A 72,089-nucleotide genomic window follows, 5' to 3' on the forward strand; every position below is an offset into this window, starting at 1 on the left:
AACACAAATATTTAGAGAACTAAGATTTCCTCTTAAAAAAACTTCTGCCAGGTAGTGAAGCAAAAAAATCCAGAGAATAATTTTACAAAATGAAAAGGAAGAAATAATGTGTTCTGCTCACATCATTCCACCACCTTGGTTAGCCATATTCATCATCAAGCAGGTTCTCCCTAGACAGGAAGTGCCCCATCCTGGGAGAGAGAGAGAGCGGGGTGAATGATCAGCTTCCCCAGACTTCAGGTCACTGAACAGAGAATTCACTGTGCTTCTTGTAAGCTAAAGACCAGTAATCTGGAAATACAGTGATAAGGTTAAAAATAAGGCAGAAGGGAGGAGCTACCAGGATCAGCCACCCTGGAGGCATGACCTCAGTTCCCAGGGGTCTCGTCAGAGGACCCCTGCAGCTTTAGCCTCTCTAAGAATCCCCAGAGCTGTGGCTGAGTTCCTACAGACTTCAGTCGTTTCTGCCACATAGCTCATGTCCCAGACACCAAAGACCCAAGTGTCTCTATTTCAGCTCCTCCAGTCACTCCCGAGAAGCCAAGGATCAACGTAAGCAAGCATCTCTGCCATCGATGACAGTAAGTATAAAATGCCATCCGATATGCGTGTGGCTGGCTCCCACCGCTGTCTATGCTCAGATGCACCCATCACATCGCCAACCTCACCGCCCTGTGTGTGTCTAACAGTCTCTCAGCACGAGAGCATACACCAAGGGTCTCAGCCCTTGCATTTGCCAATGCACCCACAGTTGGCCCTGGTCTTTGGCTGCTTTTTCTGGCTTCCACCACTTCATGTTTGTCTGCCACAGCTTTTGTCAGCGGAGGCAGCTGCAGCAGACACTCACAACCAACTGTGTGCACACCATTGGTCACCACCAACGTCACCAATACTACCAGCCTAATCCCAAATCACTGAACCTGAGAAACTAATGTAGCCTTTGAAACCACACAGATTTCCCCATAAGTGCTCATCAACAACCACGGGTTTTTTAAAAAAAAATTTTTTAAATGAATCACCATGAGATACAGTTACAGATTTACAAACTTTCATGATTATGTTTCAGTCATACAATGATCGAGTACCCATTCCTCCACCAGTGCCCATTCTCCACCACCAATGTTCCCAGTATCCCTCCTGCCACCCCCCATCTCCCCTATCCCCCACCTCTGTGGCAGGCACATTCCCTTTTACTCTCTCCTTTTGCCTGTTATGGTTCACAGTGAAGGTACTAACTGGCCATCATGTTCGGTCCATAGCCTACTTTCAGCACACATCTCCCATCCTGAGCGAGCCCTCCAAGCATCATTTACTTGGTGGTCCCTTCTCTATCTCAGCTGCCTTTTCCCCCCAGCATGTGAGGCCGGCTTCCAAGTCATGGAGTGATCCTCGTTGGCCCTTATCTCTACTATCATTGGGTGTTCATCTTACATTATGTTACTCTTATTCCACAAATGATTGCAGTCATTCTATGTTTGTCCCTCTCTCTCTGACTCATTTCACTTAGCGTGATACTCTCCATGTTGATCCACTTATCCATAAATTTCATGACTTCATCTTTTCTAACAGCTTCATAATATTCCATTGTGTACATGTACCAGAGTTTCTTTAACCAGTCATCTGTTCTCAGGCACTTGGTTTTTTTTTTTTTTACCAGATTCTGGCTATTGTAAATAGTGCTACAATAAACATACAAGTGCAGCTATCATTTTTACTTTAATTTTTTGCATCTCTGGGATATATTACCAGGAGTGGTATTGCTGGGACAAATGGGAGCTCAGTTTCTAATTTTTTGAGAAATGCCCATATTGTTTTCCAAAAGAGCTGAACCAATTGGAATTCACACCAGCAATGAAAGAGAGTACTCTTCTCCCCACATCCATGCCAACACCGGTTGCTTTTGTTCTCTAACCACACTTTTTTTTGGACAATAAAATCTGTAGCAACCTGGGATAATAAGAAAACACAGCCCCTCAGACCTAGAGCCACATTACTCATCAATAGGGCCATAAGTCTACAGGCCCAGATCATAGAATGATCCTGTGTGTACAAGAGGAAGGCATTTCTTTTCCAAAGTCTATGGATAAATCTGGAAAAGGTAAATGTTTCCATATATATACTATACAAGTCTGCTAGGATCTTAAAGAATTAATAAAACAGAATACCACCTTGGGGCCGGAGCGATAGCACAGCGGGTAGGGCGTTTGCCTTGCACGCGGCCGACCCGGGTTCGATCCCCGGCATCCCATATGGTCCCCCAAGCACCGCCAGGAGTAGTTCCTGAGTGCAAAGCCAGGAGTAACCCCTGAGCATCGCTGGGTGTGACCCAAAAAGCAAAAAAAAAAAAAAAAAAAAACAGAATACCACCAAAGGAATACAGTACACTTTCAACCACTGATGACAAAGAAATGAGATCCAGGAATTTCTTGACAAATAATCTAAAGTAATTGTTCTAAAGATGTCAGAAAATGATTAGAAGAAAAAATAAACAATAATCAGGATAATAACACAAAGTAAGAAGTTCGACAAATTTCTTTTAAATAACACTTAAAATAGAAAAATCCAAGTTTAAGAATATAATGACTGAATTGCATAAGAGTTTCAACAGCAAATGGCACAAACCAAGCAGATAAAAAAAACTGCAAAGGACTATCATTTCCAAAGGTCTAGTCAAAGGAGCATAGAGAAATAATGAACAAAAAAAAAAGGAAAGCAAAACTCAAGGACTAAAGGGAATTCTACTAAGCATCACAGATTCTTATAAGAAGAAAATGATTTTGGAAAAAAGGGCAGAAAGTTATAAAGAAGTAATAAATTATCCTACAGATGAATAAAGAAGATGCAATAGAATGTACATGCAGAATGGAAAACTATGGAAGCACAAGGAAAATGAAATAATGAAACAGTTCATAGCATCCTGGATGGAACTGCAGGATAGCATATTAAGCAAAGTAAGCCAGGAAGAGAAAAAGCTCTGAATGTTCTTATTCATCTGTGGTATAAAGTGAAAAAAAATCAGGGTATATCAATATCAACAGAAAATAAACTCTGGAGCTGAGAATAACAGACTGTGGGTGAGGTTGAAGAGGTAATAGAGAGGGGAACTGGGAGTAACCCAAGGTAAAGGGTGTGGGCATTTTGTGGTTTAAATCAGAGACCAAATATACTGAAAAGGATCATTGTCAATATCAAGCATAGACCCTAAACAATTATAATTAAAATTTAAAAAGTAGTTCAGTGGTGGAGGGGCATTTGCACTTTGGTGGCAATGTGATGACACTGAACTAAAATAATATTTTAATATGTAACTAAGACAGTAACAATAAGTCTCACAACAGAGACGTTACTGGTGCCAGCTGAAGCAAATCGATGAACAATGGGACAACAGTGCTACAGTGCTACTAAAACAAAAAATTCTCCTTTAGAAAGAAATGTCTCAGAACTTCCCAAACCCGGGGACTGCATTAGATAAGTTCATGAAGCTAGTACACACCCAGAAATTTCAACTGAAAGTGTTCCCCAAGACACAGCATAATAAACTGCCTTAAGTCAAATAAAAGTTGTGAATTTTAAAAGCAGTAGAAGAAAAATTATTTCTTTCATTCAAGAGGATCCCCTTGTCTGTCGGTGAATATTTCAGCAGAAGCCTGTAAGCCAAGAGTGGTCTCACACTAAGAAGTGATAAAAGGAAAAAATGTGAACCAAGATATTTTACGTGGCAGAGCAGTTTTTCAAAACGATGGTGAGATAAACACTTTCCCAAGAATCCAAAGCTGAGGGACCTCATCAATGAGTAGAATTGCTTTGTAAGATCTGCTGAAAGTTCTTCAAGCTGAAACAATGAAACGCCAATTAGAACATGAAAACATATGTGAATATACATGATAAATAAAGGAAAATATGTAATCAAATTCAGAATATTATAATATTGTAATACTGTTGTGATATTCACTTAATAGGAATTACTAATAAAGTGAAAGGAAAAGTATTAAAATAGCTAGGTTACAATAATTTGTTGATATAGAATATAAAATTATGTAAGTTGAGACATCAGAAATATAAAATGTGCAAAGAGTTTTTGCACTCAGTTGAAGCTGAACATACTATTATATCTCTAATATGTTTTATGCAAGCCTGGGATAAACATGAAGCAAAATCCTCTAACACATATACATAAAATAAAGAGAAGGCAAGTAAAGCATAGCACAACAGAAAAATCACAATTCATAAATACCACAAAATTCACAAAGACAGTGAGGAAAGGGGGAAATAATAGAACTTAGATAAAAACACAATGAAAAAATGTATCAGCTATAAAATAATTTCTTTAAATATTAATTGGGATCAAGTTCTTATATCAAAAGACAGAGTGAATGAACTGAAGAAACAAAACACAATTACAAGATACTTAATAGATATTCACTTAAAGATACTGACCTCAATTCAAGAACAAAGATGTTCCAATTGAATGGATGGGAAAAGATAGATTATGCAAATGAAAGCCAAAAAGAAGCAGGAATAACTTTACTTATAAATGAGACAAAACAGATTTTAGTCATAAACTATATTGTGAGGAAAGGATACATATTCACCAAACAGTGAAAGATTAAAAACTTTTGCTCTAAAAGTAAGGACAAGACAAAGATATCCACCCCTATTTAACACATAATGCAAGTCATAGGCAAAGCAAGTAGGGAATACAAAGTAAAAAACATCTAAAGTGGAAATAAGTAAAATTCCTAATGACAAGACCATGCACATAAAAAATAAAACTTCACCAAAAACCTGCTGAAATTAGTAAACAAAGTTCATAAGTTATCAGATTACAAAAACCAAAATACACAAATAATTTGTTTATAACAATAAATTTTCTGGAAAATAAACAATTCTATTGAAAACATCACAACATATAAAATACTTCGAAATAAAATAAACCAACTTAGAAATAAACCAATGAAGTTAAAGATCTATATAACAAAATATATGCATGAAATACATCAGCTATAGGATGGTATCCAAAATATATACATCACTCACAAAGTCTCAACATAAAAACCAGTAAGCCTATAAAAAAAAGGAGGGGGGAAATTAATAGATACTTGGCCCAAGTGGACATACAAATGGCAACTAGACATATGAAAAGGGGTTACCATCACCAATTATCAGTGAACTTCACATTAAAGAGCAATGAGATTTCATTTCACACAAATCAGAATTGACTATAATACTAGAAAGACTGGAAGTAAGCAATATTTGTGGAGATGTAATGAAAAAGGAGCCTCTTTCATGGTGTAAATATCATCTGGTTCAGCCTCTATGGAAAATGGTATGGCGACTTCTCAACAAAGAATAGAGTCCCCTGTGACCCAGCCATCCCAGTTCTTGACATCTACCCCAAACACAAAAATATCGCCTGGAAAAGATATATGCACATCTATCCTCACTATTCTTAGTACTTAATAGCCAGGATATGGGAACAATGCACATGAAAGATAAAGTTGTATAAAAACACAATGAAATACTATGTAACCAAGGGAGAAAGTGAAATCTCACAATTCAAAGCATCTTGTATAGAACTAGAGGGCAACATGGTAAAAGTAAATCAGAGGAAAAAAAAAAGGAGAAATTCAGGATCATCTCACTCATCTGTGGTATATGGACAAACAAAACAAGGTAAGTATGAAAGCAGGAAGTATGGAAAACAAAAGCTTGGCCACGTATTACAAAACTGAGATCATTAAACAATGGGTGGAGGGGGGTAAAGTAGCCTGGAAGTAACATGGGACGTGACGGGGGTCTTGGATACCTGGATAGCAGTGAGGTGTTTATATCAATCTCATAAATGCTAACCCTATTGTAGTCATGTTAACTGATACTATGATAATAAAAATAAAAAGCTTTTTCAATTATAAGAGAATGAAAAATTGAACAGATTGATAAATGAAAAGATAAACCATGTTCTTGAATCAGATTTAATATCGTTACTATGTATATCCTGCTTCAAAACATCTACCGGATATAGTATAATTTCTATCCCTATTCAAGAGTAATTTTCACAGAAAAAGAAAACAACAATCATGAAATACATTTAGAATCATAAAAGATCCTGAATAGTCAAAGCACTCTTAAGCATGAACAAAGTTGGAAGCATTATCCTTTCTGATTTAAAACTACATTACATAGGTAATCAAAACAGCATGGTTCTGGCATAAAAACAAACACATAGACCAATAGATCAGAACAGAGAGTCCAGAAATAAGTCTACACACATAAAATCAATTAATATTTGATAATAAACCAAGAATACTTGATTAAAAAAGGACAATCGCTTCAATAAATAGTGCTGAGAAATAGATAACTATATGCAAACTAAAGAAACTATATCCTTATCTCACATTTCCACAATAAACGAGTTGCGATGGATTAAGGCATAAACATAAAACATGAAACTTTAGAAAAACAATATAAGGAAATAGCTCTTTAACACTGGCCTTGGCAATGTTTTTTAGTTTGGGCACTAAGTAAAAGCAACGAAAGTGAAAGCAAAAAAGACTATTTTCTTAAACATGAAAAAACACCCCAAATCCCAACAACCCTCTCCCCCCCAAAAAATTCCCCCCCTAAAAAATACATACCACAACCTTTGCAGTATAAGATACAACCAACAAAATAAAAAGGCAAACCAAGGAATGGAAAAACATTGTTTCAAATCATGTATCTGAAAGATATTTGTGTAAAAAAAATAAGGAACTCAGTACAAATCTGTTTTTTTTCTTAAAGAAAAAAACCAGAACTCAGTAAAAATTCTTTTAAAATAGGAAAAAGACCTGGAAAAACATTTATTTTTCCAAAAAAAAAGACATACAAATGACCAAGAGGTATAGAAAAGGTGTTCAACACCACTATCAGAGGACTACATATCAATCAAAATGCGATGTCCCCATCAACACCTGTGAGATTAGCTATTACCCATCAGCCCAGCAAAAACATGCTGAAGAAAATGAGGAGAAAAGGGAATCCTGAATCACTCTTCGTGGGAATGCAAATTTGCAAAGCCACTATGGAAAATGATAGAGTATCCTAAAAAATATATAGAATCAGTGTATGATCCAACAATCTCATATTGGTTATACATCCAAAAGAAATGAAATCACTCACTATCTAACACCAAATGTTCTCAATGAGGATATGCAGACATATGAATAAATTCTTACACCTACTTGAATTTTTTCCCCAAGAAAAAAGCATGCTTCATGTCCAGACTGAGTAAAAACTCAGAGGCCAAATAAAAAGTTCTTCATTCACATTTTAATAACATTTATTAAACTTTACCTACTTCTATTTTCAGAAATATAGCATATGAAAAACCTTATTTAATGGCAGCATATGAAAAACCTTATTTAATGGCTACTTCTTCCATGATTATACTTTAAAAACTCATTAAGCACATCCATTATTAATGTTCACTCTGGTCCATACCTATTTTCATCATCTCTCAAATTTTTCCACTGAAAACTTAAAATTTTAATTCCTGAACTGATCTCAAGTACATACATTAGGCAAATTCCTTAATATGGAACCATTAACAAAAATATTCTATTCATATATAATATTAGAAATGTTAGATATAAAATAGAATAAATTTCAAATTCCATGATCATTATAATATCCACTTAATTTTTATTAAAATTTGACTACTTATTTTAAGTTTAAAAATAACTCAGGGATCACAGAAACAGTATAGTGGGTAAGGAGCTTTTCTTGCACATGGCCTACCCAGGATCCAACCCAGAATCACATCCTGGAACACCTCCAGGAGTGATCCCTGAGTCTAGACCCAGACCCTGAGCATCACCAGGAATGGTGCCCCCCCAAAAAACAAAATTCAAACTTGCCCAGCATTTTTCATACATAAATTTTTGTTTTTAGTTCACACTAGGTGGCGTACTTCTCAAAGCTTGTAGAGAAAATACAAGTGAAAAACAAGCTTAATTTTTATTATTTCTCTTCAATGACCGTTAAAATTATAAATTCAAAAACTAATCCACCAACATTTGAGATTTATTAATATTAAAGTTAGTTCAAATTTAAAGCCATTAAGCTAAATTAGGATATAATTAATAACACAGAATATTTCTTTATGATTCTCTTTAGACCAGTAAATATTTCCTTGTGGGGAAAATTAAGAAATATCATGTAGGATAAACAATGTATTTAGCAGTGCCGCCCACTACCGTAAAATAAAACAGTGTCGTATGCAACTATTTTTAAGTAATTATATTCAACAATTCTTATTCTAATAAAATTATATTTGTGCAAAATCTGAGTCATTTCCAAATATCTGTATTTTAATGCAGACATTTGAGAACAATTCTGAACATATACAGAGACAACACTATTAAATCTTCTAGGTGACCATAACATAGACCAACTATCACCAAGGACTCAGAAGGCCTGTTTCTAATATGGTCTTGACTGTTTAGTGATACTTGGAATGCAACTACTTATTTGGTGCCATCGAAACAATCATTACTTTTCATAAATCCTCATATTTATCATGATATACAAATTTATCTTTAGTAGGGACCACTTATTTATTTAAATAAATTTATTTAAATAAATTAAGTATTTATTTAAATTTTAAATAAATATTTAAAAATATTTTTTCTTTCATCATTTTTATCTGGAACCATTTTTATCTCTTTCCTTCACCAGAACAATAGTTTCATTTCTCCCAGTATTTTTGCTCTAATTCTATTGAGCACTGGCAAATTTACCAACCAATGGAGCTGTGTTGTCTCTGTCACACTGAGTCTGACACGTAGACCAGTATAGTGAAACTGGATCCAAAATCAACGATCATTTGATTTCTACTCTTGAAACGACTGGCTAGAGTTACCATTCTGGAGAACTTCAAATTGATTTTAAATTGATGTGATCATATAGTTGTTACCTCGGGTTTTTGAAAAACAAGTTTTTGATAAACCTCAACTTTTGTCCACTTCCCTATTACAATGTTTTCACATAATTGTGTCTCGGTTTTCATATAAAATTTAGACTGAATTCAAGAGGAAATATTTTGGGTGGAGATACTATGCAGTGCCAGGAATTGAATCGGGATCTTTTGCTCACAAAGCATGTGCTCAGCCCACCAGCCTCTGTCTCCATGAAGTTCGTAGTGTTTTACTTCAAGCTACCTAGGCATAAACTTATTTCTTTAGTTACTGTCCCTTTTCAATTTGGGAAAGTTCATTATTATTTAGGTGTTCACAATCTATAGATGTTTCTCTAACAGTGATTTATTTGCCAAATTACTGTCCCGAAGTTTCTTTTTCAGTAATGGCAGTTTATAGAGGAATGTTTTTCCAGATTTATAGACTTTAAAAAATTAGCACAGTTCTAGGAGTAAACTCCAAGTAGAGTAGGGTGTGGCCACCAAAATAATAAATAAAATAGAATAGACCCCATAATACAAAATTGGTACGATGATACAAAAGGGTACAAAAATAAACTTTTTGTACAGAAAAAAGAAAAATTTTAACAATAGTGTGTATATATGCATATACTGAGAAAGATGTATGCATAGTTTATATGTATGTATGTACACATGTGTATATATACATATATTTCCACCTCCACCCATCTTCCCTTTAAAAATTCTGTTAAAATGCTATTTAACATAATATAAACCTAGTCAATTCTTCTTGACTTTAGAAATAAAAAAGGTAGCAAAAATTCCACAGACACACTTATTTTAAAATTACAAAAAAAAGTGTTGGGGCTCACAGGGACAATGGTGGAGGAAGTGAGGCTGTGGGAGGGCGTGTGGTGCTGGAATGTTTCATGCGTGAAGCCCTACCACCCACTGTATTGTAAAGCAGGATGCTAAAATACCATACAGGTCCCGAAAGTTTTCTATGTGATATGTAAAATATAAATTTATCTCTCATGTGGTTTATTATGGCATCTAGGTAGAAGAGGGTTGCAGGAGAAGAGGACAAGAAAGGGGGGAATATTAGTAAAACAGAAGAGGGGGTACCACCAAGAATGCCATAAATGCAGGGAGTTACATCACTTGCTTCTTCCAATTGCTAATAACTGAGTCCAGTCTACAGCAAAGTCTCCAATTTCAGCGGGCCTCAAGAATATCTGATGAGCTCCTTATACAAATATCTAGATCCTTACCTTTAGTTTCTCATTAGTATAGGTGAGTCTCAATAATTTGCAATTCTAACAAGTGAACAAATGACCATATTTTGAGAATCAACAAGAATTTTCGTAGCCCACTAATCACTTTTGGTCATTCTCATTATCCTTAAGTTTGGGGAAAATTCTGTAGCTTCTGACAGTAAGTTCCAGCTTATACATCTTAGAGTAATCAAGATGCTAATTACAATTTCCTCAGATTATGTATATAGCATATATATATGACTCACTGGTAGTCTTACTATAATTGTTCGTAATATGCATATTGGACTTCTGAGCTAACTTTTCCATTATTATTTCTGTTACCAAAAATTATGTGAGATGTAGTTCAACTACTTCTGCAAGGTTGGCTGAATAAATTGAAACAAGATATACGTGGCATTCTTATTTTAATTCAAGTATGGACTTTGTGCAGGCAGATTGCTAGGAACTAGAATGACAGTAAGGGACAAAAACCAGATATGATCTCTGACCTTATGATTAAAGAACTCCTGGGCAGGCAATTCCCTGAAAATATCATTAAAGTGATAAATGCTCCAAATGAAAGATACCTGATAACATAAAAGTATACAACACTCTTCCAGAGTAGTTTAACATGTGACATTTCTAAGTTGCTCCACATAATTATCAGCACATAGTTTGATTTTATTTAAGTCATTCCTGTAGGGAGCCCGTGATATCTCCACTGCAGACAGTTTCCAAATTTGCTCTTCCATATTAATAGCTAATGGCTTTGAACATTCTTTCATGTACTATTTACCATCCTAAGGTCTCTGGGAAGAAATGTCTGTCTTGCCCATTTTCTGCACTTTCTCATTAGATTGTTTTCTTCTTAGTGAACAAAGTTCGTTATTCTGGAGAGAAATCCTTGACTGAATATACATTTGCAAATATATTTTTTACCAGTAGCTGACCTATCCTTCTTTAACACATTGTTCTAGGAATAGGTATTCTAATTTTAGAGAAAGCTCAAACAACTCAGTAATAAGGATGGGTAGGGGCATCCTCCCAAAGTATTCAACTAGAGTGTATGAGATTGACGATTCAAAACTAGGACCTGGTGACACTGTGTTGCTCAGGTCCAGTAGTCTCGGGGTCACCAGCACCACCCCTACAGGAACTGGGATGAGGGGAGGCAGTACTGGGCACTGAACTCCAGGCTTCAAGCATGCCAGGCATGCAGTGCTGGGAACTGAACTCAGGGCCTGGAAGAATTCCTTCACACTCCAGTTCCTGGGAGCGACCTCCCCAGCCTTTATTCACATTATTGTTATTGTAATTATTATTATCATACCTTTGCTATCACTTTTAAGAATTTTGGACTTGATCACTATCATATGCAGAATATGAAGAACAGAATAGAGCAATAACAAATGCCTAAAGGCAACAGAAACAGGATTTGTTTCAATAGCAAATTTATTAAGGGGGTACAACGGGTGGGTGAGGGACTCTGGGACAGTGGAGGAAAACACACCTGGGTGAAGGGTGTGGTACTGGAATAGTTCATGTTCACTTTTTTCCTCCTCCACGGAAGCTCTCGCAATGCTCAGGGTGCTATGTGATACAGGGATTTATCCAGGGCTGTAGGCATGCAAGGCATATGATTTAACCCCTTTACTGTGAGGGTTTTGTTTTTTTTAATCCAATGGGTATTGAATTTGTCAAATGTTATTTTCATATCAATTGCTATGACTGTGTGACTTTCCTCATTTTCTTTATAGTATGAGCCCACATTTAAATATTGAAGCAGCCTTGCATTTCTAATGGTTGTGTAAGCAATTCTGAGGTCTTTTCGTGTGTAAATTGATTATAGACTGTGGTACATCCATACAATAGATTACCATTTAGCATTATGAAAGAACTAATTACTGACACATGATGTATTGTCAAATTGTTGACACAAAAGGATCCAAAGGACAATATGCAATTTGAAAGAAGAATCTAGAAATTATCTATTGTATGACTGTTTTTTCATTCACTTAATTTTTTGTTTTCTTTTGTTTTGTTTCGGGGTCACACCCAGAGATGCTCAGGAATCACTTGCTCTGGAGACCCTATGCAGTGCCAGAGATTAAACAGATTGGGTCACATTCAAGGCAAGCACCTTAACCTCGGAATGATTTCTCCATTCCTATTATTCAGACCCAAAAAGTGATGAAATTATAAAGAATGGAGAAAGGACCAAAGGACTTAAGGTTAAAGGGCATAAGTGTGCTTATAACTATTAAGGATCAGCAAGGGGAACCTATGATATAATGCTAAAAACCATGATTGTGGTGATGACAACATTATCCTACGTACATGCATCCTGAACAGAATCAACAAAAGGGGGTACATAAAATTTGTGAACTATGAATAAGACAATATTAAGTTAACAGAATAACTGCAATGTCAGTTTCCTGGTTTGACAATATATTGCATTAACAAATAAAAAATATTAGCTGATACATAAAAATACTATTGTCTTTGAAAATTCTTGTGAGTAGTATGAAGTCTTTTAAAGTAAAAATTATGAAAAAAAACATTATTTAAAAGATACAAGTAGAATAAAAAAGGGGTTTGACCTCTGCAATATGAATCAAAGGAGGCTTTGGTCTTCAAAGTGAAACAATGAATAGCAACTTTGTGAAAGAATCAAAGATAATATTTCCATGAAATTTTAAGTTTGGCTAGATGCAGAAAGGAAAAGTAATAGGATAGTTAACAAGGCCTGGTTCTGATACTATATAGCAATAAACAGGAAAGACCCAAAGTTTTAAGAAGAGAAAAGTTTAAACAAGCATCGCCAATGATGCATAAACTCACCTATTGTGAAGGATGGACTGGAGAAAAGTGAAGATACAGGAAATCTAACATCCCAGCTACCATGAATTAAGGGGGTGGAGAGAATGGGAAAAATAGACAGATTTGAGTTGTAGAGAACACAAAACAGATTGTTCGTGGATTAAGACTGAAAATGAGACACAGAACTGGGGGAGATGCGGAGAGTTGAGAGCCATGGAATTGAAAGATATTTTAAAGTGGTAGTGAATAGAGTAGATTTCACTATTAATAGAAAGAACTGAGTCAAATCATGAATAATGCAGAAGAGAAATAATATAAATGTGAAAAGGGGATGATGTGAAATTTGGGGTGGGGAGGCAGAATGCTCTGATGCAAAAGGGAATAAGGCAAATTCATGAAACTTAAATGTTGTAAAATATAAAAAATGAGAAGGAAAATGGTAGGAAATAGCTCAGAGAAATCTACAGCTCTTCTACTGCAGAGTCCCAGAGGAGAAATTGGATACAAGAGTGCTTGACAACTGGGGATACAAGAGTGCTTGACAACTGGCAGCAATTTTTTTTTTAATGCAGTAACTTCTATTTTTCTCTATGAAATACTAAGTGTGCTACATTAGTTTGCCAGGGCTGTTCTTTACAGAGTACACAGAGGACCGGGTATCTCAAACAAGAGAAATTTATTTCATCACAGTTCTAGAGGCCAGTGTGCAAGACGAAGGCATGGGTAGAGTCTCTATTGAGAAAGCACTCCTTGGTGTGTACACACCTCTTCCGTTGATTTGTCATGTGGGCCATTTACTCGTTCAGACTGTCCTAGTATCATCTTCAAAGGAACCAATCATAATGGATCATGTCCATCCACAGAACCGAGTTTTACCTTAATTACCTTTTGAAAGACTATCTCCAAAGAACATCATATTAACATCAAAATTTCAATAGATGAGTGTTTGGGCAAAGGAGGAAGGGAAGTGACAAGGTTCAGTTTATAATGTGAGACTAAGTTGCAGGAGTGAAAAAGGAGATGGATATAGCAGAGGTCCAAAGAAGTTTGAAATAAATCTACAATAGTCTGAAACGGTTTTGGCATTAGGGATAAATGACATAAATAGTCAAGCAGGTAACTTACTTAAAATTCAATTTAAAAAGACATTAAGAAACTATTATTGCATTAAAAGATTGTTTTGCAAATCATAAGCTGAGTTCTACTCCCTACTCTGCTAATGTCCACTGGATAAACCCGGCTGCCATTTCTGTTACTCTGAAAGGTATACATATAGCAGGACAGACACAGGCCTGGGGCCTTTGGCAGCCTGATCCTACTCCCACTGGCACACAGGAGAGCTGAATTTTTGACCTCAATTCTTTGTCTCAACATGGAATCCCAAATTTCCTCCTAAAACTCTATACTTAATCAAATCAAATGAAGTTACCTCAAGAAAAAATGGATTTTGCCATTAGAAGAGAAAGATTTCTTGAAATATGTCCCCAAAAGTTGTTTGGAAAACATTAATCTGCCATTTGTTTGTTTCTTGAGCCACACCTATCTATATATACTCAGGGCTGACTTCTGGACCTGAGCGTAGGGATCACTACTGGTGCTGCTTTGGGACCGTCTGTACTGCCAGGGATCAAATAGGGGTTGGCTACATGCAGGATTAAGTGCCTTACCTCATGGCAACTTCCATTTCTGTTTTTTTCTATATCCTCCTCAGTGCCCTCAAATTAAAATTATCCATACGGGTAAAGTCCTTTGTATGCCTTTTTCTCATCTTTGCTGGAGTTAAACATGGTGCTGAATTGCAACAAGACAATGTAGCACTGTAGCACTGTTCTCCCTTGTTCACTGGTTTGCTCCAGTGGGCATCAGTAACGTCTCCATTGTGAGACTTGTTACTGTTTTTGGTGTATCTAATACACCACAGGTAGCTTGCCAGGCTCTGCCATGCAGGCAGGATATTCCCGGTAGGAATCGAACCCGGGTTGGCCATGTGCAATCAAACGCCCTACCCACTGTGCAACAAGACACTATTTTATGTAGTTAGCTACTTAACTTTAAATAATTACGTTCTAAAATAGCCTTCAAGCATATCAAAACTAAGTTTTGCAGGTTTTTTAAAAAGTCATATAACATATTAGCATTAAACAATGCATGGCTAAATAGCACATAATCTAAATAATGGTTTTAACAATCAGAATTTTTTTTCATGATAAGCATTGACAACTGTTTATAACAACAGTTGACAACTGCCCCTGTTGGTTCAAGTATTTCACAATGCCATCAGTGAAATGAACCCCCCACCATCCCCAAGCTAATCTTTCTATGGCATTGTTTTTGAAAAAGCTTTCACTCTCCTATTTGCCATTTTATGATTGTAATATAGTCATTGAGCACAATTCTTTGCCTATGAAAGAAAAATATTTTTCGATTGTCTTTAGTTCATTTCAACTAGACTACATGACCATTCAGACGTTTGAGCTGACCAACTGGATGGCCAACCGTGCAGCTCTAGAAATTTAAATAAAATTAAATAATTTCTTTTCCCCATTTCCCCAGCTGCATTCCAAGTGCTCTATAGCCACATACGGCACGTGGCTACTATACTCGTCATGAAGAATTATTTCCTTCACTGCAGAAAGTTCAGCATTGGCATGTTACAAATCATAAGAAATTTAATGACAACTTCTGTTTTAGATCAATCACAATGCATTCCTTGGCTTGGGGAAGGTTTTAATCTGGAGGAATAGGGATTTCTGTTCTATCCTAATAATGCAAAACACCATGAACAGGGAAGAAATAGAGGTAAAAGCATCTGTGTAGGCAACTGTCTGCCAGGATGAGATTAGCATTTGGACTAATTTATAAATTACCCCATACTAACAATGTACTTAAAAGAAAAAACTTGGTAAGGAGGCATAAGACTGGAGCATTATAGGAGGCACTAAATCACACAATATAATTGCTAAAGTAAATGCTACCCTAGTGACTGATGTGAGGTTAAAGGGCAGAAAGGTAATGGGATAATATGAGGACCCTTTTTTACTTTATAGCAGACAAATTTGAAACGATGACTGTGTTGCAAATGCAGCCACTAAATTCACAGGCAGATAAAAATGCATCTTGAGACCACAAGGATTATTTGAGATGAACTAACACCATGCAGTTATTTCACAACTGTTCATTATTCATGAAAAAATTAATGTTATATTACATTTAATTTAAATTATCAACTGACAAAATATTTTCACTGAATGAAAAATTTCTTATTTTAAAAACTGATTTATGTCAAAATACAATGTTCAGTTTTTAATGTTCCTTCTACTCTAATAACACAAGCTAAATTATACTATAGGTACTAGTTGTTCATTAAAAAAAAAGAAAGAAAAAGGAAGAAATTCTAACTCCAGAACATAAGGAAAGATGAGAATTATATATATTTTTTCTTCTAAAGACAGCTTATGTTTATTTTATCCTAAAGTAAAAATAACTCAACCAACTGAAACCTATTTAATCCCTTGTCCAAAATTAAAAAAAAAAAATACAGTTAAAGGATTGATATAATGTTCAGAAGGGTGAAATTTAAGTATTATAGGAGACATGAACCTTACATAATTTTGTAGGTAAAATCCTTAAATATGTGCTATAAAAAAAAAAACTAGAATGAGATATTGCTGAACTTAGAGAATGAAATATTTAAAAAACAAGACTCATCAAAATAACACGAGACCAAAACAAAAAACAAAACAAAAAACAAAACAAAAAAAAACCTATTAGAAAGCAGAGCACAAAACCAAACTGGCACTATAAGTAGACAAAAATAATTGGCCAACATTTTGCTTCTTTCAGCTATAAATGCTATGTATTTCCTATCACAACAAAAAGGAGTTAACTAGAAATTGAGGTCTAAACCAAATCACCACCTGAATGAAAAAATATCTTCAAATACAAGTTTAATAAATCATCATTGTTTATTTAACAAAGGTATTACTACATCAGATCGTGGTTTAAAAGCAGTTAGATGTGTGATATGAAGAGAATGACAATCGCAAGAGTCTTCTTAAACCTTTCTTCAGGAATTTTTTTCCCACTTTCTTGCCTAACAGTAAAAGGCATATTAAGGTTTACATGAACACATTCCTTACAACTGCATTCTTAACAGAAAATCAGTATATAAATAGCACTGGGCATTTGGTAAATAAGTCACAGACCCATCAGTTCCAATGTACAGTTCTGAAACGTAACCCGAAGGAGTGTTTAAACCTAAGACTGGGTGATCTGCAGTGTTTCCAACATGTCTTCAACTGCCTTTAGAGAGTATTTGGTTTCCTTCTTACTTCGACCTGCAAACTAATTTTTACAAAATATAGTTAGGCTCAATTTCAGTGGCAGGGTCAAAAATCATAATCTTACTTTCACACTGCTAATGAGACAGCATTATTTTATCACTAACATAAAATCACATATGTTCTTTTCAATAACAACAAAATTTGTTTTAAAACCATTATATTAAAGGCTTATCTTTAACTGAATTTTATGAATTCACTACATAAATGGTCAGTTAAAAATATATAAGTTCTATAATTACAAATAAAACATAGATATGAATTTAAAATTACCCATGTCAGACATGAAAACTTATATTAAGTGAAAGGCATAATTTATACGTGCAGTGTGTTTACAGTTGGGTAGAAATACAAACAATTTCTGTCTGGCCTCCAAAAAATTTCTCTAATTTCAAACCAAGTTTGAAATTACATGTAAACCAGTTTTGAGATATCTTTTGTTAGCTGTTTTAAAGTTGCAAATATATCTCTAAGGTTAAAGGTTATACTTTTTAAAAATTCAGTTGTTAGTGGACGAGAATAATGTTTCCATGGAAAAAGCCATCAAAACTCTATGCTACACATTGAAGTGATGTAAACTGGGTTTTAAAATATTCGTTTTTAGTTAAATAAAATGCAATTTGCCTTGTAAGACAAAATTGCAATTAGATTTTACAATGAAAACAAAATAATACCTTAAATACTATCTTTGTATATTTAAAAGCAAATACATGGCATACTAAATTCAATATAGGACACATAATCCGCGGAGCACACTGTTGAATACCCCATGCTGATTTCAAAATGAGTTTTCTAACGAGACCAACAATTCCCATCATTTATCAGTTTAACGCTACAGCTTTACCAGATAAGCTAAGTGCTCCTTATAGAGGTACGGTAAGATTTATTTTATCTATATTGCCTGTTTTCCCCCTGGTTAAAGCACTGATTAACATTTATGCTGTTAGTACTATATAATATTTTCAGTTCACATCTGAACACTCCATATGCTTTTCAAGTGACTGAACTTTCTTTCAGAAAACACAATGTTATCTCTAGTACTTGGTTCCTGATTTATTATGTGTTTCTTCTCTTTTGCAATTAACTGAAGTTAGCAAACTTCTGGTGACCTACTGAAAACACTGAGAGATCAGGCACAGGTAATATCATATAAGCAACAGGTTCAAGATTTGGTAACCTGCCTCTGACCTCTCCGCCTGCAGATCTACTTCCTAAACCATTAGCTTCTACAGTAGGATCTTGATAGATAGGACAGAATAAACAAAGAGGGTTTCTAGAAGAAAATGTCAGGAAAGAGAAAAAAATTTTTTCCCTAAGATCAAGATCGTGTTATCTTTCATCAGACATTACCAATATGAACAAGTCAAACATTCACCATGACAGGTCAAAATATGGTAACAGTCACACCACATTTAAAGCTTTGCCTTTTCCCAACTTCATTTGGTGAGTAAAGACTGTGGGGGCGTGCTTATTGCTTCCATTAAAGAGTTGATAAATTCACTTTTACAAGAACAGAAAGCCTTTTCTTCTAGTACTGCCTATTCCAAAGTAAACAGGAATGGTCCTAATCAGATACTTTAAGATCTAATTCTAAGAAAACGCTTTGATGGGTTAGGGAGGAAGTACAAAATAGGACACCTTATAGTAACATTCACTATGCTTTTATACATGGCAAAACTGAAAAAAGAAAATCTTTGTATGGAGATCAAGTCATAGCATGCTGACTTGATCTTTAAAATCCAACACTGTCTTGGTTTATGCTTAAACATTAACAAATAATAATATATGAAATGTGATTTTTAAAAATTAGCTAAGCAAAAATAATGTGTCCGTCAACACTATAGTACACGACCAGTGCAAATTAGAACAAACCAAACTTTTTTGGAGGGTCTAAACAAATAAAGGGAAAGTTGAAAATATAAATCTATCACTTCAAATTTTACCTGACATGCAATTATTTTGTCTATTGCAGAATTATATGGCAATTTAACTGATGAAGCCAGAATCCTATTCTTCCCCTCAAATCATGATTTAATTTTCTATTTCCCAAAAGGATAGTAACAGAATCACCTCTGCAATCATAAATAACATATGGATCACTGACAGACACAGATGAATTGAACGGTGTACCAAAGAAGCATTTATCTGGAAAATTATTGTGAGTAGGTTTCACATTAAAGTTTTTTCATAAGCATTAATCAAACTTGCCTGCCTCTACTGAACATGCTAAACCAATTACCTAATTGAAGAGCAAGTAGTAGCCATATTCTGTTTCATTAGTAAGTAAAAACAAAAAAAAAGCTCTTAAAATATCATTTTCTCTGACTTATAAATACCCAGAAAAACATTACAACAAGGAATTCTTATTCTATACTTTGTACTTGTTTATATGTACAAAGTACGCAAAATCATGAATTTCTCAATTAGATCCCAGAATTTATTATTAAAATGTCAATCTCTGAAAATGATACTTTTCCAAACTTATCACATATAATGCACTTTTTATTCCTCCATACACTTAAGATTTTGCTTAAGTAAACTCTCCTCTCCTAAATCTTCATTGTATCTTAAAGAAAACTCATCAGAAAGAACATTCAAATAATAAAAACTTACTAACCAGACTTAAAGATCAATGACAGTATTTTGATGACTGAGGTAAACTGGATTAAAATTCGCCCACACACAATTTGCAGAATATAAAATAAGTAGGCAAATGAAAACTAAAATGAACAGAAATGGTGGCTGGGTGATCTCCAGGACATGCAGAAGGCAGGAACTACAGGGTCCCTACACTTTGATCTTATAAAATTTTAGAATATGCAAAGTTAACTTACAGCACTAAAATCTACTAAGTGCCTATTTGGAGTGTAGGTAAAACAGATTACAAAGTAGATATTGGAAATTCTTAGATAATGGAAATTCTGTAAAACCTGCATGAGGCAATGGCGAAAGAGTATTGTGTTCAAACTATTTTACACCCAAAATGTATGGACACTGTCATATGCAAACTCCACCTCAATAAGTCAAATAAAAATAAAAAGGCAAACTAAATGAAAAGTAAAGAGAAGGCACTTAGGGAATTATGCAAAGTTTACTAAACTTCCAAAGAACTATGTTTCTCTTCCCACTGAACAGCAACATATTGCTCCTTGGTAATCTAGGTTATTTGCAGGATTTTTTTCTTTGCTCACTGGGAATTACCAACATGTGATGTAGTCAGAGACTTGAAAAGAACCTTGTGCATTGCAGTTTGCCTGTCTGCTGCTTTTGGAATCCTGAGACCACCACGTGACTAAGACCATGTTACAAGTTAGTCTGTCAAATGAGGCCCAGAAGGCCCAGCACAGCCAACTGTCGGGACAGTTCAGAGGCAATCAAGCACCAGCAGGTGGCAGAAACAGAAATAACAGAAATAGTCTTGACCAGTCAAGACTAGCAGAATTGCTCATCAGTGTCCAAGGCAAATCGCCTGTGTAGAGAATCATAAGCAAGTAAGGCCCTTTATTCCAGTTTTCTTCAGCCATCTGACACCCGCGGACTGGCACTGGCCTGCATCCGGACCCAGGGGCGAGCAATAATAACCAGGTGTCAGAGTAGTGCTCTGAAACCTTTCTCTACTGGACCAGCACCGGTCTGCAAACCCATGACTGAAAAATACTGCTTTCAACCATTGCGGTGGCTAAAGGCAACAGATAAAAACATTAAATGAAAGACAGAAAATTTAGAACCTCTGTAGAAAAGCAAATAGTATGAAAGTTTCAAAAGTACCAAGAGATTTTATTTAAATCTATTACTTGTTTCAGTAGGCAAGAATAATGGCAGGGCTAGAGAGACAGCAGAGGTGCTAAGGAACATGCCTGTCTGCCAATCCCTGTTCAACAGCAGCTCAGCAGAGACCATACCCTACCACATCCTCAACCCGTACACGGAATCACCCTGCTTGGTGAGGAGCCAAGAGGAGATCCCACACTGCCTGAACACCAGTGTGGAACCAGCCCCTCTCAAAACAACAATATTTTTTTCAAATAAAAGCTGGTTTTGCTTGATGCATGATTCCTACTTGAGTACTGGAAGTTGCTATACAGAAACCTGACCTGTCTAGTTGAGAGAGCCGTAGGAGTAGCAGCCAGGATGATAAACACTGACAAAAATTCCTGGACAGTCCCTTTCTCTAGAGTCAAGAAAAGGCAAATGATCCCTTCAGGCCAGATGTGCAAGCCCCTCTGTGGACTTTGGACTATGTAGTATACAAGATGACACAGGATGTGCCAAAGCTCTTTCCAGAGAACACTGAGACTTCATCAAACAGTCTGCAGAGAACGGATCAAACAAAATCTGATCAAAAGCTTCTTTGGGGAGAGTTCAGTGCTCCTCGGGCCAAATGGGCCAGCCAGCCATGCAGCAGTGTTGTAGCAGGCAGCTGGGTGGTGCCGGAAATTAAAATACAAGACCTGGAGTCCTGTGTATGAGCACCAACACTTTGAGCTATGCTCCTAATCCAGGTTTGTGTTTTTTAAGAGAAAAGCAGAGAAAGCAAATATTACTTTAAAAAAAAGTATTTCAATATAAGTTTAACAGTTTAATACACTCAAATGATAGGTTCATGTCAGTGATAAGATGCATGTGAAAATTCAGGAAGGGCAAGTTTGCTTGGTCCTACACTATAAGAAAGAAGTAAAGAAAATAAAAAGGCTAAAAAAAAAATTCTAAATTTAGTTCCCACTGAGAGCTTTAGGTGTAAACTGAAAGAAGTTAACGGTGGGCTAGCAACTGCTCAAATGGGAACATAATAAGGGAGTTAGAAACTTGTGGCTTGTACCTACAACTTCAAATATATTTAAACGTGACTTCTTTTTATTATTATTTTTTTCCTTTCTGAGTCACAACCAACATTGCTCAGGGTTACGCAGGGTTACTCCTGGCTCTGCACTCAGGAATTACTGCTGGCGGTGCTTGGGACCATACGGGATACCAGGGATTGAATCAGGTCGACCGTGTGCAAGGCAAACACCCTACATGCTGTGCTATCACTCTGGCCCCCAAACATGACATCTTTTTAAAGATGCAGTACGCTCAGCCTTTAAAAAGAGCACCAGAGTCATACTTTCTAAATTTAAAAGCAGTTGTTATTAACCAGCTGTGCTTATTTTGGAAAAGTTATTTAATTTTCCCATGTTTTAATTTCCTCATTTGAGAAAAAGGGAAAGTACCTACCTTAGAATAAATTTTCTGTATCTGTTCTATCATAACTAATTGTTATTACTGCAATGATCATAGCACTGTAGCATTGTCATCCCATTGTTCATCAATTTGCTTGAGCGGGCACCAGTAATGTCTCCATTATGAGACTTATTACTGTTTTTAGCACATCAAATACGCTACAGGTAGCTTGTCAGGCTCTGCCATGCGGGCGGGATACTCTCAGTAGCTTGCCAGGCTCTCCGAGAGGGACAGAGGAATCAAACCCAGGTCAGCCACATGCAAGGCAAATGCCCCACCCGCTGTGCTATTGCTCCAGTCCTTGCAATGATCATAGCAGGTATAATTAAAGTGAACTCAGCATGTTATTGTGATTTGGTGAAAGAGATGTATTAACTCCTTTAATCTCAGAAAACTTTTATTATACCTGTCACACAAATGAAAATGAGGTCTAGAGATGTTATGTAATTTATCTAAGGTTACACAGCTACCCATCCCGCCCACTGGTGGCAGAGAACTGCAGGAGCTGGCTCCAAGGCCTCTAAACCCCCACTCATCTATCCCATCCCCAAAATTCATGATCTACACAGTTCTATGGTAGAGAGATCTTCCTGAAAGTCTTGCTGAAACAGACCCATTCTTTAAAATGACTGAAATTAGAGGGTTTTATCCTATAACAAAAAAAAAGTCATAGGAAAATCAAATTGGAAGCTAGTCTTACTTTTTTGTCTTTTTGGGTCACACTTGACAATGCTAGGGGTTCTCCTGGCTCTGCATAGAGGAATTACTCCTGGCAGTGCTTGGGGGACCATATAGATGCCAAGGATCAAACTCAGGTCAGCCATGTGCAAGGCAAACGCCCTGCCCGCTGTGTTATCACTTCAGGCCCCGGCAGTAATTCTACATGTCTACTTCTGCTATCCCACAAAATCCTTCAAACAGTTCCCCAAAATAATCTCATTTGAATAAGAAGAATAAGAAACAGAATAAGCAGTCTATAAAAAAATATTAAAGAGAAAAAGAATAAAGAAGATATGACAGGAAAGGATTTGAAAGAAATTGACATATGGAGATGGGATAGAAGATGGAATATAACTAGAATCGAAGCCCTAAAACAAAAACTTAAGCAAGCAAATATTATTATTTAAAACTAGAATTTTAAAATCTTTTACCAAAAGAGGGCTATATTCATTATATTAAAAGAATTCATCATTTTGGGTGGGAGGGGCTTGAGGTGGATTATGAAGTAAGAATAATCACTGCAACATACCACTGTAAATGTATTGATTTTTAGAAAAATTAAAATTTTCATTTGAGTAACTAGACAATAGGCAAGTCACTTATTATGGAAAAATAGCAGGATGACATCAGACTTCTGACAAAAATTTTCTTTAAAAGTAACAGAAAAATATGCTTAAGATGTATTCACAAGAAACAGAAATCAAAATTCATATAAAAATTAACCATATAGGCTAGAGAGATAGTACAGCAGGTAGGGTGCTTGGCTTGACCCTGCTGACCTAGGTCAATCCCCAGCATCCCATGTGGTCCCTTCAACACTGTCAAGAGTGGTTCCTGAGTGCAGAGCCAGAAATAACCCCTGAGCACTGCCTGGTATGGCCTAAAAACTAACTAAATAAAATAAAATAATTAGCCATCAAATATAAAGATGTTTTTAACATATAAGTATGTTTTTAATGATGCAAGGTGTAATTTCTATCTTCACATATATGTTTTTATATAGCAAAATATAAGAAGCTGTAAGATACAGGAAGCCATGTTCCTGAAGAATCTAGGCCTAAGTTTCAAAACACTACAAAATGATTAGAGAAGGTTCAGATAACATCTAATGTGGAAAAAGAGTATAAAAACATTACACAGACAAGTTAGTTTTAGACCTTTCTCTATTACTGGAGACATCTGATTCATGATTGAGACTCACATACCCAATGTACTTCTGAAATGCATAGTGCAAGTGTTAATCTCCCTAGAATATATAATTACATTTTAGTTGTCAAATGGAAAACTACTGAGATTTTGAAATGGTAGGTCAAATTATAATTGACCATAATATAACAGATTCCTTTTTTGGTGGGAAAAAAAAAAGGAGAGAGAAATGATAAGACTACAAATTAACTCTGCATGGCTCAAACCTGCCCACATACTTGAAAAATCCAGTGAAACAGACATTTGGCTTAGCAGTTTGGGAACAAACACAACAACTGAGAAATACATTAACTGACTTGAATGACAACTTAAAATTATCAATACTCACCTGATATGCCCTATTTATTTGACTAGCTGCCCAGCTAGCATATTTCATGTTGTCCTTTTTCATTTTTGCACTTGCTTTTGGATTAGAAGCAATATGACTTGCAGACTGGAAACAAAAAAAGGCATATCAGCAAACAAAACCACTTTCCCCTTGCTGAGATAATAGACGGCATAGCTAAATTTAAATGATAAACTTTCAAAAAAAATTGTAGCAAAATAATTCTTAAATAGACGAATGTATGTTTAAAATTTTTTAAATACATAATAATCTGAAACAATTAGAAAATATATTCTAATTTAAATTATTTTATTATTTATAATAGCTCTAAAATGATATTCTTTATTACTTACCACTTAAAAGGTACTAAAATCACTTTATAGAAAAAGCACTATATGTACTGGTATTGATTACTGAATATTAGTATAAGAGACCTCAAAAACAATTTGGTTCAACCTAATTCCAGTGGAAACAATGTGACTTGACAAAAGATAGTTACTTGAAGACAGAAATAGACTCTCATTCTAATCTTTTTTTTCATCAGGTATTTCTAAACTGCATAGGCTATAACAACAATGAGAGTCACTGTATTGAGATATTTACTCTTGTTTTAAAAAAGGTTTTTTCAACATGAGTGTCTTAATCTGGGATCCAAGAAATAATCTGAGAATACCCCAAATCATTTATTTTTAAATTGAGGGGTTTTGTTATTTAATTCTAGGAGAGGGATGACAACTTTCCTATCTTGTGAGAGGATCTGTCCGCATGAATTTTAAGCAAAAGGTAATTTTTTTCTTTTACACCCAATCTTTGTTAATTCCCTGTTATTTCTGCTGTTGACGAGGAATCTACCATGCCAAAAATAGATTTCTAAACATCTCTCTTTAGCAGCACCTTTGTGTACAAATTACAGCAAGTTCAGTGAGTAAGGAAATAACTGCAGCCAACTGGCTGGAATCTAATCTATCACTCAGTAGATTTATATCTTTCCTAAGCATATTAATTGAGCCCTGTTTGTCTTAGTTTGTTTATAAAATAGTAACAGTAGCATCTTATCTAAAAAAGTTGATGTGAGAAATTAATGAAAAAAAGTTCAGAACAATACCTGGCATATAATATGCTATGCAAAAACTATTAATGATCTGTTGCCATTTAGAAAAAAAACTAAATATTCAATTTGATAAAAAGATAACAATATATATCACTGTCTATAAGCTACTGTATTTAGCTTTGGAAAAATTTAAGAAAAATATCTTAAAGTATTGAAGTACCTTGAAATATCAAAACTGTTTTGTTGCATTTTGCCATTTTTTTCCAAAAACTGTTCTAATTTATGTTCCTTCTATTCTCCATTTCAATTGAGCAGAATCTGCTCAATTCATTTTACTAAGCCCAAACAAGATCATAACCCAAGCCCCATGGAAAAACTAGGATAAATTTAAATTTCTAAGAACTAGCCTATTAAATAAGTTAATTTTTCTAACTATCTTGATGATTCTAGAGTGCATACACATTCATGCATACATATTCAAGTGCATACATATATATATGTGACTGCATATGTATGTATATATATATATATATATACACACACAAAACAGACACATTTATATTTAAGGCAAGCTCAGCAAGCTTCTTAATTTCTCAATGCTCTTAATTGCTATCTCTAAGCCTGTCATTCAGCATACATAAACAAAATACATATTTACTTAATTAAATCTTACTTCATTTTCCGTACTTTTTTATATAAGAAAATGTCTGTTCAACAGATTGGACATTTTATTTCTAATATATATCTTGTATAATTTAAAAATAGCTCATACAATCATAATTTAGAATATGAAGTGCACAGTGACGATAGAAACTAAAGAAAATCAAGAAAATCAATTATACGAAACCTTATAGCTACTAGTTTAAAATTATGTAATCATTGATTCCATTACAATACAATAACAATGTTTTACAATCAATAGCCAAACAACTATATATTAACAATATATTATTACAAAAATCAAAATGCCTTATGAACTATTGCTCATAATTAACAAGAAGAAAATAAAAACATACGCATACCAATGCAATAAAAAAGAGGGAAGGGAACAGAGGGTTATTTTAAATGACAAACTTCATAAAGTAACATTAAACATACACCTCATCTTACCATGTAAAGCCCAAACAAAGCTCTCATATTTCTGTTGTTCAGTTTCAGTGCCTGTGCAAAATACTTCCTTGAAAATTCGAGGTTTTCAAGTCCACCTTGGGTATATTTAACCTGTTAAAAATTACACAGTGCTGAAACCTGTTTATTTTACTACTTTGAAATATAGCATGTATCATACCATAAGCATTAGTAATTGAAATATATATTCTGTAAACAAATCTAAAATGTTAAAAGAATGCATCTTAAAGTTGTCAAAGTTAATCTAAATATTAAAACATTACCTACTCTCCAAAACTCTTCTATGAATATTAAGATAACTGAGTTTTAAAATAAAAATATTACACAAATATTTACTGACAAAGACTCAGTATAATCTCTATTTCAACTGTGTTGACATTATTTTATGACATATTTTCACTTTCTTTCCATTAGAAATGTGTATTTGAACACTGAATGTCATTTTCTAATTATATGGGCTTCCTTAATAATAAAATCTTTTTATTTTGTGACTCACTTGATTACTCTTCTACACAAATGACAAAAAAGACACCTTCTATGTCCCAAAATATATTCACCTTAACATGAATTTCCAAGAAAAAAAATTTAAAAATCATAATCGCTTCAAAAGTCTTATAAATCATTAAATAATCCCAACTATACCATAATTGATAATTAATAGTATAAAAATAAAAAACACAAAGAATTTCACTGTTTAAAATCTACTAAAATTTTGTTTTCTGGAAACACTTACTTCAGCATACTGCTGACAGTACAAGTGGTTATGAGGATTAGTCATCATTAGCTCCTCTAAACAAAATGCTGCTTTAGCATAGCTGGAAAACATCAAAAGCAGAAAGCAATATTAACAGTAATAAATTTTATCTTAGTTATGCTCTAACAATTTTAAAACAATTTTGTGATATGTGATACATCCTCAAAATAGCTGAAATGGCTTTATTAGTAAAATATTTGTTATTATGAATTCATAAACACAAATAGTATTAATTTTTTAATAAAAGGAATTAACAGAGGCTTAAATCGTAAAAGTGTGTGAACAATCAATAGATAAACGTTTTAACCAGATTACTACTTTGACATCCAAGAATAATTAACAACAAATGCTTCAAAACTTTGTAATATTATAAAGTTCACTGATAAATTTAAAAAATTCAATAGGCTCATGTGTGAGAAAGAAATAAATATTTTATCATCTCCATTCATTAGAATTCCTTTGCAGACATATAATTACTAGCATATTCTCTTACAAGACTTTTTTATTATTTAAGTTTGTAATCAAATACAAACTAATAAACTGATAAATTTTTAAACCTATAAAAACAGATTAAGTGATTTCAATATTATTACTATGAGTTAACTATGTGGTAAAGAAATAAAAATGTGCTGAAAACTCAAGCATATCTCAAACTGCTGTAAAGACTAAGGGAAAATGATTTTAAATCACCTATTATGCACTTTGTAAGTTTTAAATCATATGAGTTGCCTCATTACAGGAAAGTCTAAAAGAACTCAGCTGTTCTAAGATTTATTCCCAGTCAGGTGTTGACAATACCCTTCAGAAAAAGGCCACCTACAATTGTTTTTAATATTTATCACCAGTATACAAAGGTACTATCATTACACTAAAATCTATTTTTAAAAACAGAGGTGTTAAGGTTTCATACAGGTATACCTAACCTTTATTATGTGCTTATTATAAACTATGTACTTCTATAAGAGTGCTACACGTGTTAACTCATTTAATTCTACCCAAAACCCTGGGCAGTAGGAAAGTACCTGCACTCCATAGTTAGAACACAGAGATCTAAACTGTAACTCAGCAGTGACATTCCAGAGGACCTGTGCTCTTAATGACAATGCCTCCATGATTGCATAAAAAAAAAAAAAGTGGTAGTAAAGATACTGAGAAGATGTCAATGTTAACAATGCTAAAAGGAACAGCAGTGAAACCCAGAGTCTGAGGAACTAAGACCACCCAAATCAGATTACTCCAAAATCTTAGCATTTACACTTACTTAACCACAGATATTCTAGAGATTCTCCTCTAAGAGCATATTTAGTCCCTCTCATTTTTATACCTGAAACCTACCTTTGATTCTTGATATTGTAGGTAAGAGTGATTAAAATGATGAATAATGGCTTAACTAATATATAAAATGAAAGGATTAGGACCACATACTGGGTATTTGTCACTATAAAAGAATGGAAAAAGTCATCTTTACCTTAGATATCCAATGTCATCAAAAAAAAATTTTTCCCTTTTAAATACGTTCCTTAACTTGGGGGAATAACAAAAATCCACATCAGTGCTAAGAATAAGTGTTCTTAGAGATTAAAATGTGTACAGCATATGGTGACTCTTCTACAGTAAAAAGAGTAAATGGGAAGGGAGGAGTTTCTATGAAAAATAAATGCAAAATTATCTTTCTCAAAAATATTTAGCATCCAATATAAGAAGAGGATTCATTCTCCCAATTTTCATTTTCACTCATTTCCCCCCATTCATTCCACCAAAGTTTAAAATCAAATTAATTTTGGTCATAAAGTCAAAATTCAAAGATAGTTTAGCCCAGCTTTTCTCAGTTAAGGTCACTCAAGGATATTGTCATATGGAAATTTGAGTATTTTTTTTCAGTACTTCCAAGGATGACACATAGCCAGCACTATTCCAAGAAGATATTCAATGAGATCAAGATTAGAGAAGCAAAAATAACTTAAGTATATTTATAATAACCCATTAGAGTCAATAATGAAAGTGTCAAAAATCCTTAAATAGAGTAAACTAAAATTTGCCCTGAGACTGTCTCAACATGAATTTTTTTGCTTACAGAATTTTGATAATTTCATTTCTGATAAAATTTTACAGTGAGGATGAAACTACTAAAAGAAAGCATAATCATAACTGTAATTAGTTGGTCTTGCCAATGTAACATCTAGTTATAACTACAAATCAAAGGAAAAGTCAGTCCTTGTTTTAAATACGTATTTCTGTTTATATTACACATTGTCATTCACTAAAAAATTATACTGTCTTTTTTTATTTAAATAAAGTGAAGTGTTTCAATATGGTCAACTGGTGTGACATTAAGCTTGGAATAAGAAGAAAAACTAAATTATAAAGCATAAGCAAACTTTAAGGTAACCTGAAAACAAAAAAGTTCATGGTAGAAATAATTTCCTTTGTCTCTATTTAAAAAGTCTTAGCACATTTTGTTTTAGTCAGGAGTACTGAATAAAAAATTCACATCTAGTCTAGCAATGTCACCTGAACTGATCATATTTAAAATAGTTTATAACTTTATAGGCAGAAAGGAATGTTAAAATGACTGTATCTAGTAATTTCAAAGTAGCTACATTTTCCCAATAAATTCTATCACTATCAGCGATTTCTGCAAAATGGCAAAAACAAAAAACTCTGAATGCCCTGTGATTTCCATACCAATTATAAAAAATTGAAGATAGTATTTAAATTCACTATAAATCTGACTACTTATTCTTTAATTTTTTAATCGTATTTTATCAATAAGGAGTTTCAGAACAAAATGTTTGTGATACAACATAAATTGTGTCAAGTGAACACAATTATTTTCCATAAAAATACTTTTCAGATAACTTTCTGTTCTGGGAATTATATTTTCAAATAATTTTTCCCTAAGATTATGCCAATATCTCAAGAAATTCTTTACACTCAAAGGTAAACTAAATGTGAGGATATAACAAAAAAATAACAACATTAAGTTTTAAAATAGATTAAAATTGCATAATCAACTTGAAAACTAAATACAAAAATATTAGAAACATGAAAAAGTAGAATAGATGAGAAAATAACATTTGTAAATTTTTACACGATCAAAAGCCAAACCAGTAAAGCTGATAAATCTAAACATAACTATATAAATTTTCTGCAAATTTTAAACATCTATTTTTAAATGACATGTAACAAGGATATATTTTTCATAGGTCAAAGGTTCAAATTATTGATAGAAGCACTCTTAAATTTATTTTTAAAGTGCAACCAATTTTTATCAAAGCCTGCAATGTTAAAAAAAAAAATGATAGCTCCCAATGTTGTTAAGGGGGGAAATTGTAACAATAGTTGGTGTGCAACTAAATTGGTATTACCTTTCCAGTGAACAAACAGAAATGATTTATCAAAAAAACTATAATGTGCTTATCACTTAATCAAGTAATTCTGAGAATTTAGCCCAAGGAAATCATTAAAATAAAGATAATCACTACAGCATTATAGTGAAAATGAAAACCCTTTATATTCCCCTAGGAAATTAATAAGATGGAATAATATAAAGTCATTAAAATCACATTGTAGAATATTTATTGCTGAAGAAATTTTAACAAAATACAACTAACTGAAAAACATAGCTAAAAAAATAATTTCTACTTTAGACTTTTTTTAAAACAGTAGTAAAAAACAAAATTAAAATTTAAACTGCAGTAATTTTAGAATTATGCATATACACATGATTTCTGTCTTCATCTTTATTGTTAATTGGGCTTTCTAAATTTTCTCCTCTGGGTATAACTTTAAAATTTTCTCCCTAATTATTTTAATTATTTTAAGAGCACTTTAACCATGTGATCTTCAAAACGCAGAGAAAAATTTTAAATGGTGATCATCTACGGAAGAAAGTAAAACTTACTTTTACTCTATTCTGATATTTCAATTTTCTGTAATGTAGATAACATACATACTACTATATATCACATAAATGTTGACTTTATGAACAGAAACATTAACACCCAAGTAAATTGCCAATCTTATACACATCAGAAAACCTGCCTGTGTTCATATATTAAAATACAAGCATCTATGTCTACGTATCTATTAGCATGATTCAGGAACATGATTAACAGAAAACAAAGAAAATCTGAGAGCCAGGATATAGTAAAGAATAAAAGAATGACCCCAGGAATATAGTACACATTCATTAAATGACAGCTATTATTTTTATTTTAGCTCCCACTTTTATTAGAATTATGCAGATAATTACCTTAATTTTCCATTTCACATGATATATTTAGCCCTGGGCAAAGGCAAGAGACAAGTATCTTCATTCTATTTTATTTCCTGTGACAGCTATTTGTAGTATGAGAATGAGGTTAACTATTCATGCACAGGGAGAATATGTGCATGAGAATCTGATTCTTTTCTCTCTCAGAAAGGGGAAAGAAACAGTGTGATATACTTCAGACTCAGAAGAATGAAGGAAGAAAAAAAAGGGTAGAAAGTCCTCCCTATAGATGGATGTTAGCACTAATGCTGTGATATTAGAAAACGTGCACTAAGACTGGGCTAATCCTCTCACACTGGGATTTCCTCCTGTCACTGCAGCAATAAAAAAGCTAACAAAAACATTAAATATCCAATAAGCAAGTTCCTACAGCATTCAACATTCTTGATTATTCTTGGTTTTTTACCCAGGCAACAGAATGCTTCTACTATGGAAGAGTTGATTCTCTGAGTACCAAGACTAATAAACGCATACAATTGACAGAATTTTTAAACAGCAGGGAGCACAATACTCTTTGTACATAAGAACAGTTTAAACCCTGAAAATTCACAATTTTGATTTACCAAAAAATAAACTTAGCTCAGCAAATCCAAGTCTTTTAATTTCCAAAGAATGACATCCATGTTTGAAAATTCAGTGAAAGGACCGAGTCAAAGCAATTCTCATGTTATAATCAACAAATTTTTGATGTTATGTTTTTTCTTTTAAAATGACACATGATTCACACCTTCTCACCAATTCTTTACAAACCACAATGTCCTCCAAACTTCAGTTTTAGTGATTAAAAACATATTCCTAACAAAAATGTATATATGTCAAATAACTCACTCATGTTCATTGATATAAAGTTCTGCAAGTTCATGCCAGGCTTCTTGGTCTCCAACAAATCTGGCAAGGAAAGGGTAAAAAAAAGGTAAGTGTGCAGCTACTCTGTAAATGAACAGCATAGAGGCAAAAAAAAAAAGGAAAATCAAATGCAAATTCCATTTTAATTAAAAAAGATTTATCAGAATAACAAAACACAATCCTCTTGTAAGACACTCACTGTTCCAGATACTCATTCAGCTCCCGAATGGCCTCCACATTTTTCCCCTGGGCTTTTCGAATGGCAATCTTACGCTTTCTTGCAGCCTATGGGTTGACATTAATAAAGGATTAGGCCCTCATGATTCCCTGGGTTTTTGTAAAGAAGGTAATTTGACTGTGCAAATTATTATCTCAATGCCAGTGAAATTCCATTGTAGAACCACTGCTTAGTGGGAGTTTATAAACATAGCCCATGACATCCCACTGGGGAATTCAAACATTCTTCTAACAATCACATATGCTTTACTTTTGATGCACACAATGTATGCATCATTTCATTCAAATAAATAACCATCCAGATTCTGATAATTACAAGCCAGCAGGGAATCCTAATCTTTATCCAGTCTAAAGTCCTTTACTCTGTCTCATTCTTAAGATCTGTATCTTAAAGAGATAGAGCGATAGTGGAGATTAGGGGGGAAAAAATCCCACAATGGCCACTTGAATGTCATTATACAAATACGTTTTCTAACTTTTTCAAAATTTTAGAGAAAAATCTACCTATGAGTTTTTCAAAGAAACAAGATAGGTCCTAAAAGAAACATTTTTAATAGGCAAAACACTTAAAACTAACTTACTTTTGAAGTTTTAAAAATGATAAAGATCATTTATACATGCATCAAACAACCATTGAGAATCTAGTAAGTGCAAGATACTAAAAAATATAATGATATAAAAAGGAATTGATAATTTCTTGAGTTTAGACTCAGGGAAAACTCACATCAAATAAAAAGACATCAATCAAAAAGATAGAGATATCTTGGGTACTGTGGCACAAGGAGAAAAGCGTAACAGAGGCCGTGGTGAAGTGGACAGGATAAAAGAAGAGGAAGCAGAGGGAGCCAGATGTGATACCTCTGCCAAGACAGAAGAGACAAGTCGGTATTATGAAGAGAAAAGAGAAAATTGTGCAGGAGACACTACATTGCAGAGGAGCAAAGAAGGCAGAGGAGCAATAAAATCAAGACCACAGGAGTAAACTGTCAGGGATTGCAGGGCATTACATGAATTACTCCTCTATTTCTGGTGATCTAATACAGAAGGCAACACAATGAAACACAACATAATTTGGACCAGATTCTGTTGATTAACAATGAACATTACTGCTAACGTTTTAGATAATACGCAATCCATAAGAATCATACAGGGGAAAAAGGTGGGCGGGCTGCTTTAGATCAACAGAGCTACCTGTTAGAAGTAGGAAAGGATTTTTTCTCTAAAGAAATGAATCAAAAAAATCAAAGAGAACCAAGAAGGCCCCTGTTAAGGAAGGCCAAGAACAATATTCATATAAGTATTTCTGTAATAAAGGCTTAGGTTGAAAATGTATATCCTTGATGACTGAGTTCATACTAAAGGCCTAGCATAATAATGCTTGTCTCCTGTAGGTACTCGTAAGTTTTGTTTTCTATGGTTTCACTACATAAAACAATGAAAACACCTTAATAAAAAAAAGTTTAAAAGTTTAAAGTTTCAAAAATTCAGAACAAAAACAAAAGCTATGAAAAGTATCTTAATCCTAAAGCCTATCTAAGTTTAAGAATATTAGATTTATTTTAATTTTATCTGGGTTTGGGGGTCACCCTTGGCGGTGTTCAGGTCCTACTCCTGGCTCTATACTGACGGATCACTCCTGACAAGCTCGGGAGACCATTATGCAGTGACAGGGATGGGAGTGTGGTCAGTGGAGACCAAGGCAATTACCTTCACCCTTGCACTGTCATTGGCCCTACAAAGAAAACCTGACATACTGAGAGCCTCATCTCAAATTCTGAAAGTAGGAGACTGATAAACTGACATATAATTAAGAAATTCATGTCTTCAAAAAAATTTTTTTGTGTTCAGGGTCTCACCCATTATTTCTTGAGAGACCACTTAGTGCCAGGAATCAAACCTGGGTTACTCACATGCAAAGCTGAAGACCACTGAAACCAATTTCTTTTGAACATTTATCTATCTCCTAATCTATGTCACTAATTCACTACAATCTAAAACAAATTGTTGTAAATTTTCCTTTTTCACTCCTTTACTATTTCCATAGATAATAAAGCAGTGTCCAGTTAAGAAGTAAAACCTATATTATATAAAATGTGGGATAGTTGCTGGAGAGATAGTATAGTGGGTAGGGTCTTGAAAACAGCCAACTGGGGTTTAATCTCCAGCACTCCATATGGTCCTCCAAGTTCACTAGGAATAACTCAAGCAAAAAACCAGGAGTAACTCCTAAGCAACTGCAGGTGTGACCCAAAAATGTAAATTAATAATAAAACAAAATCCTTAGAAACTGAGTGATGACAGGACATAAATTATCAGGTTAAGCTGAGGGAGAGGAAACATCCTATGGAAAGTGGTAGAACTAGACTGGCATTGGTGTACTGCCATACGTCTAAAATTAATAAAGATTCACATTCATGAAAGCCACTGGTAGCTCAATAAATAAAGAATAGAGTTGAATATCCTGACACAGACCCTCAAATATATGATCACTTCATTTTTTATAAAGGAGCAAGAAATGCGAAGTGGAGCAAGGAAAACCTCTTCAACAGCTGAGAAAACTGCAAAACTAGATGCAAAAGAAATGAACTCAGATTTCTTTCTAACACCAGGCACTAAAGTCACAACAACATGGATTAAAGTTCTCAATATCAGACTTGGGTCCATAAGGTACATGGGGAAAAAAAAAACAAGGCAGAACTCTCCATGAAACTGATGTTAAAGGAATTTTTTTTTTAAATTTTTATTGAATCACCATGAGATAGTTACAAGCTTTCGTGTTTGGGTTACAATCACACAAGGATCAAACACCCATCCCTCCACCAGTGCACATTCCCCACCACCAATATCCCCGGTATACCCCACCTTCCCCACCCTCCCCCTGCCTCCATGGCAGACAATATTCCCCATACTCTCTCTCTACTTTTGGGCATTATGGCTTGCAAGACAGACACTGAGAGGCCATCATGTTTGGTCCATTATCTACTTTCAGCACACATCTCCCATCCAGACTGATTCCTCCAGCCATCATTTTCTTAGCGAACCCGTCCCTATTTCATCTGCCTTCTCCCCCACTCATGAAGCAGCCTTCCAGCTATGGGGCAATCCTTCTGGCCCTGGTATCTACTGTCCTTGGCTGTCAATCTCATGTGATGTTATTCTATACTCCACAAATGAGTGCAGTCCTATGTCCCTCTCTTTCTGACTTATTTCACTTAGCATGATACTCTCCATGTCGATCCATTTATAAGCAAATTTCATGACTTCATCTCTCTCAACAGCTGCATAGTATTCCATTGGGTAGATGTACCAAAGTTTCTTTAACCAGTCATCTGTTCTAGGGCACTTGGGTTGTTCTCAGATTTTGGCTATTGCAAACAGTGCTTCAATGAGCATAAAAGTTAATGGAATCTTTAAAGATGAAATACCACCGACCAAGCAAGAGGAAGCAAAGATAAACAGGATTACATTAAGCTAAGAAGCATCTGTACCTCAAAAAATAAAAACCTGTGACTAAGATACAAAGACAGCCCAAGGAATGGGAAAAATTATTTATTCAATAGCCATCGGCTAAGGGATTAATATCCAAGACATATGATGACGACTCAATACCCCTATTGCAAACCGTAACACCCAAAAGGAAAGAGATTTCAAATTGGAATGCCCCGACACAGAGGCGGGGTGGGGTGGGGGAGATGGGATCGAGGGGTAGGAGGGATACTGGGTTCATTGGTGGTGTAGAATGGACACTGGTGAAGGGATGGGTTCTCAAACATTGCATGAGGGAAAAACAAGCACCAAAATGTGTGAATCTGCCTCACTGTGACTCACAAATTAAAAAATAAATAAATTTATAAAAAAAATACTAATGGCCACAATGCACATGAAAAAGTGCTCTCCACCACTAATCATCATGGAGATGCAAATCAAAACAACAATTAGATGTCATCTCACATCACAGAGACTGGCACAGAAAGAACCAGTGCTAGTACAGATATAGCGAGGAAGGAATTCTCATTCATTTTTAGTGGGAACGCTGACTGGTCCAGCCTTTTTGGAAAACAATATGGGCATTCCTCAAAACACTAGAAATTCAGCTTCCATATGACCCAGCAATACCACTTCTGGGAATATACCCAAGGTGCAAAAACATACAGAAGAAATGATATTTGCACTTCTATGTTCATTGCAGCACTGTTCACAGTAGCCAGAATCTGGAAACAATCCAACTGCCCAAGGACAGAAGACTGGTTAAAGAAACAGTGGTACATCTATACTATGGAATACTATACAGCTATTATTTAAAAAAACTAAGTCATGAAATTTTCTTATTAATGGATGGACATGGAGAATGTAATGCTGAGTGAAATGAGTCAGAAAAAGAGGGACAGACAAATAATGAATGGACTCTTTTGCAAGATATAAAAAAACATAGTAGGAGACTAACACCCAAGGACAGTTGAAATAAGGGCAAGGAGGATTGATCTCCAACTGCAAGCAAGCCTCCAGGGCTTGGGGAGAAGGCAGTTGAGACAGAGAAGGGACCACTATGACAATGAGAGTTGGAAGGGATCGCTCTGGATCTGAAAAATGTGCTGAAAGTGGATAAAGGACCAAACATGATGGCCTCTCAGTACCTGTATTGCAAACCATAACGCCCAAATGGAGAGAGAGAGAGACGAAGAAGTGCCTGCCATAAAGACAGTCTGGGCATAGGGGTTGGCAGGAGGGATACTGTGGATATTGGTGGTGGGAAATGTACACTAATGGAAGGAAGGGTGTTGGAACACTGTATGACTGAAACCCAATCGAAAAAGCTTTGTAACTGTGTATCTCACAGTGATTCAATAAAAAAATTCTCAAAAATGTTTTACCATGAAACATGTATGAACGTAACAAAAACATTAAAATATCCAATGTTCTCTGCAGTCCCTTTAACTTTTAAATTAGTAAAAAGTTAAGTCTGCTAATATGTTGATACAATTTTAAAAAATTAAATGTTAAAATGCAATTTAAAATGGTTTCCAAAAATTTTACCATTTAATATAAATACTATACAAGAATCTTTGGAAGAAATGCTCTGCCAAATAAACTGATATAAACATTTTTCAAGATTACAATAGAGCTGGAGAGAGAGCGCAACTTGCTGAATGCATGATTTGCAAACAGGAACCCAGATTTATTTATCTCCTAGACACAGGTCCCCTGATTATCACCAGAACTGATCACAAAACATTGACTCAGGAGCACTGCTGGGAATGGGCCCCCAAACAAAAAATATTAGGGTATGTATGTTATTTTTTTTAAAAAAAGCACTTACAAATATACATATATAACATTATATAATATGTACAAACATATTAAATATCATAATGGTCATATTAAATATCATAACAGTTATATCTAAATAATAAAGTATATTTATAATATTGCATTTATGCCACATAGAATATATAATATATAATAGTCTGTTACATGCATGTTATTGTTTAAATCTAAAGAGAAAAAACAAACTGAACTCCAATAATTCCATTAAGATGAGTTTTATTTTTCATTAAGATAACGAAATATATGTATACAAATGACATAAGTTAGTGTTCCATAAACTTCAAAATATTACAAAAACATTGAGATTTATGAAAGTATATAAAATTTTTCCTTTCCAAATTTTAACTAGTTCTCTTTAAATAAGATAATCAATGTCAAACCTTACTAATATTCATAAAAACCTCCTAATGTGCCTCCTTATCACAAATTGTTTAAAATTTTTAAAAACTCGTTCTTATATATCTTTGTATTGTTTCCAAAATTACTTAAGTCTCTTTTGAAAAGAAAATTTCAGACACTCTTCAAGACTAACCAGCTAACTTACAGTGTTAGTAGGATCTTCTTGTAAAATTCGGTCATAGAGTTGAATAGCATCATCATACCTAGTTAGAAAAAGAAAATAAGAAATAATAATTTTTAAAAATTACTTACTTAAAATTTAATGACAAATAAAAAATATAAAAAATATTACACTGGCAGACCTTTAAAATACATTTATAATTGTTATGTAGTTTACAAGTCTTTCTTAATCTTCATATAATAGTAGAAGTTTGCAATGGCATTCCTTTCTAAGGAAACAAAGTGTTAGATATTTACAGAAAAAATTACTTCAAAAATATACTGACTCAATTTGGTGTAAATACAAAGGTATAAGCAAGCAGCAAAGAAATACACTGTGGTCCTAGTTATGCCAAGGACTGACAGTTAATAAGGCACAGAAAGTCAGTTTTAGCACATTCACAAGAAAATAACCTCTCTGCTGAACTTCCCCTTACTGCACACCTATTAATCCTTTGTAGGGCTACAGTCTCATGAAGAAAAAATGTTATGAAGAGAAGTCATGAAGAGAACCAGTAAGACAGTACACAGAGCTTAATTAAGACAGTGCCTTGCATGCACTTGCCAATAATGTCCCCTAGGCACTTGCCAATAATGTCCCTCAGGAAGTCCCTGAGCTCTGTGACTCTAGCCTCCACTATCCACCCAAGAAAACAATTAACAAATTAAAAAAAAATAAAATAAATGAAAGCATATAACTAATAAATCAAAATTAATATGTGCTATTAAAGAGTTGGGCTGGAGCGATAGCAGAGCGGTTGGGCTTTCGCCTTTCACACGGCCAACACGTGTTCGATTTTTTCGCCCCTCTCAGAGAGCCTGGCAAGCTACTGAGAGTATGGAGCCCGCATGGCAGAGCCTGGCAAGCTACCCGTGTATTGGATATGCCAAAAACAGTAACAATAAGTCTCTCAATGAGAGATGTTACTGGTGCCTGCTCGAACAAATCTATGAGCAACGGGATGACAGTGATTAAAGAGTTACATCAAAACTCTCATAAGGAATTCTACCTATATATTTTTGCATATGATTATCTGATCTGTGGTGGAAGAGAATAACTAAGAAATTCAAAATTCCTTCCTAATTACATCCATAAACCAAATATTCTCCCAATCTCCCTACTCCCTTCAAAAAAGAAAGTCTGATGTTAAAAAACTTGCAAGAGTATTTCTAAAGTTAGGAATACTAATAAAATATTGAAATATATTTGGAAATTAATTTTTTTAATTGAATCACAGCAAGATATACAGTTCAAGGTTGTTCATGATCAGGTTTCAGTCATGCAATGATCCAACACTCATCCTTCCACCAGTGTCCACTTCACTTCCCACCACCAATGACTCCAGTTTCTCTCTTGCCACTGTCCTACCCCCACCAAGAATTTTTAATTTTACATTTTCTCTTACTGATATTCAACATAAGACTATTCTGTACAACTATGACATACCTCTTAACACTGCCCCACAATTTGAATGCCAAAGTCTTTAAGTGATTATGATCACAATACTAAGAATACATTAACTATAGTAGGCTCTTATAGGAATAAGTGCAGTGAATCGGACTTAGCAGTTGAAATTAAATTTGGGCATCAAACATTAATATAGTAGCTACGCTAGTCTATTAAGAAACTGAAACTAGGGCCAGAGAGATAATATTGCTGGGAGGATGTTTGCCATGCATTCGGCACAGTGCAGTTCAATCCCCGAAAGAGCATATGATCCTCTGAGCACCATCAGGAGGATCCCTGAGCCCAGAGCCTGAGCACCACCTCATGTGGCCTAAAACCCATAAAATACAAAAATAAAAATAAACCTGAAACTAAAGTGGAAACAGAAAATAAAATCACTTAATAATAAAACATAAAAAGTAATAAAACAAAGGTAAAATTAATGTATTAGAGCATGAATTCGCTAAGAATCTGCATGTGAGAATCACCTGAAAAGCTTAGAAAAATATAAGAAACAACAGAAGAAACCAGGAAATTATTTCATTCATTAAAATAATATAATTTTTGATATTTTTTCCATTTTTAAAATTTCACCAGATAGAAATTTTATGGACTGGAGCGATAGCACAGTGGGTAGGGCGTTTGTTTGCCTTGCATGCACTGAGCCGGGTTTGATTCCTTGTCCCTCTTTGAAAGCCCGGCAAGCTACCGAGAGCATCCTGTCTGCAATGGCAGAGCCTGGAAAGCTACCCATAGCGTATTTGATATGACAAAAACAGTAACAAGTCTAACAATGGAGACGTTACTGGTGCCCACTCAAGCAAATCGATGAACAACGGGATAACAGTCCTACGACAGTGCTACAGTGCAGGAATTTTATACAGCTTTTATAACTGTATAATAACTACACATAAGGCATTCATACCTCATTATTTATTTGGATCAATACATAACATCCATTAGTGATAAAACTCAAAAACTGGATAGAATAGAAAACATTTAAACATAAGAAAAACTATTAAGGGACAAAGCTATAGTACTGTGGGTAAGACACATGTTGCATAGCAGCTGATCTAGGTTCAATTCCCAGCATCTCATGTGGTCCCCCAAGGACCACCAGGAGTGACTACTGAGTGCAGTTATAAGTAAGCCCTGAGCATAGCTGAGTGTGGACCAAAATCTTAACAACAAGAACAAAGAAAAGCTATATAAGAAGAAAAAAAATTCACAAAAGGCTACATGTAATTAGACTGTACATAAACAGTACAGTCTATGGTGAAAAGATGAAAGCTTTTCCAAGATAGGGAATAAAATACAATGCCCATTCATCCTACATTTATTCTATATGATACTGAAAATCCTGGCCAGAGAAATCAGAATTAAAAGGCAACCCAAACAAACTTGTAGAAGCAAAACTGTCTCTATATTAATATACTGATACAGAGAAAATCCTAAAAACTGTAAATATATAAAGCATGATGTACAAGTATATGCAGACTTATTTGTAATATGCCATTATAAATATCTACCGAATACTGTTAGAACAAAATAACTCAATAAAGTTACCAAAAAAAAAAAAAATGCCAATACACAAAGAACATTTGTGTTGATTGGGGATATAGTTCAGCAGTGTAACTGCCTTGTACGCATATGAGGCTTAGTTTTCATTGATCTCTTACACTAAGAAAAAAATAATCACTTGTGTTTCTGCAACCTAGTAATCATTACAAGAATGAGAAATTAAGAAAATAATTCCATTTGTAGCGTCATTAAGAACATCAAAATAAATAAAATAGAGACAAATTTAAGCAAAGGGGCAAAAAGCTCTATATACTAAAAATTATGAAAGAAATAATAAAAAATCATTATAAAATCATAATCATAATAAGAAATCATTATGAATGAAAGCATAAATAAGTTGGGGAAACAGATAATCCTTCAATAAACAGTGCTGGGAAAATTAAGATAGGTACATACATAAGAATGAAACTGGACTACAATCCTTCTACTATACACAAAAATCAACTCAAGGGGCCAGAGCGATAGGACAGCGGGTAGGGCGTTTGCCTTGCACGCGGCCAACTCGGGTTCGATCCTCGGCATCCCATATGGTCCCCCAAGCACCGCCAGGAGTAATTCCTGAGTGCAAAGCCAGGAGTAACCCCTGAGCATTGCTGGGTGTGACCCAAAAAGCAAAAAAAAAAAAAATTAAAAAAAAAAAATCAACTCAAAATGGATTCAAAGACCTGACCATAACAACTAAACCCACAAATCTACTAGAAGAAAACAGGAAGCAAGATTCTTGACATCAGTCTTGATAATGATTTTTTGCATTTGACAGCAAACAGAAATAAAAATCAGAGGGCCTATAGCACACAACAGAAATTCTATATAACAAGCAAACTATCAACAAAATGAAAGCAAACGTATAAAATGAAGGGGATGAAATATTTTCAAGTCATAGATGTGACAAAAATCGTCTAACAGTCAACACACAGTATTCAATCAGCAAAAACAAGAACAGACAACAAAAACAACTTGACTTAGAAATGTGCAAAGACAGGCGGGGTGAGGGGCTGTGGTGGTGGCTGGGGGAGGTATACTGTGATTCTTGGTGGTGGAATATGTGCACTGGTGAAGGGAGGGGTGTTCGAGCATTGTATAACTGAGACTTAAACCTGAAAGCTTTGTAACTTTCCACATGGTGATTCAATAAAAGAATAAATTTTTAAAAAAAAGAAATGTGCAAAGAAACGAAACAATTTCTCCAAAACATACAAATGGTAATAGGTAAACAAAAAGTACTCAAATCATTAATAATCAATGAATTGCAAAAAAAAATAAATAAAAGATACCACATAACTGTGAAAATGGCTATTATAAAATAAAATAAAACAACAAGTGTAAAGAATGTTGCAAAAGGGAATCCCTGTGTGAACTTTTGGTGGAAATATAAATCAACGCAGATAATGTGAAAATCAGCATGGAGGTTCCTAAAAAAAATTTAAAAAGAACAAACACTTCCTCTAGCAATTCCACTTCTGCATATTTATCTCAAGAAAACAAAATCACTCTCTTCAGTGTTTTAGACCCTGACGTTCAGTGAAATATTTATTTATAAAAACCAAGACATAGGCACTACCTAAGTGTCCAGCGAGGGATGAAAGGAAACATAAAATGTGCTGTGTGATTAAAGGGATAAAAGAAAACATAAAATATCCTAAGTTCCTCCCAACACGGGGAGTTACTTTTCTCTCTCTTCTACTTTCCAATAAACGTTTCTACTTTCTAAAAAAAAAAAAAAAACTTTTTGTGTGTACAAAATATAATCAAGACACAACACTATTTAGTCATTCAAAAATAAGGGAAACTTGGAATATGGATGGGATGTATCTTGAAACATTTTGCTAAATGTAGTAAATAATACAGAAAAAGACTAATACTTAGTGACTGTATGCATACACTGAATCAAAAAGCAACAGAACTCACATATATTGACAACAGTGATGGTTGCGGGGGTGAGTGGAAATGGCTAAAAATGATTAAAAGGCACAAACTTTTACTCTTAATAGTTCCAAAAAAATACTCTAATACCATCTGTATTTTGAATGTCTATGATGGTATACATGTATCATTACTCAAAAATATCCAGAGACATTAGTAATATTCTTATTTCACAGAAAAGAAAGGCTCAGGCAGAAAAGGCTCAAAGAATTTGAGTAAAATGCCCGATCAATAGCTAGTGAATCTTAAAAACAGAATTCGAAGTCAGATACTTACTCCAAAGCAAGATCACATTTCACAAGGCCAGAGATTATAAACAGATTATATCCTTAGGTGAAATCCTACTTAGCAGAAGTTATTTGAGTAAGATTTTAATATCATTCTGACACTATTCTGAAGCTCAGAAACAAATGATTTTCACAATTAATGATATTGTCAAGAGTACAGAAAGACATACACATAGGCTCTAGCTTTGAGTTTCTAAGTATGACCTTGCAATAGCCTAGTAATATCAACAATGACCTTGTAAATATACAAAATTCCATTACCTTTCCATGGCTTCGAATCTCATGCCAGTTAGTCGCTTGACTCTGTGACTGCCAGGGAACTGTCTCCTCAACTCCTGAAGACAAAACTGAAATACAGAGGGGAAAAGAAGACTTCAGGAATAGTAATTTCAGGGCGAAAGAGATAGTACAACTGGCAGAATGCTTCCTTTGCATGAGACCAAACTGGGTTAGATCCCAGAACCACATACAGTTCCCAGAGTCCCGCCAGGAGTGATCCCTGAGCAGAACCACAAGAAAGCTCTGAGCATTGATCAGTGTGGTCCAAATACCAAAAATGGGGGAGGGGGCAGGGGGAATAACAACTATATTATATCAATTTTACTTGTGAGTGATCTAATGACATGAGGTGAAATTCATCAATTATGAACGATAAAAGAACTGTAATATGACAATGAAGATGGCAATAAGTTCTTAGAATATACGCTAAAATAAATAATGTTGATCACACTCTAAAATAAAAAAATGAGAACATGAGGTTAATTAATAATTTCTCAATAGTGCTATAATACTCTTCCTTAGAAATTGTTTCCATGACTTATCATGTCACACTTAATTGTCTACTGGTCTTTTATTCCTATGGTTACAGAATTCTGTCAGTAAAAATAAGGTTTTCTTTAATAGTATATTCAAGTCTCTAGAAAATACTATACACTTAAATTTTGTCCTATTGAAATTTATTAATAAATCATCATCATGTCTTATAACCATATTTGTACAAATAACCATATCTGAGGTCAGAAAATACAAAGGCTGGTGTTAACCAGTTAGAAGCCTACCACTATACATGGCAATGCTCCCCCAAGCACTGCCAGGAATGACCCTTGAGCAACAGAGCTAGGAGCATATTCTGAGCACCACCAGGTGAGGTCGAAATAACATACAAACAAAATACAGACATCAAATCTACTCCAATTTTCTTTCTGCAGATATTCATAATTTACCTATCAGCTAAACAAATCAAATATTTATTCAACACATATTATGTTCTCAGCAACATAAGATTCTATGAATGTTTAAGATGGTAAAGATTATAAAAATAGCATTTTAGTGCCCCAAAGTGTGACTAAAAATTGCCTTTAACTCATGATGAAACTACTAAGCAATAATAAACATTTAAATGGGGAATTATAGCTTTAAAAACTGTGGCTGTGCCATAGAGGAAGAAGGAGGGTGGGAAAAAGGGGATTTATCCGGGATATTGGTGGTGGGGAATGTGCACTGGTGGAGGGATGGGTGTTTGATCATTGTGAGATTGTAACCCAAACATGAAAGCTTATAACTATCTCACAGTGATTCAATAAAATTTTAAAAAACTAAATGAATAAATAAATAAATAAAATCGGGGAAAAAAATAAAAAATAAAAACTGTGGCTGAAATTTTGTTACACAAAAAATAATATGCAATCAGTTAAAACTAAAGGTAGTGTTTGGTTCTTTATTATCCTAGGAAACCCATTAGTCACTCAAGCTAATCGTACAGAAATTCTGAACCATTAATAAACAATGTGTTAAAAAATCAGTCATAGTCTAATGTGATTTCCTGCTTTATCAACATTATCATCTAATTTAATATTTTACTTTACCAAACGGTATTTAGCTATTTAAAAATAAATTAAAAAACTTTCCCTCATCAAATAACTTTCCATTTCTGCAGATACTTAAAATACTGTCTCACAGAGTCTAAAAGTAATAAAAAAGTACTTGTAGAATATTTTTACCACCATTCCACTACAATTGCATACCTAGCCAACATAATTACTTTGGGTTGGTGGCTTTTTTGAGCACATTCAGTGCTCAGGGCTTATTCCTGGCTCTGTGCCCAGGGATCACTCCTGGGACCTTATGGGATGTGGTAGCTATCAAACACGAGTTGGTTGCATGCAAAGTAAGTCGCCTACCTGCTGTTTAACTGCTCTAGCACCCATAATGTAATTACTTTGAAATACTAATTCAGATATGTAAATTTTCAGGTATTTCTAATTTGTTTTTGTTTTTCATTTAGATGAGAAGTAAAATGAAATGTAATTTAAGAACTCAGCTTTATGGGAAGAACATCGCAATTCTGTTTTCTGACTTATAAAATGAACTCAATGATAATACCAACTACAAATTTATGAAATAAATGTGAAGATTAAATAAATCTTGACACAAAGCATGTACCATACCTATACTACCATACAATTGTTCAGAAATTCTAACTACCATCAGTCTTGTATTTTAAGCAGTATTAGAATTTTATGTAGTATTTTACACCTATTAGGATTTTCTAATAATTTAATTACATACTCAAAATATTTAAAAACAGCAGTTAACATTTATAGCACAAAAATCATTCAACATTTGAAACATAATCTTGTTTTAAATGATCTGTTCCATACTTTAAAATCTATATCATAACTGTAATTCAATAGGTGGAATCCTCCACCAGCTAATTTGCCCTTTTAGCAAAACTATGATAACATGTACTTCTTAAGACTACTAAAAAGATTTAAGAGCATACAGTACACACTGCTTCCAACTACTCTTAATCACAGCATTCAAAACCAGCTATAAAGTATTCAATGTCACATACTGAATCTTATATACTTTATACAAAAATGAAGCAAAAATATAAAATATAGTGAGTTAAACACCTACCAATGCCAAGTCATCCCGACCATAGTCTAGGGCTGCAATCATCACCTGCTCATATATAATCCAAACTAGACATAGAGAGGAGGGAAATGAATTTAATCATCTCACAACAAGAATTAGATAATATACTATTTTATTTCTTATTTCTTATATTTTAAATTATTAGTTCTTAATAAAACATTCATTATTACATTATATCTGGAATTAAGAGAGTATCTAATAAAGTCAAATTCTTAATGCTTTTATTGTTCTTAATGTTTATAAAATGTATTTGGTGAGATCAAGGCTGCAGCTCTGTGAACATTAAATCAAAAATAACTACTTAATAATATCTCTACTACTAGCAGTTATATGGTCCTCAAAATAAAGTATCTAAGCTTCCTGAGTTTTTTTAGTAACAAAAGTACAGATTGATATGAACAGCAGGGGAAAAAAATGAAATATGGTTTAAAAAATCAGCTATAAGTAATAAAATAAAGAACTTACTATCATCTCCCAGCTTAGAAGCATATTCATTAATTAATTCCTCTCCAACTTCAACAATTTGCTCACTATTTCGTGAGTTTTCTTCTCGCCATTTTCTCATTTTATCTCGCATTTCTAAAAACAAAAACAAAAACAAAAGAGACAAGAACAACATATCCTTTAGTAGACTGAAAATGCATTGCAACCAATATCACAAGCATGTTAAAAATAAAAATAAGGTCCCGGGAATGTAGCTTAAACACAGAGTACTCATTGAGTAAACATGAGTGCCTGGGACTGATGCCTGGCACTGCAAAAAAACAAAAAAATGTAACGAAAAGGATGTGTAGGATGTGTCTGTTTTAAAGAACCTCTACTATATTGAAACAGCTATGGGTCTTCTCTTATTTGGAGTCATGCAGTATATTCAAGATTAGATAAAATGATTTATTTTCACAGAAAAATGAATAAAGTTACTTATAGAAATGTCAAAGATACCAAGATGCTCCTGAAGTTCACCCCAAAACTGAACAAGTATTTATCACACTTCCTTAATAATGACATTAGTACACCAGCACACAATAGATAGATACACAACTCTGCACGGAAATAAACAGTGTAGAAACTAGAAGGAGTGAAATCATTTGATTATACAAGTAAATTACAAGGCCATAGGAAGCAATAAATGTCTAAAGAATGACTTTCAAATTATAATAGAGAACTCTTAAGTTTTAAAGAAGAGCATGGAGATGAAGACCTACCCCAGTAAACAAAAGTCTTCACCACACTCATCCATGCCTTCCAACACTGAATATATTTAAATGGCTGAACAGCTGTCAAACAACTGCTGAACACATTTGTTGAAACAAACAATTGTTGAACACATATAAGCATATATATAAGACACCTACAGAAAAAATATGTGTAGCACAAGGAATTCTCAATACTTTTAATATAAATTCTCTTACTAGTTGTAGTTAGAAGTCTATTCTTTTTTTTTTTCATTAAGATGAAAACACAGCCTAACTGAATTTTCAAAATGCCTCAGAAAACCATTACAAATTAACATATTAATTTCTCCTACTAAACCCTGGAAATCAGCTTACCACTCACTGCAGAAGTGGTAAAGTTGAAAGGAGCCTTAGAAGATGAAATCAACATTCAAGGAAGAAAGTAAATGCAAAACAAAAACTCATGATAATTAAAAATAATAAAGAAAGAATAGGATCAAGAGATGAGGAGGCAGGAAAAACAGTGAATTAATTTTATTTCACACTAAAGAATTTGGACTTGAGCAATAGCACAGCAAGCAGGGCATTTGCCTTGCACGGCCAACCTCGTTCAATTCCTCCGCCCCTCTCAGAGAGCCCAGCAAGCTACTGAGAGTATCCCACCCGCATGGCAGAGCCTGGCAAGCTACCCATGGCATATTCAATATGCCAAAAATAGTAACAACAAGTCTCACAATGGAGACGTTACTGGTGGCTGCTGGAGCAAATCGATGAACAACTAGATGACAATGCTACAATGCTACTAAAGAATTTGAAGTTTTTGGAAGATGCAGAACTAAAAAGTGTTAAGCAAAGAAAAGCAGTATGAACAAATATGATCAAATAAATAGGTATGTTAGAACTTTCACTCTAGAGAAAATAAAATCCCAAAAAAACAAAAAATGAAGATTAAAACAGAATGAAATGAAACTGAAAGAACGCATCGCTTACCGCTGATTTGACTTTAAAGGATTTCAAGCAACAAACCTATGCTTAGTGTTCTGAACTTATGAATGGAGATAACAGTATCTCCTAAAATTCAGAGGTACAACCTTAGAATTAAATGTTTATAAAAGCCTAAAAAAAATCCAAGTTCTTCTCTACAAAATGCACATCAATAAGGCAGCATCAATAAATGCATCAATAAAGCAATGACAACAGATATAAAGATAGGAAGATAGTAGATAAAAAATCATACATGAACTATTTATTTTCTTAAATGAGATCAAAGAGTCTCTGAAAAGATGATGGCAGGCTCAATAAACAGTTACAAAATAGGCAGTGGGGCATTATCTTGAAATGAGAAATCTCAAGAAGAAATAGATGATGTCAGAGATGCTGTGCCCTCTTTCAAAAAAGTACAGGAATGACTCAATAGAAAAGAGGCCTTCATTGATACAAAAACAGAAGGTGTCCACCAGCACAGGCTGGAGAACTGTTTCAAAGAGAGAGGTCTAATTTGTGTCCAGAAGGGACAGACTGATGTAACAGTTTATACATATTTTAGTCCTTTTTCAGGAAAACTGCACAGTTATGAGGGACTACGGTGAGCTGCACTATTGCATTACATGTACAGAGAAGAGTGGAGAAACATTGTAATTGTGTTTTCAGTACAGTGATGAAAAGCCCTGGAGAGGAGTATTTCCATGAAGGAATGCATCAGTACAGGTTTTCCAGAACCACTTTTTTGGCTTCTTTTATAAAGACTACTACTGCGACCAGGGTAGATTTTTGACAGACACACTAGAGATCAATATTTGAATTAGCACTCCCAAAGCCATACCCTTCTGCTCCTGGACATATAAAGAGAAATGGTTACCCTTGTTAGACAAAACTAAAGCAGGAGCAGAGGTCAAAGAATTCTTTAAATTTTGAAAGGCTGAGATCATATACATAAAATACTGCCAGATACAATAAAAGCATACCAGGAGGTCAAACATGATCAAAACTATACCACGTTTTAAAAGAAGTTAAAATACATTAAGATAACTATAACATTCAATATGAAAGATAATTAAAGTCCAAAATTAGGTGAGATATGATAGAATCACAAAAAAAAAAGGGTGGGGGGAACTTCTGAAATTAGAACTAGAAGAAATTCAATAACCAGTTAAAAGTTTTAATAAACAGACATTTTTTGAAAGAACACAAGAATAATAAATCTAGGCAAAGGAAATACGATATATGAATAAAAGGGGTTCCTAATAAAGAAAATCCGCACAAAGAAAGTGAAAAAAATTCCTAAAATCTATACAACAGAAATTTTGTTCTGTAGAAAAATATCAATTTACATACTGAAGAAGTATACCATGTACCCTGAAAGATCAATATAAAGATATATGCTAGTTAAATGCCTAGATAAGAGGGGGGAAAAAAGATATGAGGGAGGAAAGAGAACAAGGCAAAGAAAATAAGATAACTATTAAATTTCCACAGTAATGTTTTATACCAGAAGAGGAAAGATCAAGTAAAAAAGAGAGAGAGAGAGAGAGATTTTTAAAAAAAAGAAAAACAATGGAAATTTCTCAATAAAGCAAGAAGAGAGCTTCCAAACAACCCAGCAACTTCTTGGCATCTACCCCAAGAATAAAAAACCCTTAACCTGAGGAGATCTATGCACACTATGTTCATGGCAACACTAGAAATGAAAGCCAGCATAGGGAGCTAACAGCATGATCAATGGCAGAGCATGCACAAAGCAGGCGTGGGATAGAAACACAATGGGCTATTATATGGGATATATATAAAATTTGACAATTTGTCACAACTTAGATGGAACTGGTAGGCATTATATTAAGCAAAATAAGTCTGAAGAAGGAGGATAAAAACAAAAAACCTCACTTAGCTATGATGTATAAAAAAACACAATGGCATGGACCATACCAAATGCTGGCAACTCCTTGACTTTTGAACACAAAACTGAATAACCAAGTGAGGCAGGGAAGAGGGAAGGAAAAGGGTGATTAGAAATGAACTAAAGTCAGCAGCAGAGGGTGTTTGCACTCTCCTGATGGTACGATGTAGAAATCTCATACAACAAAACCATCAAAGTTATCAGCACTTGGATTTTTTTTTAACTTGTATATTTTTTCATTAGAGTAAAACATGATTTTTTCCCCCTTTCATTAATTGTGTTACCTTAAGTAAAAGAAAAGAAGATAATCAAGAAAAGAATATTTAGAAGTCAGTTCTAAATATAAAAGGCACAGATTGGGTTACATGTGGGATTTTAGAGCATATTGTACAATGCACTCTTCCTAAGAATCTACTAGAAAACAGATTTATACAAAGTACCTAGGAATATGAAGACATACGAGTTCTAATTTACAGAACTGAGAACAATGACTTATAAGAATGAAGGTCTACCTAATCATCTATGACTTAACACGGCAGATACAATGCAACTGTCTAAAACTGGGTGGGAAAGAGAGCATATGAAATTTAAAAAGGAAGTATTTTCAGTAATACTACTGACACTAGTATTTTCCTAGGGTTAGTAGTTGAAATTAAATAATTGTGAATTATCCTAATTCTTATTATAAATAACTATGGAGTATCCTAATTTATACTCTAGAGAATTAAACAATCTCATGGAGTAGAGAAACATAAAATTAAATCTACCTCTTGAATGGCTATAAAGTCAGGGGCGGGGAGAGAGGGGAGTGTGGCACACTGGCATAGAGTGTGTCTATACCATTTCTGAGTTTACCACCCTTACCATTACTTCCAACCACCTGGAAATTCTCCAGACCTACAGTTTAGGAAAATTTATGGAAGATTTCCTCCATAGACATGAGTGATAACTGAATCCTTATGATTAACTCAATCCAAATCCATCTGCCCTCTGAAAGAAAGCAAGGTAGGGCTAAAAGTTCTAACCCTTTAATCCTGATTTTACTTTTTTGAGAGATGAGTCCCATCATGAAACTATGCAAGCATCAGTCAAGTCATTAGCATACAGAAAGGCACTCATCATTTCAGAAAGTCCAACCATCTTAGAAACTCCAGTCAGGAACCCAGGACTAAGACCAAATATAGCAAAATGTTCCTATCAATCCCACAGCTCAGGAAATTGTGAGGTTTTAGGAACTAGTCAGGAACTGGGGGTGAAGACCAGTTATATATCCTTTATTGTGTAACAAAATACCATGCCTATTATCTTTAGATTCATCATTTTGGTTCTCAGACCCCATTCAAATCACCTTCCCTACACAAAGTTCGACAACTCCGTCTTAAACTCACATTTGTTGCAATCTGGCAGATTATTATGCTACAGAAGAAGAGCCTTAAAAATATAAATTATGTGGTGTCATGTAGCACTGCTGTCAGGACTATACCCCTTGCCTTTATCTTTAAACCCCAATTAAGAAATACTAGCCTGGAGATCCAGGAATGGCTCAGTGGCTAAAGGCACCACAGGTATGAGGTCTGGAGTGCTGTGTGCCCCAATTCTCTCCTGTCTGGGATTCCCTGGAATCAAAACAGTGTGCAACTCTGGTGAGCACTACAACAATGGGGAGCACTGCCGCCAGGAGTCTGATCCCTGGCAACATGTGAGCACCACAGCCAACAAGGTCAGCAAAAAATCAGAATGACTAAATAAACCCAAGCCCCAGTGAGCACTAAGGTCATGTATGTGAGCACAGTAACTGGGCGCGTGTGAGCCCCAGTCACCACAGAAACAACAGGCACCAAACAGAGAGGGCCGGGAGAAAAAGAATCAAATGAATGAATGAAACAGAAAGAGAAAATACTCGTCCAAAGCCAGGGATCTAGCTCAGGAGGGAGACCACATGCTGGGAGTATTTGCGAGGCCCCAAGTTTGATACTAGATACCACATGGCACTGTTAAAAAAATCCAGTTGCTAATGTACATGAGCACCATTGGTGAGACATTTTAAGTTTAAGAGCCATTTGTATATATATATATAAAAGTTTTACCGTCTTTAACATGGAATAAGAATAAAGAGTCTTGTTAGCAGCATCAGCAGATGGTATTTTACATTAGCTTTTTGTTTACTGGGGGCTAAACCTATATACCTAGTGGTGTTCATATATATATATATATATACACATACATATATGTGTGTCTGTGTGTATATATGTATATATATATATATATATATATATATGGAACTTTCATCTATAAAGTCCAAACTCCTTATACTAGCACTTGAAGACCGAATTATCTGTCTAGGTGTTACAGGGTATAAATGGCCTTCAGAAAACACACATTCATATTCTAATCTTTAGCTGAAAAGTGAAAATAAGGGTATGTCCCATAAAATCCAGGATCATCCCTGTTCAATGATGTTCAGCACTTGTAGCCACAAGAACTGAAATAGCACCTGATGCAAAACACTCAATACATTTTTCAATTACCAAGCTATTCAGCATACAGACTAACAGTTAAAGCTAGGTGTGGATGAGAAAATGCTGTAGAAAATGCTAAACCTATAGAAAATGCTATACTTTTTTTTCTGGTCTCTGAAAATTAGTAAGACCTTTAAACCATCTTTTCTCAAAAACCTGTGTATACTTATATTCACTTTTCATGACTTTAGAGAATTCACAGACCACTTAATTTAATGCCTGCATTGGTTACTAAGAACTACCACTAACAGATTAAAGAGAGCTAAGAACCAAATGGACACCAAAAGTAAAGCCGTAAACACGAATATTGAAAACTCACTAAAGTCTAAAAAGCAAAAAAAAAAAAAAAAAAAAGGACTTGAAGAATGTTATCAAAAAATTAAGCAAACTGTGATTAATGTTCTAAATTAAAATGAAGTAAATTTTGAATATAAACAATTACTGGCTCAAATAGTTATTTCAATAAATGTCCATTTAGTGCCTATAAAATCCCAGGCACTGTACTTGCCATCCTATCTATATCCTGTCAAAATATCCCTTCTCAGCAAACATGACTGTATCTTTCGTAGCACTTTTTCTCATTCCCTACTCCTACTAATTTCTCAAATGAAAACCATTAACATTCAACTGGACAAGTAAGTAAATCACAAAGCAGCCTACTTATACAAAGCTCAACAGAGTCTCACAAGTCTCAAAATAGCTCACAAAAGTCTCTATTTTTTCTGTCTTTGTTTTGGGGACCTTACCCTGGACTGCCCAGGGATTACCCCTCCTCTCTGCTAAGGAAATAACTAGTGGTGGTGTTCAGGGGACAATATGCAGCGCCAAGGACAAAACCGAGGTCAGCTGAATGAAAGGAATGTGCCTATTCCCTGGACTGTCTCCCTCGCCCAAATCTGCATTTTCGTTAAGGGAAATAAGCCAATGACACATATTTATTTACCTTCTTCATAATGTTCAGTAGTGTGAGCTCTATGTACCTTGTTGTGCAACTAATACCCACAAGTCTTTGCTTTGGGGGCCACACCCTGCCACGCTCAGGGCTTCCTTAGCTGTGATCATGGATCACTCCTGATGGTGCTGGGGACTGATGCAGTGAGCCACATACAAGACAAGTGCCTTACACCTGGCATTCTCTCTCGTTTAGGGTCTCTATTTTTCCATCAGGAAAAGATTACAACAGTCTTCAAACAATGCCTAAAACTTTAATTCATGATGTAATTGGAATTCTTAAAGACACAGGTCTAACCAAATATCGCAAAACTCTCCCCCAAAAAAAATCTCTAATCATCTTCCTTAAGTGGTGGTAGCAGGAAGTTGACAGTGGTGGAAGGGAATGGTTACGAAACACTATATGCCTAAAGCTCAACAATGAATAACTTTTTAATTATACTTCAATAAAAAAATTGAAGGTCCCCTGGGCCATCCAGAAGTGATTCCTCAGTGCAGAACGAGGAGTAACCCCTGAAAACTACTGGATGTGACCCCCCCAAATCAAAAATAAATAAATAAATAAGGCCAGAGATAGTACAGCAGGTAGGACACTTGATTTGCATGTGGCCGACCAGGGTTAGATCCCCAGCATCCCATATGATCCCCTTAGTACTGCCAGGAGTAGTTCCTGAATGCAGACAGAAATAACCGCTAAGCATTGCCAGGTGTGGCTGAAAAACTAACTAAATAAATTAAATAAATTTGTTCCCACCTTTATTCACTGTTTTGTGGGACTGTTGGCCTGGTTCAACATCTGTAGAAAACAGTATGGATATGTCTCAAAAAATTAAAATTAGGGGACCACGTGTTAGTACTACAGGTAGGGTACTTGCCTTGCACAGGGACTACCTGGGTTCAGTCCCCAGCAACCCATGTTTCCCGGAACCCCGCTACGAGTGATTTCTGAACATCACTTTGTGTAGCCCCAAGACAAACAAAATTAAAATTAGACTTCCCAGAGACCCAGCAATTACTATCCCAACAAAGCAAAAACACAGATTCATAAAGATACACGCACACCCACTGTCAAGGCAGCTCTATTTGTAATAGCCAAGATCTGGAAATAACCCAAGTGCCCAAGAACAGATAAGATGAAAAGAAACTGTGGTATATGTACACTGTGGAATACTAGTCAGTTATAAAATGAAATCCTGCAGTTTGCTTGACCTGGGTGGCAGAGGACGGAGACTACTAAGCAAAAGTCAGAGGAAAATGATAAACACCAGATTATTTCATTTGTGGAGTATAAAAAAGCAAAGCAAGGAAATAAACAATGACTGATGGAAACAAGAACTGAGATACTGCCAAAAGAATTGAGCTGGGAGTGGGGCGGGAACCATGGTACAGCAGGTAGAGCGTCTGTCTTGCACACAGCTGACACAGATTTGATCCCAAGCATCCCATACAGTGCTCCAAGCACTGCCAACAATTATTCCTGAGTGCAGACCCAGAAGGAAACCCTTGAGCATTGCCAGAAAGTAGGGGGAGAATGGCCAGCACTCTGATTGGAGGTGTGGTAAGGAGAGTAGTATTGTAGGCCTAAAACACTAATAACAATACTATTGTAAACCATGGTAACTCAATACTAAAATTATGCTACTAAATCTTCTAAATCTCGGGAAAAAAACTGTATGTGAAGTGAGCTGGCCTCCATTTATTTAAGATACTAACAATACCAACACAATCTTTTTTTGTGACAGTTATTACATTGTGTTACTTCAATTAGCAATTCATTTTACAACAGAGTTCCTCCCATTATGGCAGGCAAGAGGGCCACAAGGGCCTGGGACCCGCCCTTCACTCCAGGAGAGCCAAACTTCTAATGCCACACACCTCCACACACCCGGGCAAGTACTTCAACGGGGGCTCTGACATCCAGGAGTACAGGAGAGCTGGGAGGTGAGGGGGTGACATGCACTGCAATTGGGCCAAGCCGTTCAGGTGTGCACCTCTCTGCATACTCTGAAATACAATCCTTAGACTATTATGTCTGCATTTCTTTCCTTTAAAAAAAAAATCTGGGGGCTGGAGCAATAGCACAGCGGGGAGGGCGTTCGCCTTGCACGCGGCTGACCCAGGTTCAATTTCCAGCATCCCACATAGTCCCCCGAGCACCACCAGGGGTAATTCCTGAGTGCAGAGCCAGGAGTAACCCCGGCAGATGTGACCCAAAAAGAAAAAAAAAAAAAAATCTGGAAGGATGCAGAACAGGATGGTCAAGGCAGGCTCTGGACAGCAAGGCTGCTGAGAAATGCTAAAGCCTAGGGAAGAGTGAGTGGGCCAAGGGACAGAAACAACAAACACACCTTTAAAACAAAATGAAATATCTAAAGCATTTTAAAAATCATAAAGGCAACAGACACATTCTCTATCATCCAGCTTAAAGCCATCAGTACACAAGCCTTAACATCCTAAAGGTGAAGACTGAATGCTAATCTACTCTGCAAGATCCAGCACTGTGCATTTCCTTCTTTAATATACAATGTAATCCTCTAATACAATAGAAATCCAGTTGTTGAATTAAAGGCCGCAAAACCAATAATAAATCACAGGTTTTAGTTTAACAGGAGTTTTATCATTTCCCATTCATGCAGGCAAACTTGTCATACTTTGGGTCCACATGTTAGCAGACCATTGCTTAAATATCAGATGTTTCTGACTGTCTACTGTTCAACTTCAGGAATACACATTTCAATCACACAAAAGACACGAGTTAGAGAAACTTCATGATTTTTCTTTAGCATGCCACCTACTAAAGTTTTTTTTTTTTGGGGGGGGGAGCTGAGAGTAGGAATTTGGGCTACCACTGTTTGTGTTCAGGACTTACTCCTGGCTCTGTGCTCGGGGATCATTCTTGGTGGTACTGGAGGGTGGTGGGGGACCAAGCGCCAACCCAGATTGGCCAGAACAAGAAAGCACTTGACAGGCTGCTTTTGTGTGCGCCCTCCTCTCTCCCTCTGTCCCCCTCTCTCTCCCTCTGTCTTTCTTTCTCTCTCTCTCACCCCCCGCCCCACACACACACTATAGTTTTTGGAATGTGGGGAGAAAAATCTTACAGAATTTGTCCAAGGTATGGCTACTGGCAGGTTTAAAGAGGATTTAAAAAGAAGACTGAAAAAGTGTGGTTTAGGAATCATTCCACCTAAAAGCAGGACGAGAAATGAAGTCCAGTGAGCTGAGCAAACACCCAAACGCGGCTCCTCCCTCCCGCAGCAAAGGAATCACAGGTAGGCAGGCAGGAGCCAGGGGTGCGGCGTGTGCCCGAGTGTTCTGCGGTGGAGCGGGGCAGGGACCAACGTTAAAGGGGAGCGACTAGCTCTGCAGAAGGGAGACGTGACGTGGCACGTGGAGGCACAGATCTGGGCCCTGGCGCTTCGGCACAAATCCGTAGAACCCAGGCCGAGAACTTCCCAACCGGCCTCCGAGGCCCCGCGTCTCTCAGGGACCGCAGGCGCCGAGCCCGCCCCGCCCCCTCCGCGTCGCCCGGCCGCCCCCGGGAAAACGGGTGACAGTGCCCGGCCCGGGGGCCTCTTGCCGCGGACGGGATCCACGCTGTCCGCGAGCGACGGGCGGGGAAGTGGCGGGCTCCTGGTCACGACGACCACAGGCACCGGGAGACCCCGGGCCGGGGAAGCGGGGGTCAGCCTGGGTCTCCAGCCCAGCCACCAGCTCGCCGTGGCCCGGGCGGCCGAGAGCTGCGGTGAGGAAGGCAACCCGGAGAACCCAGGGCTCCGAGTGCCGCTCGGGACTCCTGGGGCCGCTGCCCGGCGCTGCCCGCACCCGCCCGGCCCGCTGTTACCTTCCCAAGTGACATCGTAACGCTCTGTGACCTTCGCCATCTTCTCAAACCCTACAGGCAATGGGCGGGGGAGAGGGGCGGGGAGTCTCTGTCACGTGACCTGCGACCGGGCGGAGGCGAATTACGACAGCTTTCCTCATTGGTAGAACGCGCAGAGGGGGCGGGACCACCCGCTGCGCACGTGCACGCGACGGGGCGGAAGGGGACGGGAAGGGGGCGGGCCCAAGGGGCGGGGCCTGGCGCGCGGGATTGTGCGGGCTCCGAGCTGGGGCGGCGGCGTCGGTCGAGATGTTCGTGTTGCGCGATTTTTAATCACTGTTGGTTTCCTCCGCCTTTTTACCTCTGATTTTGTCCATTTTCCTGTACATAGGCGTCTTATCCTCTTCCCACTCCCTAATCAGTACTTTAGCTTCTCTTCACGCCTGTGTTGAAACAGATCATGAAGTTGTTTTTGCATTGATCCCTTTTGCCCCCCCCCCAACTTTCTTCCTGCTTAATAGGATTTTTGCTTTCCGTTTCCTCTTTAATATTAAACCAAAATGATACAAAGCAAAATGTATGTTAAGACTCTTGGACGGACACAGCTAGATTTTAGATTTCTGTGGCCAAGGCGTTTAGGTTTATCCAAATGTCTTCCCGCCTAGGATTTGAACCTTTAGTTAAGGCTCCCCGCTCATGTAAGGACTTTATCATTCTCTTCCTGCCTCTTTAGATTTGAAATTCCTTAAGATCAACCTTCACGTAAGAGCTTATAAATAAATGAATCAGGAGCTGGAGCGTTAGTATAATAGGTAGGGCCTTTGCCTTGCATGAGGCCAACCCAGGTTTGATTCCAGGCATGAGTGCAGAGCCAGGAGTTACCCCTGAATATCCGTGCGTGGCCCCAGAAACAGAAAAGTTAAGGAATCAATGATATCATGAATTATGATTGAGACCTTCACAACCCCTGCACAGGGCTCCTCCGTTAGACCAAACTTGGGGACTCCCTTTCTCAACCAGATTGTTTTTAAGGCCTTTGCTAAACTGTCTGGAGTAGAGCAAAAAGCAAAACAAAATAACAAGAAACAACAGTCATTTTTTAAGTATTAAAAGCAAAGAGAACTCCAGACTGTATCTGTATATCACATAATTAAGAGTCTGTGGACAAAAGACAATGATAATTTAAGAAAGGAGAAAAACAATGCAGGAAATAAGTAGTTTCAAAAAGTGTGAGGAGGAAGAGGAAGTTCTTAAAGGCGCTTTTGCCACAGAGAATATGCAAGGACCGAAAAGATCAGTGAATTTAAGGACTAGGAAAATGACTTTAAGGACTAGATTGCAAATAGGAGCTCCAGGTATAAATACCCTGGAACTCCAAAACGCTTCACAAAAAGATCCGTTACTACCTTGAGCCGTTACCAAATACAAAAGAATACTACATGGTATTCTCTATGTTTCTGATTGCTACTTAGATGCGGAAGGCTCCCAAATTCATAAATCTAGTGGTTTTCACTTCTCTGAAGCCCAGTTATGTTTTCTGGACATTCAGGGCGATGGTTAATATGCATTTCCAAATTAACACATCTCAAATTGAACTCTGGATTCTGGTCCCCACAATGACTCGTTTGCCCGTACACACAAGCAGTTAATGAGACCGTCTAGCCCTTTCCAAAAACTAAACTTTTAGAAAAGGTCCTTGAATCTTTTTTTTGTCGACCTTTATACCCAATCTACCAGCAAATTTTATATCTCCAAAACATTACCCGAAGCTTAACTATTTTCATTCCCACTGCTACTACCTAAACTCATGACATACAAAAAAAACAAAAAAACAAAACAAAAAAAAATTGAAAAAAAAAGGGACTGGAGCCATAGCACAGCTGGTAGGGTGTTTGCCTTGCATGCGGCCAACCAGGGTTCGATTCCCAGCATCTCATATGGTCCCCTGAGCACCACCAGGAGGATTCCTGAGTGCAGACCCAGGAGTAACCCCTGTGCATCACCTGGCATGACCCCCCAAAAAAGAAGAAAAAACTTAAAGTCATGACATACCCATCTCTTGCCTGAACGACCATGACTATAGCATTGCTGACTATTTCTTGCTGGGTAAAATCTATTTTCTATACAGCAGCTCTGATCTTAAAAATTAAAACAAACATAACCAAAGTCCATTGACTAAGACCTCTTAAATGCCTCCCACTGACAAAATAAAATGATATTAAAAATGAAATATAATCAATTTAAAAAATGATCTGAAAACTTTACTCTGGCTTATAGAGCTTAACTCAATCAGGCTCCATGTTTGTATGTTTCAGAAATGCTTTTCACACCTCTTTAAAAGTTGTAATACCTATGTCACCACAAAGTGTGCAAACCCTTCCACCACCATCTGTTGGACCCCCTCTTCGCTGTGACCCCTCTACCCTCCCTCTTTTACCTGATATTTAGATTCCTATATTTCCTAGGCTCCTTGAGAATACAAACTGTCATTTGAACCCTGAAACACACAACTCAGAAAAATACCTGTTACATAATAAACACTTGTTCAATTATGAATAAATGAATTAGGTACTAAAAACCTGGAACTTTTTATTAGTGATTATTAAGAGGATATTTCATAGTAGAATACATATATAATCTACCATTTGGTTATGGAAAGGGTATTTTTCATATAAGATTAATTTTTATATCTGATGCTCTCCTAAACAGAAATTTAATGACTGGAGGAGCAATGCCAATTAATTTTCTGTTTCCCAGTTCTTTACCACATTATGTGATGTATGTATTTTTGCAAATCTTTATGCACAAGTAAAAATTGCACTAAATTTTTGTTGCCGAATTAAGGAGTGAAATCCCAGAATCTTTTAAAGATGTATGATATATCTTAATGATCATAACTAATTGAGGGGGTAAATATTTTCTAGTTGATTTATTTTCTAGACACTTCAAACAACTGTTCCTATTTGTCAACTATTGTTTAGCAGGCAATAAACCACTTAACTGTAAGTTAAAGAGGGAACTTTTTAGAAAATTTCAACTGAAAGTAGGAATGCTTTCATCTTAGATTTAGAAGGTATTTATGATTCCTCTAGGGGGATAAATTAACTTTTTTTGGTTTACAATCAATTTTTAAATACATTTCACATCATCACACAGTGCACATGTATTAAAACAGAAACAAATTTTACAAACTTGCTTTTCAACGGTAGCTTGTACACTATATTTTCCATTAAAATTGAGTCAGTTACATTTTATTTTTTATTTTGGAGGCCACACCTGGCAACACTCAGGACTTATTCCAGGCTCTGTGCCTCAGGGATCATTCCTGCTGGACTGAGTGCAGGCAGGGGTGGAAGTGGGTGATGGTGGGGGAGATGGGATGTTGTGGATCAAACTTGGGTGGGCAGTGTGCAAGGCAAGCACCTTCCCTGCTTACCATTGCTCTAGCCCAACATTTTATCTTCTAAAAATAATATTATGACCCTCTAATAAAACAATCATCCATATCTGGAAAAATTATTAATAGATCTTATACATGTCTAACATCCTCAAAACAAAACAATTTGCTCAAGATTTTTCAGTAGTATGTAATAAATATAAGATGTTCATATGGAAGGATGACTTATTTAGATTACAGATAAAAAATAAAGTTTTTTTAGGAAAAATACATTTAACGAAAATTGAATCACTAATAGTAATTGCTGAAGCAGGGTGATTGTTTATATTGTATTTGCATATATTTGTTGCAGTAAAATACATTGTGTAATTAAATGCCTTTCTCATACACTTGGGAAGAAATTAAAAGTCAGAAAACCTCTCTATTTCTTAATTTTATACTCTAAACATAACTTTACATAAAAATTAATATCATATAACAAAACCATATTCCTAAAAAAGATTAATCATATCTTCTACAAACCCACCTAAAAAGGACATTTTACTCTTGCTTCTTTGAAAAATAAATTTTTTTCATCTGTCTTAAAAATAATTTGATTCCTTAGTAAAAAATTAACCATTTTTGGTTAAAAACTTCCCAATATTAGTGAAAAATATAGAGGAACTATCTAGTCAAATGTTTATATCAAGTGAGATAACATAAGAGAATGATCTTATTTCATGAGTTCTATATCACTCAGTAAAAAGGTACAAATAGGTGGTTCATAATAAGCCTTTTTTGCATATGAAGCTATATTATGATTTTCCCTACAAGACTGTGTTTGAATAATAAGAATAATAAAACATTAGAATTAATTAGGGTCATAAGGAATAACTTTAAATAGGTCCACATGTTCTTTGAGATGGGATAAGTTTTGATTATTTATCAAACCAGTTTGGCCCACAAAGTACTTTAGAATGTTTCTCTTTTCTGGTTAGGATTTACTTAATTCAATTAATATCTTCAGACATTATGAAAGACTAAAGCAACTTCTTAAATTTAATAAACTTAATGGCATTTATAAAATGGACATTATTTAATGCAACACAGTGTGGTGCATTTTATTTCATAATAGTCAACTTCTCCATCAGATCATTTATTTGGAATCTAATGTGTGCCTTTGTTCTGTCTTAATCATAGTGCAGTATCCCACATTATGTAGTACAATTTATAACCTCTATTTACTTTAACAATTATCTATCAAAGTAAATTGGTCTCACTACAACTCCCATAAAATTTACCATAGCTTTTAAATCATGCTATTGTTTTCAATTAGTGAATCATAGACATAATCCTTTTGTATTTTAGGGAAAATATTGCTTATTCCATCTCCAAAATCCAAAAGATTTTCTCTATGACACACTCACATTTGGAAGGAAGTTTTCCTTAAGGCATTTTTTTTTACCACAGGCAGACTAATCTGAGGCTATTTTAGAAATCTTCTGAACATTGATTTATTAAGATTTTAAGATTGTGTTACTTGATACCTTCCTTCAAAATATCAACTATGGCCCCCACCTCTGGCTTTGCTAGAAAAAGTACTCTGCATTTAGGCAATTCTAGTTTTTCCAGGATTTCTATCATGGTAATGTATGTGTTTTAAAATATGACAGTTAGTAATTTTACGTCCATTTAAATTAAATAAAAAGCAAAAGAATTTCAGCAACATTTTGAGTGAGATCACGTCAGTAATTTAACAGTTAATCAGTAGAATTTGCAAACTAATCATTGCCCTTTTGTGCCTCAGTTGTAGCACTGTAAAGTACATCTAGAAAGAGTGGACCAGGATATCTCCCACACAAACAATAAATTAAAGCTATTTCTTTGAGACATAATCATGTTTGACAGTTAATTTTTCAAATAATATTAATCACCCGAAGTGCATATTCTGTTCAGATACACACATCTGTGTGTATGTAACAATCCTTGTGCAAAAATGCATCTTCGTGAACATCCTTTTTAGGAACCACTGAGGAGTCTCTATGTCAATTACTGTGACTTGATGCTCTCTAGGGCTCATTTAGATTCCATTTTCTATGATAGAGCTATAAATGAATTTTTATTCAACAACTGTTCCCAAAGATTATGTATTCACAATAAACATTGCATTGTGGGTAAACATATAAATGTACATTATATTAGTTTATGGGCTGGAGCAATAGCACAGTGGGTAAGGCATTTGCCTTGCACACGGCCGATTCGGGTTTGATTCCTCCACCTCTCTTGAAGAGCCTGGCAAGTTACCGAGAGTATCTGGCCCACAAGACAGAGCCTGGCAAGCTTCCTGTGGCGTATTTAATATGCCAAAAAACAGTAACAACAAGTCTCACAATGGAGACGTTACTGGTCCCGCTCCAACAAATCAGTGAGCAACGAGGTAGCAGTGATACAGTGACAGTGATATTAGTTTATGCTTATTAATTATTACATGTTACTCTGCAATAGAGGTACTTTTTTTTTGACATTTCCTTTCCTTAATAGTTTGGTAGCATCACCTAACCACAATATCTTTCTTTTTCACTTAGGTCTGTAATGCTGAGGGAGCTTTTCTTGCCACTGGACATAGGGTCTTAGTCCTGTGGGCAGGACTGGGTTTGATAAGAACAGAGGGTAAATGATTTCAATCCATGTGGTTTCCCTACTAACATCAAGATTATAGAATAGAAAACAACTTGAATGTAATCATGAGAAAACATCAGATAAGCTCAAATTGAGAACCATTCTACAAAAATAACTGAGCAGTAGTCATGTTGATATTACGTAATGCTCTTCTAATTTTTAACAAACTTATTCTTAAATTCCCATTTACAAGTTATTAGAATAAAAATAAGGTGATAGAATTAAGACTACCATTTAGTCTCTCTACACAGCAGGTAGGGCGTTTGTTTGCCTTGCACGCGCCGACCTGGGTTCGATTCCTCTGTCCCTCTCAGAGAGCCCAGCAAGCTACCGAGAGTATCTCGCCCGCACGGCAGAGCCTGGCAAGCTACCTGTGGCATATTCAATATGCCAAAAAAAAAAAAAAAGTAACAACAAGTCTTACAACGGAGACGTTACTGGTGCCTGCTTTGACCACATAGATGAACAATGGGATGACAGTGATACAGTGATACAGTGATTTAGTCTCTATACTGAGCATGAAAAAAGTCTCAAAAGCAATTTGTTAATTTAAAACATAATATGCCATGTCCTAGAGAGTGTGGAGACACTTGAGAATCTAGGTAATAAATATGGATTCTTTAACAACACCATGTACCTTGCTCTCTTCTACCAAATTTTCTGGGATTTAATCCCTGATTACAAAATCTAGTTATGTAAATTAAGTCATTTAAGCAAGTCATTTTAATTTTATTTAAGCTTGATCTCCTTATATAAGCACAATATACTTGTTGATTATAACAAGGATTTTAAGGAGTAAATACATAATTCCTCACAAAGAATCTGGTATATAGCAAAATAATATTTTTAGTATTATACCAGTTAGATCCTTCAGGACCAGACAAAATTGTAGACTCATGAGGTCAGACAGACACCCAGAGTTGTCACTTGTCTTGCATGTATCCTACTAGGGTTGGGTCCCCAGCATCACATATAGCCTCTTGAGCATTACCAGGAGTGATTCCTGAGCACAGAGGCAGGGGTAATCACTGAGCACTGCTAGGTATGGTCCCAAACAAGCAAATAAGCCAAAATTATAGACTCACTTGACATATTGACTGCAAACTCTCTTAAGTCACAACTAATCTTCTAAGCTGCTTTCAAATTCCTCACCCACAGAAGTCATGTGAGATGACCAATGTTTATTATTGCTTCTAGCTTCCAATTTCTGGAGCTGAGTAATAATGTGACAAAATGTAACGAATGTACCCAGAAAGCAGATGCAGAAACGGGCTGTAATACTCCATAGCATCTCTGTGGCTCTTCTGATATCCTAAATGTTTCTTTAGTTTCCGGAAGTTCTGCCAAAGTGTCAGTGTTTTATTCCTTAGGTATCTTTATTGTGATTTATCCAGAACATCTACATAAGAGTTTTTAATGGGTTTGAGAACCAAACTAGAGACATGAGGTTTCTTCCTTCCAAGTTTTCTCTCCTTAGACTCTCTGAGTCACATCATTCTCAGATGTGGCTGGAGGGGGGGAAGCGGGACGGAGGGGACGGGGACGGGGGAGGGGGGTCTCCCCGAATAAAGAGGGAGAAAGAGTAAAGAGAGAGACGGATAGAGAGGGATAGAGAGGGAGAAAGAGAGGGGGGATAGAGAGGGAGAAAGAGAGAGGGATAGAAAGGGAGAAAAAGAGAGGGATAAAGAGGTAGAAAAGGGATAGAGAGGGAGAAAGAAAGGGATAGAGAGGGAGAAAGAGAGCAATCAAGAGAGAATATTACTTATTGCTTCAAAAATATTATTCCCACTGTGTTGTATCTAGAGAAATTAACATCTGCTCCCTAAAGACATGTTGTAAACTGGGACAGGGTTATTTCAATCAAGTTAAGTGCCCTCTATGGCATTTGTTGAAATTTCAAGGCAAAGGCCTTTACTCAAAAGGCCAATATGTCGCTCCCACCCTAAGAAAAATCTATCTTTGCCTTAATTCCCAGATCAGCATTAGAGACCCTGCTTTTTAGAGCCAGTATTCCCTGTACTTCTCTCTTCCTAAAACATTATCCCACTGTAATGGAAGTATTGCTGGTATTTATTACTAGGCTCCAACCAGTAGTAAATGTTATGTTCCTGATACTACCCAGAGATTCAGTACATGTGGGCAGGCAGATGCTCCATTAGATTAGTGTTCGGTGAGTTGGGACTTTATGAATCAGTGAAATTTCAAGTAAAATGATGGAGAGACCAGTATGAAGTAATGACTTCTTATTTGCTGAGGACTTTAAAAGTAAACTAACATTTTGCACCCTCATTTAATCTTAAAATTGGTATTGGTATATTACATTACTGGCAGGAATTCACTAAGGAAATCCCTGAATATTAATAAATTTAACTTCCTTACCAGAGACCAGAGACAATTGTGACCTTAATCAGAATCATATTTTAGACACTTTTAACAACTTTTGGTGATTTCTAAAATAAAGCTATTTCAGCTATCAGATGAGGCATCTTAATAGCAATTTACCTATTTTCAAAGTTGCAATTTTAAAATTAAAGATAAAACACTCCCATATAGATAAAAAAGATTGATACCTATTTTTAAAATCATCATGAACATCTTGGCATATGTTTCTCAGCTGGGACTCATTATTCTCTTGAATATTTTTTTTCAAATCTTTTCCAGTAAATAAATTTCTGAAAGAGTGAAAATATTAGAGAGTGAAAACTAATCTAATTTATTTATTTTTAAGACATGTTTGGAGAAGATCGCTCCAGTCTGATTTAAGAAGAAAAATACAAAATTACAGCTGTAAGTACCTATGACGCAAAACATTTCTAGCGAATTTATTTTGCTAGACTTAGCTCTAAGTCTCATAAATTCAGTAAGATCTATTTTGGTTAAATTGTGTACTAAAGTTGAGTAAACATACCATTAGCATTTCTTTTCAAAAGTCACAATAATTCTTGATCCCTCTGATAAAATTATGGATATCTAAAGAATATTTATACCAAATCAGAAACAGAAAGACATTATCTCTGCAAATAGGTGCGGTAGAAACAGACAGCAAATATGAAGAAAACACAGAAGCAAGATTTCTCTTTTAAATTTCACTAATTTTGAAAACCCATGGGATAAATGACAGCAGCCTTTGGGGAAGCAGGACCATTAAAAATAAGAGATGGAAAAGATTAACTCAGTGATGATGTAATCCGGACCCTGATGACATGGTAGACTCCCTTAAAGATCCTGCTTGCTGTGTCTCTGTTGCAATGCTACAGATTAGGAGACATTTCTAGGGCGTTTGCCTTGCACGAGGCCAACCCGGGGTTTGATCCCCGCCATCCCATATGGTCCCCCAAACACCGCCAGGAGTAATTCCTGAAGGCAGATCCAGGAGTAATCCCTGAGCATGGGTGTCACCCAAAAAGAAAAAAAATAGAGCAACTATAAATCTATAGACTGAGAGATCATTGTGTTCTCTAAATGCTTATAAAAAATGATGCTCATTTTTTCACTTTTTTGTCTATTTTTGGTCTTATCAGGTCTGATTTGAGATATCCAACATGTGAAAATCAAGCTTATGGAAAATAATACATTGTTAGAATTGTGATACTAATATTTGCTTTAAGAAACAAATAGTAACCATATGTGCATTTTATTTTGTTTTCATTTCGTTTGGTTTTGGGGACAACTCAATAGTGCTCAGAACTTGCTCTTGACCCTATGATCAGAGATTACTCTTGGCAAGGCTCAAAAGACCATATGGTGTTTTAATTACTACTGCTTTGTAGTAGAGTTTGAAGTTGGGAAAGGTGACGCCACCCATCTTCTTTTTTTCCAAGGATTGTTTTAGCTATTTGTGGGGGTTTATTGTTCCACATAAATTTCAGGATGTTTTGTCTATTTCTTTGAAAAATGTCATGGGTATCCTGATAGGGACTGCATTAAATTTGTATAGTGCTTTGGGCAGTATTGCCATTTTGATAATGTTAATTCTCCCTATCCATGAGCAGGGGATGTGTCTCCATTTCCTAGTGTCCTCCTTTATTTCTTGAAGTAATGTTTCATAATTTTCCTTGTATAGGTCCTTCACCTCTTTGGTTAAGCTGATTCCAAGGTACTTGATTTTCTGAGGCACTATTGTGAATGAAATTGTTTTTTTAATGTCTTTTTGTTCTCTTTCATTATTGTATATAAGAAAGCCATAAACATTTGGGTGTTGATTTTGTAGCCTGCCATTTTACTATATCGACTTATTGTTTCTAGGGGCTTTTCTGTAGAGTCTTTAGGGTTTTCCAAGTATAGTACTATATCATCTGCAAATAGTGATAACTTGATCTCTTCCTTTCCTATCTGTATGCCCTTAATATCTTTTTCTTGTCTAACTGCTATGGCCAGGACTTCCAGTATTATATTGAATAGGAGTGGTGAAAGCGGGCAACCATGACTTGTGCCCAATCTTAGAGGGAAGGCTTTCAGTTTTTCCCCATTGAGAATGATACTGGCTGTGGATGGCTTTGACTATATTGAGGAAAGTTTCTTGGATGCCCCTTCTTCTGAGAGTTTTCATCATAAACAGGTGCTGAATCTTGTCAAATGCTTTCTCTGTATCTATTGATATGATCATTCAAACTCTACTACAAAGCAGTAGTAATTAAAACAGCATAGTATTGGGATTAAAACAGATCTGCAGACCAACAGAACAGAGTTGAATATCCTGTCACAGACCTCCAAATATATGGCCATTTAATCTTTGACAAAGGAGCAAGAAATGCAAAGTGGAACAAGGAAAGCCTCTTCAACAAGTGGTGCTGGGAAAACTGGATAGCTACCTGCAAAAAAATGAACTCTGACCTCTGCCTAATGCCAGGCACAAAAGTCAGGTCAAAGTGGATTAAAGACCACAATATCAGACATGGATCTATAAGGTTCATAGAAGAAAATGTAGGCAGAACTCTCCATGACATTGAAGCTAAAAGCATCTTTCAGGATGAAACAGCACTGACCATGCAAGTGGAAGCAAACATAAACAAATAGGACTACATCAAACTAAGAAGCTTCTGCACTTCAAAAGAAACAGTGACCAAAATACAGAAAGAGCCCACAGAATGGGAAAGAAAATTTACCCAATACCCATCTGATAAGGGATTAATATCCAGTATATACAAGATATTTGTAGAGTTGTATAAGAAAAAACCTCCAACCCCATCAAAAAATGGGGAGAAGAAATGAACAGAAGCTTCCTCAAAAAAGAAATACAAATGGCCAAAAGGTGCATGAAAAAATGTTCCACATTGCTAGTCATCAGGGAGATGCAAATCAAAACAACAATGAGATATCATCTCACACCACAGAGACTGGCACACATTCAAAAGAACAAAAGCAACCGGTACTGGCATAAATGTTGGGGGAAAAGGGACGCTCCTTCACTGTTGGTGGGAATGCCAATTGGTCCAGCCTTTCTGGAAAACAATATGGACAGTCCTTCAAAAACTAGAAATTGACCTTCCATATGACCCCGCAATACCACTTCTGGGAATATATCCAGAGGATGCAAAAAAGCACAGTAAAAATGACATCTGTACCTATATATTCATTGCAGCACTGTTCACAATAGCCAAAATATGGAAACAACCCGAGTGCTCTAAAACAGATGACTGGTTAAAGAAACTTTGGTACATCTACACAATGGAATACTATGCAGCTGTTAGGAGAGATGAAGTCATGAAATTTGCTTATAAATGGATAAACATGGAGAGTATCATGCTAAGTGAAATAAGTCAGAAAGAGAGGGACAGACATAGAGGGTCTGCACTCATTTGTGGAGTATAGAATAACATCACATGATATTGACAGCCAAGGACAGTAGATACCAGGGCCAGGTGGATTGCCCCATAGCTGGAAGCCTGCTTCATGAGCGGAGGGGAGAAGGCAGATAGAATAGAGAAGGGATCACTAAGAAAATGTTGGCTGGAGGAATCAGTCTGGATGGGAGATGTGTGCCGGAAGTAGATAATGGACCAAACATGATGACCTCTCAGTGTCTGTGTTGCAAGCCATAATTCCCAAAAGGAGTCTCTAGAGAGAGTATGGGGAATATTGTCTGCCATGGAGGCAGGGGGAGGATGGGAAAGGGGGGTATACCCGGGCTATTGGTGGTGGGGAATGTGCACTGGTGGAGGGATGGGTGTTTGATCATTGTGAGATTGTAATCCAAACATGAAAGCTTGTAACTATCTCACGGTGATTCAATAAAACTTAAAAAATTAAAAAGAAAGAAAGAAAGAAAGAAAGAAAGAAAGAAAGAAAGAAAGAAAGAAAGAAAGAAAGAAAGAAAGAAAGAAAGAAAGAAAGAAAGAAAGAAAGAAAGAAAGAAAGAAAGAAAGAAAGAAAGAAGAGGACTATATGGGGTGCCAGGGATCAAATACCACCCATAGGTAGCATTTTAATTTTTATTAACTTAGTTTGGCTATAGTACAGGGCATAAGGATTAGAATGGCACCATAGGGTCAGAGAGATAGTACGATATTTAAGGCACTTACTTTGCATGCTGCTAATCTTAGTTCAACTATTGGCAACCCAGAGGGTACCTGAGAAGCACCAGGGTATCATAACCAGAGCACAGAGCCAAGAGTAATTCCTTAACACCACTAGGTATGACCCCAAAACCATTTAAAAAAAAACATAATTACACTATATATTTAAAAATGTATATAGTCTTGAAGGGTTATGTTGAGTTCACGAATAGATAAAAACACATTTAACCATTGATTCTAGATGAAATTTTTTCCCATTCTAACAACATATAGTTAATTAAAAATGAAATAAATTGTTAATAGTTTGGGCAAGTATTAATTAAATGCTTTTGAACTATCAAATTTTGAGCTAAATAATTGTATCACTTATGAAAATAGTTATAATTGGCAGTATGATATCAATGAGTAGATGTTTCAGTGTCAACACAGACAAAGTTATCAACCTGAGCTGCCTGCTAAGCAAAACTAGCTGAAAAACAAAAGTTCAACCAGAGTACACTGGTCTTATTTTGAGAATTCTCTAAAGTATCAGATTATACTCATTTAACTGCACTTACATGAAGCTAATGAAAAAAAATACTTTAATTAGAAAAGTTTATTTTAGAAAGGAAATGTATTTTCTTAAATGTATGTATGTAAATATATAATGTGTGTTACCTTAAAATTATTTTATAAAAATAATTAATTTATTAAAATTATTTTATTAAAATATATTTACAAAAATATATAACTTTTTCCAAGTGGTTCAAATTGTTGAGATTATGAAAAGTATTGTTAAGTTACCAGTGGCAAAATCTGTAAGGAAGCAGTTGTTCTTAAAAAAAATTTCACTAAGGAGGCTGGAGGAATAGCACAGCAGGTAGGGTGTTTGCCTTGCACGCGGCCGACCTAGGTTCGATTCCCAGCATCCCATATGGTCCCCTGAGCATCTCCAGGGGTGATTCCTGAGTGCACAGCCAGGAGTAACCCCTGTGCATGGCCGGGTGTGACCCAAAAAGCAAAAAAAAAAA

At 35.6% G+C, this 72,089-nt stretch overlaps 1 protein-coding gene across 1 annotated transcript; it reads right to left on the reverse strand.

The window, feature by feature from the left end:
- Nucleotides 1-13,651: 13,651 nt before the first annotated feature.
- EMC2 (ER membrane protein complex subunit 2) lies at nucleotides 13,652-58,615 on the reverse strand. Its single transcript, XM_004607670.2, has 11 exons — nucleotides 58,531-58,615; nucleotides 47,617-47,730; nucleotides 47,134-47,198; nucleotides 44,476-44,561; nucleotides 38,963-39,020; nucleotides 33,056-33,141; nucleotides 32,839-32,898; nucleotides 27,714-27,795; nucleotides 26,963-27,073; nucleotides 24,805-24,909; nucleotides 13,652-17,334 (listed from the first exon to the last, which is right to left on the reverse strand). The coding sequence occupies exons 1-11, from the start codon at nucleotides 58,568-58,570 to the stop codon at nucleotides 17,248-17,250; spliced, it is 894 nt and encodes a 297-aa protein (XP_004607727.1). The 5' UTR covers nucleotides 58,571-58,615; the 3' UTR covers nucleotides 13,652-17,247.
- Nucleotides 58,616-72,089: the final 13,474 nt, after the last annotated feature.

This window comes from Sorex araneus, chromosome 2 (genome assembly GCF_027595985.1).
Source record: "Sorex araneus isolate mSorAra2 chromosome 2, mSorAra2.pri, whole genome shotgun sequence".
Taxonomy (NCBI): domain Eukaryota; kingdom Metazoa; phylum Chordata; class Mammalia; order Eulipotyphla; family Soricidae; genus Sorex; species Sorex araneus.

What these genes read in the sequence shown, in the direction of transcription:
- EMC2 (XM_004607670.2), bottom strand. Translation starts at nt 58,570, where the DNA reads ATGGCGAAGGTCACAGAGCGTTACGATGTCACTTGGGAAG. An exon ending in CTGAATGAGTATCTGGAACA is followed by an intron (nt 32,899 to 33,055) that starts GTGAGTGTCTTA and finishes TTTCCTTGCCAG; the next exon opens with ATTTGTTGGAGACCAAGAAG. An exon ending in CTTTGTTTGGGCTTTACATG is followed by an intron (nt 24,910 to 26,962) that starts GTAAGATGAGGT and finishes TTTTGTTTCCAG; the next exon opens with TCTGCAAGTCATATTGCTTC.